Source organism: Cricetulus griseus, chromosome X (genome assembly GCF_003668045.3).
Source record: "Cricetulus griseus strain 17A/GY chromosome X, alternate assembly CriGri-PICRH-1.0, whole genome shotgun sequence".
NCBI lineage: Eukaryota > Metazoa > Chordata > Mammalia > Rodentia > Cricetidae > Cricetulus > Cricetulus griseus.
This window is the reverse complement of record NC_048604.1, coordinates 33,624,205-33,696,293: the sequence shown is the minus strand read 5'-3', so window position 1 is coordinate 33,696,293 and position 72,089 is coordinate 33,624,205. Positions and strand designations below refer to the sequence as shown.

General features: G+C 40.4%; 1 pseudogene; it reads left to right on the top strand.

Moving 5' to 3' along the window:
- Positions 1 to 25,039: 25,039 nt before the first annotated feature.
- On the top strand, positions 25,040 to 45,403 carry LOC100759553 (annotated as a pseudogene).
- The last annotated feature ends 26,686 nt before the right edge of the window (positions 45,404 to 72,089 follow it).

Below are 72,089 nucleotides of genomic sequence, written 5' to 3'. Positions count from 1 at the left end.
CATATCTGCTTCAGTGCCCCAAGGCATGCCATGGAATATTCATCTGTGCATTTGCTGCTCGTGTGATTGGAAGCCAGCCAGGGCCAGCAAGTAGCCCTAGCCCGGGTTCAAGGGCAAAGTCAACACTGACAGATGCAAAATACCTATAGCCATCAGTGTCTGCTGCCAAGTACAGCAGCCAGCACTTAAAACACACAAGATCGGTGGTGTCAGTATTGGAAAGCAAAGGCTTGTGTCTTTGATTATGTTCATATGTGCGTCTAAAGAACACGCTTGTACATAGAAATCTTTCAGTAGCGAGGAATCTTCCTGCAAGTGATGTAAGGAGGATACGTTCATTCCTGCATTTTTGTTGTTCTCTCAACAGGTTCAGTTACATGGTTCAGACTGTTCACCGATCAGATCATTTATTCCCTGACGAGTGTGTGTTTGGCAGGGTCCCAAGGCCTGTGAGGCTGGAGCGTGAGGAGGCTGCAGGAGAGGCTACTGTGTTTCCTGAGCACATGCAGCTCCCACATTTAACCCTCGGAATTGGATAGTCCCTTGCAGAGTACACTGAACTTGGAAGATTTCCCCCCATACACTCTGCATCCGTCAAAACGCTCCAAGGCTTTTCTTTATGGTCCCAGTCCGGTTGAACTTTGACTAGTTTCTACACAGACATAGTCCACTTTAAGCACTTAAACAGAAGACTGTCATGAAATATGTTTTCATCTTATACCTAACTAGGAGACAAGCGCCAAATACAAAGAGTTTTCAATGTTTTTCCCTAGTAGACACAAACCTCTACTTCCTAGACAGATGTACAGTTTAATAAACTAATGCTAGGGTTTATGGAAGGCCTGGGTAAAAAGCTAGAATTAACAGAAATTAATGGTTTTGCTGTTTTGAAGAAAACCTGAATAGCAAAGAGGCTAATTCTTCAAAATACCCAAATGAACTAGAAAATAGATTAAAGCTTTGGAGCTGGAAATGTAGCTCCAATGGCAGAGTGTTTGGAGCTGGGACCGTAGCTCCAATGGCAGAGTGTTTGTATTTCATGAGCACCGCTCTGGGTTTGATCCCCAATATTACATAAAGTAAGCACGGTTGTGCACACGTCTATTCCACACTTGTATTCCCAACACTCAACATGTCAGAGGATCAGAAGTTAAAGGTCATTCTTGGCTACATAGCCAGTCGCAGGCCAGCATGGGCTACATATGACCCTATCTCCAAACAAATAAAGTGATTGGCTTTGGAGACAGCACTATGAAGATAGTGGAAATTTACGTGCTCTGGTATGGTTTAGAAAAGTAAATCCTGGAAACCCACAGGAACAGTTGGCCTGAACAAGGGAGAGCACATCGACCCCAGATGCTGTCTGGGAGGCCAGTACAAGACTGATCCAGCCCCCTGAACATGGATGTCAATAAGGAGGCCTCTGCACTCCAGGGAGCCTCTGGTAGTGGATTAGTATTTTTCCCTGGTGTAAGAAGGGACTTTGAGAGCCCATCCCATGTGAAGGGTTACACTCTGACCCTGGACACATGGGGAAGGGCCCAGGCCCAGCACAGGAAGATTTGGTGGACTTTGCAGAGCCCCTGTTGAGGGCCCTACCCTGCCTGGGGAGTGGTGGGTGGATGGGGGGGGGTAGGTTGGGGGTGGGGGAGGAGGGATGGGAGTGAGGGGAGGGAGAGGGAGAAGGGACTTACATGTGAAACAAGCTTGTTCCCTAACCAGAACTAATAAATAAATTATAAAATTTTTTTGAGATAAGGAAAAAAAAAGAAAAGTAAATCCTGATGTTCAGTATGCACATTTCAGATATTTGGACCAGCATTGGGCCATTTACAGAGCTATTCACTGAATGGTCTCCACACCTTTAAATACATTGTTGATGGAGGCTTGATCCTGAGAAAGCCTTCCCTGAAAGGTTGTCACCCAAGTTGGATTTCCAATGTATTTGTATGGTGATGTATGTCTGATTATGCCTTTCTTTGTATATTAGATCAGTGTTGTTCATAGTACGCTGCAAGACTACTGAAAGTAAAATCTGCGTTATACTTGTCTTTAAAATAAACACTACTGAGGCTGAGAGTGGAGAGTATTTGCCTCGAATTCCAAGCCCTGGGTCTGACTCCTAGCACTGCGCAAAAACAAGACAAGTAAACAGAAAAGAAAACATCATTACCAAAGATTATGTATGACACTGAGCAAGTACAAAACACATATTTGTCAAATTGTTGACAAAAGTCAGGCAGTAAAACAAGTGAAAATTGAGCAGGGGGTGGTATAAAGTGAACATTAAAAATGTAGTCCTGCAGCTAGAGACGTGATTCAGCTAGGACTGTGTCCTTGATATGTATGCACCTCTGTATGGGAGTCCCAGTATAACATAAACCAGGCATGGTGCTTCATGTCTGCATTCCCAGCATTTGGAAAGTAGAGGCAGGAAGATTGAGAGGTAAAAGCTGGCTGGCAAGATGGCTCAGCTGTTAAATGCTAGGCTCACAACCAAACATATAGAAGTTAAAAGCCATCCCAGGTACCAGGATGGAACATTGGTCAGGGAAGTTGCAGAAGAACCCCAAACAATACAAGCTCTTGTCATTCCTCTTGGTTTCCCAGGTGAAAAGACCCTATTGCTGAAGACACCACACACCTAGGTTGCAATACATAGACATTTCAAGCTGGAATTGAATAGGAAATGTCCTATTATGCCAGTAAATTTCTACAAGGTTCTATGCTGCCTGAAAAAGAAAAGACACCAATTGCCTTACTAAACTATGAACGCTATAAACTTCAGTATGTATATACCAGGCACGATGTGCCTACTTTTATAATACTGCACAACTACTATGGAAATAACCAATCACATTTTGCCTATGTTTACACAGAAACCCATGCCTGGAACTGAAAAATCTTCCTTTAAAAAAGAAGAAAAGAAAAGAAAAAAAGTGACTAGGGAAGTCATAAGACCTAGGGGGGAACTTACTAATTTTTTTAAAATTAAATTGATATAACATCAAACTGTCTTCTAAATATTTATGTTTATACTCTATGATGGATAGTTTTATGTCAACTTGAAACAAGCTAAAGTCATCTGAGAGGAGGGAACCTCAATTAAGAAAATGCCTCCATAAGATCTGGCTGCAAACAAGTCAGTGGGGCATTTTCTTGATTAATGACTAATGTGGGAGGGCCCAGCCCATCGTGGGTAGTTCCGCTCCTGGGCTGGTGGTCCTGGGTTCTATGAGAAAGCAGGCTGATCAAGCCAGAGGAAGCAAGCCAGTAGGCAGCACCCCTTCAGAACCTCCCCAACAGTTCATACCTCCAGGTTCCCGCCCTGCTTGAGTTCCTGTCCTGATTTCCTTCAATGATGGTCAGTGATATGGAAGCGTAGCCAAATAATCCTTTTCCTCCCCAACCTGCTTTTGTTCGTGGTGGTCCACTGCAGCAATAGAAACCCTAACTGAGATGTACTCATAGGCAAATACTATTCTCAGCCTTAATTAGAGGAAGCCTCTCTTCTCGCACTGAACAGGACTGAGTGTAGAGACTCAGGGTTACTCAAGATGCTGAGATTGAGTGACAATTGATTGCCCCACGCTAAATAAGACATTTATATTACTGCCTCTAAGGCACAGTGGACATCATAGAAGAGGGAACAGAAGGAATGTAAGACCTAGAAGATAGGGAGAAGGGCTGGGAAATTCCATCTTTGTGGCGTGTGACTCACCCATTGCAATAATGAACTTACAGCGGCTCTGAGTAACTGCCTTACGCCTACACAAGATTAGCCCTGTCAATAATCAGTCTTAGATGGGGAGGAGCTCATGGGATCCTGCCCCTCCCTGCTAAACTATTGGCTACTAAAAGTTTATGAGTCATTGTCTTCAGTTGAGTACCCACAAGTAAGTCCACCAAGTTCCAGTGGATAATGCCAAACCCCTGATTATACAGATCGTCTTAGATAAACTCAGTGGGTCACAAAACAAAACAAAAAGATATGATTGTGAGAAAGGGATTTGTAGGGAGGAGAGGGCATTGCAGGGTCAAGAGAGACATTTAATAGAATAAGAATCAGAATAAATTGCATCCAGTACATTCGTGAAACAGAAAATGAGCTAATTTAATTCATTAAAAAATAAGTAAAGAAAGCATAAGTTTCAAAAGTCCAAAGTCATTTTTTACTCCATACCAAGGTCAAGGCCAACGTCACATGATACCTTAACTCAAAAAACAAACAAATGGAAAAGAAGAGTCCACTTTTAAGTCTGTATTCCCTTGTTTGGTTTACTGCTTGTCCGTTCATTTCTTTGTGAGACAGAGGCTCACCAAATAGACCTTCAATTCTTCATCTTTGTCTGTCTGCTGAGTGCAGGGGCATATAGGCACATGCCACCATACCTGGATTTTTGAATGAAAATACGTACTAATTAGTATATACTCATTTGTATGACATGACCAGGTTTACATAATATGATCCAAAAGTCTGTATTGCTGAATCTCTGTCTTCTGAATTTCATTACTTTAGTTTTTCATTTTGGGTGAAATCTCAGAACAATGTGATTGCTTTGGGAAGGTGGGAGAATTCTTGAAGACATTTCAGGTAATTCGTCTCTAGTATCATGATAGGAGATTGCTGGATCATGTTTCTCTCCTTTTAACATCTAGCTGAGAATCTCAATGGCACTCAGTGTTTCTCACTAAGAAAGTGATGGTCACTTTCTTAAGACATTTCACTGAATATACCCAAATCAAGTCCACAGAAGACATTTCTGTATTGGCTAAATGTCTCCGTTACTACTTACGTGATTTAATCTTTGTAACCATTAATTTTCACAACCTTACTATCTATAATGTTAATCCAACATATACATTCACACAGACTTAGTCAAGTTTTGAAAGTTTTAACCCAATTGTTTGACATGTTTTCCGGTCACCTACATTGTTACGACTTAACTTGCTTCCAAATGTTTAAGCACAAATCTTTTTTTTTTATCTCTACTGCATATGTAACCTATTTTCACCAAGTACACTAAGGTATAAATGATTCTCCCCTTTAACTGTATTTTGTTTATTTGTTTGTTTGTTTTACTTTGTACTGGTTCCCGCAACTGGAATATTCTCAATGGATCCATTGGAAGTCAATAGAAGTTTTAAATGAAGTAAAATGATGATATTTTGTTCACTCCAAACTTCATATCCTTTTTAATGACTTGAGAAATTGAGAAATCATTGGCCCAACAATTAGGATGACATACTCCTAGGCTTGGTCTCATGAGGACCTAAAAGTTTGATTTCAGAGTGATATAAATTCTCATTGTGAATCCATTTCCTTGTCTACTGAATGCAGGAGTGGTAGATTTGGTTTATTCACTTCACAAATCTTTGGGACAAGCATGGTACAAGACACTGTGTGAATAGAGAAATGTCTTTAGTTGAACCCAGATATAAGGTTCTGTGCTTCTGTGTTTCAGCAAGCTGCCTTGCTGGCTTTTGCTGAAAATTTCTCTGTAAACACAATTGCCTTGTTCAGTTTTGTTGTAAACTGACTCACCATGCAATGCACTGTCGATATCTTCCTGATATGTGGTGGATAAGAGTGGTGAAATAAAGCATACAAAGAAAAAGAGAATAAAAAGATTCTGTGCTTAAGGGGATTCCAAGGCATAAGGAACAGACTTATAGACAAAAGATCCAATAGAGTGGCCCGTGTCTGTCATCCCAGTACCTGGGAGGTAGAGGCAGGAGGATCAGGTGTTCAAGATCATCTTTTGCTATGGAGCAAATTGAAGACCACTCCAAGCACCCATCTTAAACAAACAAACAATAAACAAATATTTATACATAAAGGACTGAAATATGAAAAAGATAGGTGTAAAAACTATGATAGAACAACAGATAAAAGTGGTCACACCAATCCTGTCCCTTAAGCATTTTAAAATTTGTAGTTTGTTGTTCATGGAGCCTTTTCTTCCCCCAAATAGAGATACTGTAATTGTTTATTAAAGTTTTTTCTTTACTGCACTATTGCAAATAAAAGAAAAATCTGTGAAACTTCATTTGAGTAATTTGAGCTGTCAACAGGAGGAAATTGAAATGGAATATTGTACAGAATGGTTCACTGGGAAGAAATCAGAAAAAGCAAAAAGAGCCTTTAAAGTCAGTGGTGGGGCTGGAGAGATGCCTCGGTGAATAAAGCCCTTGCTGCACAAGCATGAGGACTAGGGTTTGGATCCCTCGGACCACGTACATGCCAGTTCAGCTTGGCAGCTCACTTGTAATCCTAGCCCATAAGAAGTAAATACAGGAGATCCCCGGAACAAGCTGGCCATCTCCACTAGCTGAATTGGAAACCTCTATGTGGAAGACCTATTTCAATGTATAAAGTTAAAATCGATCAAGGAACACACCCAATGTCAACCTCTGCCATCCACATATACAAAAATACACCTACACATACATGTACATACCATAGATCACACACACACACAGAGAGAGAGAGAGAGAGAGAGAGAGAGAGAGAGAGAGAGAAAGAGAGAGAGAGAGAGAAAGAGAGAGAGAGAGAATAAAATAATTTACCTGTTTGGAAAATGAATCACAAGTTAACTCTGCCTATACATCTAGCCCTCCTCAAGAGGTCTCAGGAATTAGAAAACAAGCTAATTGTGTGGTTCCTCTTATCCTGATATGCATGTTGGTAGGAAATGGGCCAAGACTTAACTATACAGATGATATTACAAAAAGAGTCTGGTGTAAAAGGGAACAATGAAAATTATAGCATCATAGGCACCAAGAAAAAAGAAGCACTCTGCTAGTGAAGAATTCTGTTTGTGACTCAACATACTACTTCCAGCCATGTGACCTGGGACATAGTGCTTAACTTCACTGTAACTCAGTTTTCTTGACTGTAAAGTGGGAATGATGATAGAGTAGGTTGTGCAAGTAGGCTATTATGAAGATAAAATGAATTAGTACATATAAAAACAGTGACAAAGATTGTCTGGATCAGAGAACTGTCTCATACTGATTTTCATAATCAGGATGAGCTGGGATTCTAAGAAAGCCAGACCTAAATATTTAGAGATGGCAAAAAAGAGGGAAGTAGGCACATAAATGAAATAAATCTAGTGATTATTTTAACCTCTGAGGAAAAACTAATGACTACACTTATACATTCATACAATATGTATATAATAAACTAATGTTAGCTGGGCATGGTGACACATATCTGTGATCTCAGCCACTTGGGAAGTGGGTGCAGGAGGATTGGGAGTTTAAGAGTGGCCTCAGTTACATATCAAGTTCTAGGTTAGCCTGGACACATGATATCCTGTTCGATAAAACAAAATAAAAAAAAGAAATAGAGTAATAAAATAATGTCAGCAACCAATAGCTAACAGCCAATGATAAGTAAGCATCTAGAACATGTCTGATTGTGAATTTTCCAATTTACTACTAAAAAACCCTCACAGGGGAATCTTTGAATAACATAGGGCTATTGAACTTAGGTGCATACATTTTCAGCTCCATTATTTGCTAAGATCAACAAATTTTGACATGCTATCAATCTCCAATGAATACACAGTCAGAACTATTTCAATGTAGCATAATACCACCCTTTCCAAAGTTGCTGAAAGTGGATAAAGTATTTGACAAGTCTTCTATTTTTTTTCTCATTATGGCTGCATTATAATGACTGACAGGGCAAGTTCTGTTGATAGGTAGGGATAAAAAACATTTAAAATGAGATTCGTTTTATCAAAAGATAAAATTGAAAGAAGCATGCTCACCTACCAGATTCAGTTTCAAGAAAATAAACTATGTATGTTATTCAGATGTTTTATGTGTTTATATGAACTATAGACATTCTATTTCTCTGAACCATGAGCAAGAGACAGCCTCATGATGCAACCAACAGTTGTACCCTGCTGTGCTGCTTATGAACCAGAACCACAACCATCATGGCATGATAACCCTAAGGGTACAGTAGTGGCATTCATACCTTCGCAGTAACCAACAACTCTCTGATTAACCCAAGACAAACTCAAAAAGAGGGAGACCATGCCAGATACTGGAAACCTAGCTAACTACTCTGTGCTGGTGAAGTCATGTTTATTGGAAGAGAATCTCCAACCAATAATTTAGTAAACCAGTATAATTCCTAATCACAACCTATAAACATTTGTCCTTATACCCAAAGACAAGTGTAGCCTTCTCCCATCATCAAGTAAACTTCTCTTTGCGTCAGATGGAAATCATTACAGGAAACCATAACCAATCAAAGTGGTGGAGCCCAATGCCAACAGATACAGCCACAATTCAACTCTCACATCTAAGGCTCAGGGAACATCAAGGAAATAGTGGCTGGAATATTGCAAGAGCTGGAGAATCAGGGAGAGTGTTGTGAGGCTGTATCTTCTAGGAAAGTCAGATGCTACCCCCATGAAGTCTCAATGACATGACTGGCTAAAAGTGAGCTGAACAAAGACAACAACAATAGACTGTTAAAGCAGACAGGACAAAAATCCCCAGGCCTCAACCATACACCAAAGAACTACAGGCAACTGGGGGATTCTGAGAGAAGGAGAAATAGTCTTCCCCAGGGAAGAGCACACCAATTGGTTAGCCAACACCAAAGGTCAGCCCTAAAAAATGTACATAAAAGTAACATTATACAGACTGAGCAGGTCGTTTTTATGTATTTAGGAATGTGTGTATGTGTGTGTGTGTGAACATATATGTATGCAAAAACAACTAAAGAAAACAGAAGCCATGAATTTGAAAGAGAGCAATGGGAAGGAGTATATGGAAAGATTTGGAGGGAGAAAACAGGAGAAAGAAATGATGAGGTTGTATTACAGTCTGAAAGACAAATAACAGAACAGCAGCCTCATGTTCTACGACACACAAGAGTTGTGGGGGCATCACATCCACTTAAGTCTGTGTACAACATTTTGGGGAAATAAATTAATATGGGAAAAGCCCAACTCTCTTTTTATTTAAATTCCCAATGAAATCACACTGATTTTGGGTTAGTGTTACTTTCTACTGAACGAAGGTAACCATGGTCTCTTCTTAGGGCTCCACAGGATTAGAAAAATGCACAGCAGCACTTGGCCTCAAGGTTGTCTTAACTTGACCCAGGCAATTACCCCTGGGGTCCTAGGAAGGCGTGTTTTTCAGAGGTTAGAAGAAAGTGGAGTTTCCAAGGAATTCATGGCATTTTGTAAAAGAGTGAAAAAACTCGTGGTAAGGCATTTGAAAGAGTGCACACCGTAGAATTGAATTCTATTCAGAGAAGTTGCCCCTCTGATATAGCCAGCACCTATTAGATGTGACGTTCATTTCACCACTCCTCTGAAACCAGATTCCAGTCGTTAGTGGGGATTAACTTCAGAGGGGTGCATTTTCCATTAGAAGATGAAGAACAAGTCTAATCATTGTAATCAATAATTCAAACTTTCCAAGTTGACCAAGAGTCTTGTTAGGATTTTCTGGGCTTTGAAGGCAGGTTTCCTTAAATAGATTTGAGGCTTGAAACACAACCGAAAGGAATGTTATGATCTTGAGGCAGAAAAAAAATTTACTTTCTCCAAAAGACTTTAAAGGAAATGTTAAAAATAATCAGCTATATCTTATGATAAAAATAGTGAGATGCATTTGAACAAACAGGTAATAAAATACAGGGATATGAAAGATGTCATGAAAAAGTAATGTCCCCCTGATGTTTAACATTAATATATGCTTTCCACAATTAAAGATTCTAAGATCTTGTCTTCCCATCTGGATGTAGTTTTAAATGTGAAAATATGGCAGATGAAACAGATAATTCAGGTTGCAGGCCATTGCTTCAGTATTCTCTCCCAACTGCATGCTATTTCCCTCCTAAAATACTGTCCCAGAGGTTTGCCAACTACAACAGTGTGACTATTTTAAAAGAATGCTCAATTGAGTTCCCAACGAAAATAATTTCAAGGATTTGTGGCCATTCAAAACATTCACAAATGAACTCCATACTTCATTACCTCAGTTTTGGGCACAAATATTAAGACAATATGACTTCCTCATTCAAAATATGGTTTTGCCTGGAATCAACAACAAAGTCATGCTCTCAGTTGGAGAAAACAATGCCTGAAGATGGATAGGGGTGGACTAAGTACATCTGCTGCTAAAGTGAACTTCTTAGGCTTGTTACTGACAATGTCATATGCATTGATTCTGTCCCCTTTCCCACCAACCCTCTTTAATGCCTCTGGCCATTTGGTGGTTGCATGGGTCTGTAGTCTGCCTAATGTCTGTACTCATAGCAAACCACTGTACTTGAAATGTACAGAAGAAAGAGACTGTGGTTTATTGGAAGCTAAATGAAACTGAACTCAGCGGGACTTTGGTTCTATTTCTGGCTTCCCTTTGAACACCTCATATCCACCTTGACCTTGAGCAAGTATTGTGTCATCACTCTACCCCAAATGGTGCAATTATGTCTCATTAAAGTAAGACTCCAATGCTGCACTTTTCCGTAGCATAATTTATAAAGTAGGAAATAACTGTAAAATGCATTAATAGAAGCATTGCTCATTTAAAATGCTTCAAGCCCCACTGAGTAATGGTACCATCAAAAGGACAACTATAAACCTAAGAAATACATGGTTTTTTGTATACCAGGATGAGATATGAGGACTCAGAACAAAAATTCTTCTCTGTCCCTTGCTTTCTTGTATTCCACCCTTCTTTGTTTGTATTGAAAAGGGAGTAAGAATTGATGAATGTCACTTGCATCAAGGATGCCAAGACCTACATGAGCAAGTCAGGAAAATAATGAGGGAGGTTTTTAATTGAATAAAAGGAAGGAGAATGAATGGTTGTCATTGGTAACTTTCCTATTATCAAACTTTCACAAGGGGAAACTGGTACACTTTCCTGCATGTCTGGGATTTCTAGGCAACCAGGCTGTGATCCAAGATGCTTCTTGATGTTATATCTGGGAATGCAACACTTTAAAAAGCCAAACCTCAGAAACACAGCCTCAGATGTTGGGTATAAGATAGTGGCGAAGCCCAGTTTCCTTTATTCAAGATTGTTGTAACAGACAGAAATCAATTCTAGGGATGCAATTATTTTATATAGCAATAGATTGTTAGGGCAGGTGATTACAACTCTGATCTGCTTTATGACATCAAGTTAATTTAGTGTGGTAGTAAATGGATCCCTAGAGTTGCAGAGATGGAAGGATTAACACAAATAAGCACATCTGTTTACAGGCAAGTAAACCAAGGCACAGATAAACACAGTTTACTCTCAATACTTAAACTGGAAATCAAATCTTCTGAGTGTCATTAGAGTAGTAAATATACAATTGTTTTGATGTGACATTATACAATAAGACAAATTTCTAGATTTAGAGACACTTGAATTTCCCATCTTCCTGTAAGAGGCCCAAGAACTAAACTCAGACCATATTCAGTCCTAGCTGGAAGTTTCTCAATTTTGATTTTGCCTTCAATTTCTCTACCAATATGACATCAGTTGTTTATTATTATGAATTGTTACTAGTGCCAACAAATGAAAACAGGAGAAATTATTGAGAGTGAAATTCATTGTCCAACAAAGCTACAGGATCTTCTACAGAAAAAAAAAACCCTAATAGCAAATATAATTACTGGTGGGTTTTTGTGCTGAAACATAACAGGCAAGGGGAATCATCTCCAAAACTATATTCTATAGATCTGTAGCCATGCTGGGTCCTCTCCCGTGCCTTCTGGAAAATTGCAAAATGGCCCTTGTTGCAGTCAGACAAGTAGGAACAAATGGTCCCAACTTACTGGATGAGTTACTAAAGGTCACAGTCTCTGCCTGTGCCAGTGGGACTTCCTCACCTCCTGTCCACATACCTGTCTGAAGGGTGATTCCACACAATTTTCAGCAGAGACTGTTAAAATTTCAGTCCCTATAGCACATGCTGTCACATCTATCTGTATACTCATTAGTAGTAATAAGTTAATATGCAGCTGTGGAAAACACACGGCTTGAGTTTGCCTGGCTTGACTTCAATATCAACAAGGACAACAGGCCCGAATCTCTGTGGTATGTATTGTTACATCACCAAACACACTGACCTGTTCCTACTAATCTGCAGACTGCTCTTTTCTCTTCTTCTGTCTAGTCAAATACTTGTGATGTTGCAAAGCTTTGTCCAAGCTGTGTTGGCTGACACATTCCAATCTGCGTTAATCGTTTCTTCCTTGCATCCCCTAAGACTCGTTGTCTGCAGAGAATTTGGCATCGGCCCGGCCCTGAATGGCATTTGGCCAGGGGCCTCAGTAACACTTCAATTGCTAGGAGACATCAGACATCTGCTTTCCTACAGGAGCAATTGCAGGGCAAGGCAGTCTGGCAACTCCCCACCAGAAACTCTGCCTTGTGAACTAAGGTGGAATTGAGAACGCAGATTGAAATTGCACAGCTGCTCAATGAACCCAGAGTGGGCAGATCTGACCCAGAAACTGAGGTTTTGAGGTTTCTGTAGTTCAGATACCCACACATTCACCAACAGATCCTTCCTTCCAACTCACTACTGTGAATGCCTAGACACTGACAGCATCTGTATTCCAGGTGATGAAAATAGAGCTTTTATCCACTCTATTGCATTGACTGGGAAAAACTATAGCCTCCTTTAAAATTCGAGAAAAGGGGCTAGAGACATAGCCCAATAGTAGAGTGACTTGCCTAGCCTGTGAACACTCTGGATACTCAGAACCCATAAATAAGTCACTCGACATATAAGGTCTAAAGCAAAGGTAAGACAGTGCATGTTCATGCTCATGCTCCAGTGTATAGATAGGTGTGTCCATGTGTCCAGTCTGTGTCTATGATGGGGAGAGGCGACTTGAGGTACCATGAGCTACATGCGAGCAAACAGCACTGATGGACAAATGGATGTCTCCGCTTGCTCAGAGTAGCCCTGGCGCTTGATGAAGCATTTAGTGAATGTAAAGAGCCTACTCACTCCATTTCCTCTATTGGTCAGCAGAGGGAGCAGCCCTGGATGCCATCCTTCCTCTGAGGGCATCTGCTTATTTCAATGGAGAACATAAAGCGGAAGTGCAGGTGCTCTCTGAGTCTTTCATTGACATTTGTCATGATCCCCAGAGAAACTAAGAATCAATGTGGGGCCCTGCTCCATTTCCATGCTGCTTTTATTTGTAAAAAGACTTGACTAAGACCCGGAGTAAATATTCAGTCAACATTTGTATGACTGAGTGTAAAACCAAATCCCTAATTTTGAATCTCAATAAAATACACTTTTACTGATATAAGGATAACTAACTAGCATATTATGTTCAGAGAACATTGAAAAAGAATTAACAATTGGCAATATAGTTTATACAAGCATCGTTCCATTGAATGAAACTAGACAAACCTTATAATCACAGGCTAGGCTCTGTGAGATAATGACCCTTCTTTAGAAGACATGAGATTTTTTTTTTTCTGTCTGGAAGCAACACACATTCAGGAATTAAGACAAACATCAATAGAACAAAAGCTGTAGCTCAGCTGTTTGGAGGAAATCGATTCCAACAACTCATAATTTTCAGGCTTACACATTATGAAGCATTAAGCAAAGTGGCGGCACCTGGCTTCAGTAGCATCCTCACTAAGACAGCTACTAATTTGTATGGACTAAAATGGAAAGTGGTCCCTCCCCACACTCCACATGTGATCTTGTAAAACAAGATGAGAATGATAGCAAAGGGTCATATATATATATATATATATATATATATATATATATATATATATATATATGAGAGAGAGAGAGAAAATGTGTGTTTTTATTTCATTTAACTTTCACAAATAAAGCAAACAAGGAAATGCTGTGACATCTGCAAACTGTGAGTGGAATATATAAGGTTTATTGTGAAAGAAAGACATGAAGGTTGACCAAACATCAAAACAATAGAAGTGAAGATCACAATACAACTAGGTTGTCCACAAAGACATTTCCATCCACTTAGTAACTGGGACTAATGAATAGGAAGCCTAAGCACCTTTATGCCTTAAAATCACCAGCTATCCATGTTCTAGAGAGACTAATAAAAGTAGAATTTGCAAAGAAAAATGGGGATGAGGGAGGCTAACCTGGGACTGACTGAGAGATGATTAATAGGGATTGATGGATGGTGATAGAACAAGGGGCCAAGTTTCATGGAGTAACTTTAGTGCATATCATTGGCCATAAGTACTCACTGAAGGAAAGCCAATTTGGGCTGGCTAAAATAAGGAATAGATAAGAAGACACATAACCACTTCCTACAAAGAACATATCATCTAATGAAGAAAAAAGTGATAGTGAGTACTGAAATGCCCTGTATACTAAGCAGAGCTTTATGTACAGTGTATGGTAGCTTACAACATGCTCTACATATTGTTCCATAGAACTAGATACTATTAACTCCCCCATGCCCATTGTAAAGATGAGGAGACTGAGATAAAATAGGACATGTATCTTATTCAGAAGTCACTTATCCAGTAAGTGGCAGAGCCATGATGTGAATTGTAGTCCGACTCCAGACTGCGCAGTTAATCATTAACGCAGAGCCAGCGGTAAATGGGGCTCCACCTGGGGCGGGGCATAGAGCTGATACGAGAATAAATGAGGTAACACGAATGCTGCAAGTCTGGCATGTATCCAATGTTCAAAAAAAAAAAAAAAACAGGCAGCTATCATCTTTAAGGTCAACAGTGGGTCAGCACATCCTGAAAGTATGAGTTGTCTTTACAACATCCTTGACAGGTAGTTCCCAGCTTCTGACTATGCACCTCCCCAGGGGCCAGAAGCGCAGGCCTTTAGCAGGCTGCTGCTTTGTGCAACAGCTCAAGCTATTTAGAGGAATTTCCTTTGATCAGCTAAAACTGACCTCCCCAGAACTCTGCCTACTGGCTCTAGATCTGCCATGGAGAATCACACAGAATAAGTTGACACCCTCTTCCACTTGACAAGACAAATGAAAAATGACAAGATACAGCCAACCACTAAAGACTTTGGAGCTGATGAGCAACACAAAGGAAGAGAAAATGAAAGAAGCTGAGTTTGGTGAAAGCAGGTAGAGCTGCCCTGAAAAGCAGTGAGACTGCAGACTGGGAGGTCAGTGAAGCAGATGTAGCAATGACCAAGGCTAAATGGACCAGGGCAAAAGCAGTGGTAGGAAGGTTGGAGACGCAGCAGAGATAAAGCAAACTTTGCATGGGGACAAGTGGCCAGGCTGGGGACTGGATAAAATTAAGGGTTTTGTAAATAAAAGAAATCTCATTGAGGGCCCTAAGTTTTTAAAACAAGCTACTGGAAGCAGCCATGTTTTTGTTTGTTTTATGTTTCTTGTTAAAGGGTGGGGTGTAAAATTGGAACTAGAATGATTTGGGACATGAGTGGAAAAAACAACAAAATAAACAGACATGGTAATTAGAGGTAGCTGAGCTAAGATAAACAAGTTTTAAAGTAATCAACTAAAGGAGTTACCTAGGAGTGGTCAGTGAAGGACTTCACATAGTGAGGAGAGAAACTGAACAGGGTCCCTCCCACACGTAAGGTTGGCTGCTTTTGACAGTTAAAGGATTATTGGTGACCCTTGGTTGTACACGCTTTCTCTGCTGTTCTTTCTTTTTCCTTTGGTGGTACCTTATTCCCTACTCTTTACAGTTGTAATGATCTTGTCTCTGGCTTGCTCTCTTAGTCCCTTTGTATAGATAAAATGAAATACTACAGACTTGATATTTATTTAAAACAATATCAACAAGGACAACACAGCATTTCAAGGCCAGCCCAGGCTATCTGACATCCTACCTCAAAACAAACAAACAAAAAACTCTATAAAAGTATTTGTCATAGTTCTGAGACTGAGAAATTCTAAGACTGGGATGCTGCATGGCTTGCTGTTCTGAGAGCCTAGTACATATTTTCAAGATGGTGTATTGCTGCTGTATTCAGGAGAGGACAAATTAGTGATTGCTCAAGATTGAATACATAGAAATGACACTAGCTTCCCTCCATCATTCCCTTTTACGTTGGGAATGTATGCACTATATAGGCATTAACCATTCACTAGATCAGAATACTGTGACTTAGCCATCTCTCAGGAGGCACCCCTTTCAACACTGGAGACTAAGACACTGTAAATTAAGTTTCCAATATATGAATAAGTGGCAGGCATGTTTACAATATCGCAAGTCCCTCTTGCTAACATAATGAAAGCAAAACCAATTTCAATGTACCAATGTGGTCATGCAGTACAAAAAATCTAGGAAGGCCGGACGTTGGTGGTGCACACCTTTAATCCCAGCACTCGGGAGGCAGAGGCAGGCAGATCTCTGTGAGTGCGAGGCCAGCCTGCTCTCCAGAGTGAGTGCCAGGATAGGCTCCAAAGCTACACAGAGAAACCCTGTCTCAAAAAACCAAACAAAAAAAAAGGAGTAGATAAAAAAAATCTAGGAGGCAGGAAACCTTGTTTCTAGTCTCAACTTGATCATTTTCCTTCTGACTCTGAGGAAGGCCTTAAAGCCCCTTACAAATCAAAACCTTCGTGTGTTGACCATGTCTGGTCTAAACACAGTGCTGGTAATTGGTCAATGCCACATCCCTGTTTCCAGAGTGTCTATTCACTTTCAGGTACAAAAACAAAGAACATTTTTTGTGTGTACTGCTGGGCATGAGTAGGAGGAGATAGTATTGATAATGAAGAAATTAGAAACAATAGTCTTTGACCATAGAACATAAGAGGTCCAAACACATACCTACTGGTTGAAATCCTCACTTGCTGTCTGCTGAATGCAGCATGGGCGTTCACTGCTAGAACTAAGTAAGATATCATGGGAAAACTACCATTCCACTGAAAAGACTTCCAGAGGAGACACCCAACAATCACTGTTTGTTGCATATAGTCCATGTGCAAATATGTATCAAGAGTAGGCCTAGAGGTAAAGCAGAGCGAGCAGGATGGCAAGTTCTGGCCTAACCTGGGCTGTACAGTGAGACCTTGTCTCCAAAAACATCTAAACAAGAAATATATATATATATATATATATATATATTTAAATATAAAAAACACTGAGAGGGTTATATATGGAAGGTTTGATAGAAATTCTTTCCTAAGAGGAAGCTAAGGTTGGGATACAGGTATACAGGTATAGACATGAAGAGAGATGTACACAGCACTGTAGATATCTGTTTAAAGTGTGAAGCTTAAAAATGAAAATGTACTCCTACATAATTAGTGCAATGCACCAAACTACAAAAAAGCATCTCATTGTTAAAAGTAGAGAGAGAACTGTTGGTTTAAGTCTGACGAGATGTAAAGTTGAAGAGTAGCAGTTTGCTATTACAATGATGAGCTATATTTTCGGGTGCTAGGGTTTTAGGATTTGTTTGTTTTGTTGTAGTGCAGGGATTACAAGTGAAAGGCACATTAGGCAAGAGCCCTTGTACATCAACCCTGCTTCTGGGTTTTGAATGCGGGACAACTGTCCCACCTTCCCAAGATGACTAGCCTGAGCAGACACACAACTATCTAAGAAACAGACTCAAGAAAAAGGATGCTGACTGTTAGGGATGGAACTCCGTTGTAAAGAATGCATGAAGGAAGCCCTAGATTTAGTCCCCAGCATGGGATTGGCTCAGTGTGGTTGTCCATATCTGAAATTCCAGCACTCAAGAGGTGGAGGCAGGAGGATCAGAAGTTCAAGGTCATCTTGACTGTGTTACAAGTTAGAGGGCAGTCTAAGTGACATGAGACCTGTCAAAAAGGGGTGGGAGAGAAAGAATGCAAAGAAGAGATGGGGCGTTTGCAAGGCATCTAAAAGGCTGGCTACTGGGCTCCACAGTCTCAAAGGTTAGCCAAACCCTGTGCCAGGCAAGAAATCAGGTCTTCTGTAGCCTCCTCCCACCATCTGACAAGAAAATAAGAGACAAGGCAGCTGCTGGGATGCACTGCAGAAATGGGAGGGTCTTCCTTACAGTGATGACAGTACCCTGTCTCACCAGATCTGGCACATCTCAGAGGCTGCTGACATGTTGATGCTAAAACATGATGTGGGAAGAAGAATGAATGTGGGCAAGCTCAGCTTGCCACTCGCAGGGAAATGATCTCATTTCTCCTGCTGGGCAACCCCCGGCTGATGGTAAATGGAATAAGACAGAGTAGCATTTAAATTCCATCATGACTTCTTTTTTCCCTCAAAAGAAAAAAAAACCTGCAAGCTGATAGCTTCAATCATCTGGTAAGCAGTTTATCATAGATATTGCCAGAAAAGGGGATAAGATTCAGAAGCACTGTGTAACTACAATGTCACACTCTTGTTTCTATTTGAGAATACCTCCCCCCAAATTAACAGGGGTGGCCTGTGGCACTTGTGACGGTCTGACGTGCTGGCTGGTTTCAAGTCACAAATATATGAGCCTTTAATCCATAATGTCTCTCCCAGCACAATTTGTCTATGAGATTCCTTTCCTGTCCTGCCAGAGGGTAGTAGAGCTGTAATTCATGACCCTGTGATCTTCAACATGGGTTCTGGCACACTCAGTGAGTTCTTTGTTCTTTTCAGACAGAACTGTCACTCATCACTGAGCGGCCCTTTCCCCCTTCCCCCAATACTGACTCACAGAGTTATAGATTCTCTTCCAGAAAAGGAAGCCAGGAGGCCATCTAATCCAACAACCGTTGCTTGTTGACTCCCAGCAGTGCTCAGGCATAAGGAATTGCTTAATGTCACCTAAGTTTAATAATAGAAAAAAATGATGATTCAAAGCTGTCCAAGATGGAAAACTTCCAGAGGACCCTGAAGAGATGTGTGAAATAAAAGATAGAAGGGAGACAAGAGGGGAATTTAGCGACATTTCAGTTCTGAAAAAATTGGTGAGGTCCAAACCAAAATTCTGCATGAAAAAACTCCAAACTGTGTGATGGCAGTGATTGCTGTAATAATGATAATACATAAGAACACTCGCTATGTGTTGAGAGCAAAGGAAAGTTATCAATGTCAATTATGTAATTGCCAAATCATCCCTTTAGAACTGATATTAGTCTTCATTTTCCTGATGAGGGAGCCAGTTAAAGTTGCTATGGCTGTGATGAAACACCATGATCAAAGCAAGTTGTGGAGGAAAGGGTTTATTCGGCTTACACTTCCATAGCACTGTTCATCATTGAAGGTAGTCAGGTCAGGAATTCAAACAGGTCAGAAACCTGCAGATACGAGCTAGCTCCGCAGACCTTGCTGGGTCTGCTTCCTTATAGAACACAGGACCACCAGCTCAGGTGGGACCCTATCCACAATGGGCTGGGCCCTCCCTCATCAATCATTAGTTAAGAAAATGCCTTACAGGCTTTTCCACAGCCCAATAATATGAAGGCATTTTCTCAATTGAAATTCCTTCCTCTCAGATGACTCTAGTATGTGTCAAATCGACATGAAATTAGACAACAGAGTTGCATACCTTTAAGTGGGAAAAATAATAGAGGAATCCAGGATGGTTTAAGTCTTTGTCACTGGCCCATGTTAACCTATTTCCCTCAAAGACAATTACTTTACAAAATAGCTATTCCTTGCTTTTATCTCCAGCTTCCCAGAAAATAGGAGGATGTAGTTCATATTCTTCTCTATACCCACTGAGGTGCTTCTCAACATAAACTCTTACTTGAGCTGAGGCAGAAAAAGTTCTTTCTTCTATTACTTCACACAAAAGATAGTTTAGACTCTGCTGTGAGCTACGTTGATGCTTCCCTGAACTTAGAAACCTATTAGTGATTTTTATTGGTCCATTTGCAACTGGTGATAGTTTTAAAGGGAAAAATAATCTATGATCCTAGACAGCTGCTTTGAGAACATTTGAAAACGAACAATGGCTGTGAGTATCGATGGCTCTTGCCTGTAAGCACAGAACACGGGTCCTGAAGGCAACAGGATCAGGATTTGAAGTCCAGGCTTGGTTTTCAGAAAAATCAGAGGTCAGCATGCTGTGAGACCCTGTCTAAAAACAAAACAACCCCTTTGCAAAGGAAAAGAATCCTTCTTACCAAGTCTTTGCCAAGCTATTCAAAACATACCAATCCATCAACCAAAGCAAAGATTTGTCTTGCAATACATCAAAGACAGGTTTTCATACATCGTATCTTTCGTTGACTACTGAAGTTTTTATAACTGAGTTGTGGTGCTGTGGTGAAAAATTAAAACATGTTATACACACAGCCCACACAAACTAACCAGACCCACTTGTAAGTAGTAAATGTCATGCACCTTTCCTTGCTAACATGCTTTTATCACTGTTCTTTCCTTTTTTAGTGTAAAACTTACCTGTGAAGTGAGCTAGATGGCTTCCTGATTTAGTGAGAAAGAGAATGCACACACAGGATTGAAAAGAATCTCCTAAAGTTTAGTGTCAAATTTGTCAAAAGGGAAAGACTAGAGCATAAGCATAAAAATCTTTTTTTTTTTTTTGAGGAAAGGAATCTTTTCCTTTGGTTTTGTGGTAATAAAGATTAAACTGAGGTCTCCCCTACTCTTTTTTTTTCTCTTTTGGTTTATTTCCTTTTGACTGTTTTGTTTTGTTCTTTGTTTCTTAATTTTTAAAATTAAAGTATTATTAGAAAATTTTTCCTTCCCCTTCCTCCCTCAAAGCCGTCCTACTCCGTCTGTATGTCACTGGCATGCATATGATTTCAGGGATGACCACCTGGTATAAGGTAACCATTTAGAGGGCTCATCCTGGGGAGGAGGTTTTCTCTCATCATTAGTCATTGGTTGCCTAGGCTTACTTTTTCTGTTTCTTTCTTTTCTTTTCTTTCTATTGCATGTGGAAACCACGATGCTTGACCAGTAAGATGAAGTGGGGTTTATTCGGGGAAAATGCACTTACACCGGAAATAGAGGACTGCGTGGATTCCCGACCCAAGGATGTTGACCCTGCCACCCGGGGATGCTCTCCGTGACCAGAGCAGGAAGCATGAGACAGCTAACAAACATAATCCTTATCACTAGTCACGTATGCACCTGTGACCCTTTAGTGTTACAGGTGTGGAGGTGGATATCACTACATCTTTCTTCCATTTTTTCTTGCTTTTTTTGAGATAATATTTCACTATGTAAGCTTTGAACTTGTGATTCTCCTGTCTCAGCCTATCCAAGTGCTAGGATGACAGGCATGGACTTGTAGACCCAGCTGAACCTAGGAATTGTGATTTTGTAATCACCATAAATTACCTGTAACTATTTCATTATTTCCTCTGATCATCAATGCCTTCATATTAACAATACGCTTATTATCTAATCCTCAAGGAAAATTAATATGTGTCAAAGCCAAAGGATATGACAGACTCTGAAGACCCCTCCTATGGAAGGCCTCACCCTCCCTGGGGAGCAGAAAGGGTATGGGATAGATAGGGTTTTAGTTGGGGGGGTGGTAGGAGAGGAGGGTGGGGAGAGGGAGCTGGGATTGACATGTAAAACAATTTTGTTTCTAATTCAAATAAAAAATGAAAAAATATGTGTCAAAGAATGAGCAATTTACTTATTCTTAGAATTTCTTGAATCTTATATTTTTTCTGTTATTAGTTTTATGGTTAGTAAAAAAAGTAACATTTTTTGGAAGGTAATGGATATCATTGTGGCACTTTGATATTTTCTCTGAATCATATTTAAAAAGAAATCAATAGATTTACAGGTCATTAGTAACTATTAACACCATATTTAACGAAGTAGGAAATGTGACTGACTGCAAGTTTGGAAAGAAGAGGTGAAAATTAAAATCTTCACACTTCCTTTCAATATCTGAAGGGAAGTGAGCAATAACAACTTTGTGTTCATCTTACAGTTCTTTTGCTAATGATGTTGGCTTTCTTATCCCACTATTATCAAAACCTAAGAATCTGCTTTTCCAAATGAAGAGGCTGAGGTGAAAACTGTTAAGTAATTTAGTTCACACAATTAGGAAAAGAAAGAAGTATTAAGCAGCCCTGGTTTCCGTGTACCATTGTAGAGAATACAGCTGCCAGGCCTGGAAAAGAAGAGAAGAATCACACACACACACACACACACGCACGCACGCACGCACGCACGCACGCACGCACGCACGCACACACACACACACACACACACACACACACACACACACATTCACAGGTCAGAAATTCTACTGGTGGGGTAGGGGGCAAGAAAGCACTTGCTGTGCAAGCAAGAAGACTGGAGTTCAGATTGCTAGAACCAACAAAAATGCCAAGTGAGACTGGCAGCATTTTGTAACTCCAGCTTTGGGAGACAGAGAGGTAGCTCAGGAAAGTAGCCATATTTATAATCTGTGGGTTTGATTGCGAGACCCTGACTCAAAAGAGTAAGGTGGAAGTGCAAGTGAGGAGGATTCCGAAGATCAACCTCAGGGCTTCACATGAGCAATGTGCATGCATGTGCACAAGGACCCGTACCCATGCACACACTTTCACATTCAAACATGGATATACACCATGCACTCTTACCATATACGCGAACTCGTGAAAAGCAAAAACACTCACCTTCCTCCACATGATTTCTCTGTGTAGCTTTGGAGCCTATCCTGGCACTTGCTCTGTACACCAGGCTGCCCTCAAACTCACAGAGATCTGCCTGCCTCTGCCTCCCGAGTGCTGGGACTAAAGATGTGCACCATCACTACCCAGATTTTTTTTTGAGATAGAGTCATTCTCTGTATGTAGCTCTAGCTGGTCTCTTGCTATGTAGACCAGGCTGGCATCCAACATAGAGATCGTCCTACCTCTTAGAGTGCTGGGACTAAAGGCATGTATCCACCATGCCTGGTCTTCTTCTTTTATTCTTGAGGTCACTAACTGGATGGTAGAATGAGGTGACTCTTGCTATGTGAAGAAGCCATTAATGAATACAGAAATCATTAAATCAGCAAGATTAAGAAAAAAGAATCTGTCATTTGGAGTACAATATCTTTTACTGTCTATATATTGTTACGTGTTGACACATGAACTATGTTGTCAAAACATTTAGAAGAGGGGCAGAGTTTGGGGTGAAGCTCAGTCAATAAAGTTCGTGCTCTACAAGCATGAAGACCCAAATGAGTCAAAGTGTCTCAAACCAAAAAAATAGGTAGAGGGCCACAGAGGAGAAACCCAGCATCAACCTCTGGTTTCCACATGCACATACATACATGTGTGTGTACCCTGCAACACATGATCACGATAAGGTACTTAATAAGAACGTCTAGAAGGTGGAGTATAGACGGATGGAGTACAGACAGGAAGGCAGCTGACTCAGATCTCAGGTCTGCTGCTTCCTGGCTCAGTGTCAGCTACTTCACCTCTCTGTGCCTCAGTTTACCTGGAATTAGCTATACTTAATCTATAAAATTATACTACCAGGGCTGTTGGTGGCATCTAAGGACTTCAAGCTGCTAAGCGCCCAGCTTCATATTTAATATTTATAGTAACTTTCAGTGTCACTGCGCTTTGTCCTTCTCTAGAGAAGCCTTGATTAAACAGTCTCTATATAGTAAGAAGTTTTAAAGTTAGAAACCCTAATCATTCTATATATTTATTATGATTAATAATTCTAGATAATGATGGGCAGTGGTGATGCAAGTGTTTAATACCAGCCTGCAGGAAGCAGACACAGGCGAATCTCTGTGAGTTCCAGGCCAGCCTGATCTTCAGAGTGAGTTCCATGAAAGCTAAGGCTACACAGAGAAACCCTATCTCAAAACAAACAAACAAACAAACAAACAAACAAACAAAAACCCTAAAAACAACAACAAAAACCGATTCTCTATTATTTTGCCATTTCTGATTGTGTGGGCACTCATGGTTGCCTGGATCCTTTGCTTTATCCTAGTACTATTTAAAGAAACTCATTGACACAACATAAAATCACTTTATACCTGGTTTAATACAATTTACACAAAATTATGGCTGCATTTTAATTTGTTTACTCTTCTCTCTCTCTTTTCTTTTCTTTTCTTTTTTGCTACTTAACAGAATGGCCTGACATGGAAAAAGCCAAAAAGATGTGGGAAAGTAAGATCTCCAAGCAGACACCCAGAATTGCCTGGTCTACTTTATAAAAACAACTGGCAGATTAAGCGTCACATGCTCTCATAACACTGAAGAATTAAAGGAGCAACTGTGTGAGCCTCCATGCAGCTGTCTGGTCTGTTAGGGCATTTTCCTAAAATAAAAATGTTAAAAAAAATTCCCCACACCCCACACTTTTACACACACACACACACACACACACACACACACCACACACACACACACAGAGAGAGAGAGAGAGAGAGAGAGAGAGAGAGAGAGAGAGAGAGAGAGAGAGAGAGAGACTGATTGTCTCTTTCATTTCAACAATCCAGCTACACAGGCCTTCTTGAAGTCATTTTCGTAAACACTGTGTGCACCAAAAAGTGTCTGGAGACATGAGGGTAGAGAAAGCGCATATTGTTTATTGAATATCAGAGGACGCTTCCTTCAGGCAACCTAAGGCATGTGTGAGTGCTATCCTAAGAGCCACATTTTCCAGGGGTGAGGTCATTGCAAATGCTGCCTCAGAAGAGCTGCTAATGCCAAAGTTATCCTCAACAGCATTTCCAGATCTGCTCTTTTAAAAGGGCCAGAGACGTGTTTTAAGCATATAAATCAAGGGCGATCGAGGCAAAGGTTCAGCAGTTCACTCCTAAGCATTGCCCCCCTTCTCCTCAGAAGTCAATTTCTTAGTCAGGTTTTATTTGGGGAGCTAAAAGAAGGAAAAACAGAGATAGAAGCGGGGGGGGGGTAATAATTCAGTAAAGAGCTACACTATCCAAAGGTGTGATCGTCAGCAAACTTGTACAGAAGAAAGCAGTGCGGAAGGGAAGGTGTTTCAATCCAGAGAAAGTAGAGTGGAAGAGACATTTCAGAAAATTATTTTACAGCAATAAATAAATAAATAAATAAATAAATAAATAAATAAATCTTATAAGCCCCAGTCTATTGTTGGCACAGCCTTTTTAGCCTATGATTAGCGTTCTATAATGTCTAACCAAGGAGCCACATTGGATCCCTTGGTAACCTCAATGTTAACGTGGCTTTCCCAATTTAAAATTGTTGTGAGAAAACTGAAAAAGCGGTGGACGCAAAAAGCAAAAGCAGACAAAAGCTTTTTCGAGGTGAGCAAGGAAGCCTCACACAAAGAGCAAAAGAAAGCCTTGCCAGGCCGTTTGCCATCTACTTGAATAATCTGTCCACCCTGACCTTTATGCTTCTACAAAAGCTCAGATGTAGATGAGGTAAAAATGAAATCACAGGGCACTAGACTTCCTGAAAGCAAAGGAGTCATCAGGTATGTTTTTCATTTGCAAGAGCTGCTCAGGTGAATAAGTGCTTGGTAATTGTTCAGCAAGAAACTGTGTACTAAGAGGAGTCCGTGCTTTCCATGAGGCTATGGGAACACTTTGTTCTTTGGCGGAGAAAACCCATATATTGAATGACATCAGTGGGAGCCTGGTGCAAGAGGTCTGCTCTTCTCTGGACATCAGAACAAATGGCAGTGTGGGAAATCTGAAAACACACGTGCACACACATAGGGGCATGGTGCCACACTCTCCCTGACTGCACATTGTATCATCAAACCTAACAGACCACACACTACCACCCTTTCAGAGGCCCGTATTGGACATCCTTTGGCATTTCAAGTTTATCCTGGCCAAGTCCATATTTCATATTTTAGATTAATATCAGAGACTCTTAGAGCTGGAAGATACTTTATAGATACTGGAACTCAGCCAGCCAGCATTTGGAACATTGACATAATTTTAAAGGATTTAATTTGGAAATTAAATTCCCCCCCTTTTTTTTCAGAAAAAAAATCCTATTGTAAAGATCTGTTGGCTCCTGCAAAGTGCATATGTTTTAGCTGTAAACTTGACATTTATTTTAGCAATAATTTATGAAAATGTAACAAGCTAAGTAAGCTTAAGTGTTTAGAAGAAAGTGGAAAATACTTTTTATCTATTTCTCTTCTATTTAAAAAAATGAGACAGTCTTGCTGGGTTTGCCTTGAACTTACAGTACTATTGCCTCGGCCTCCTGAACACAGAGAGCACAGTCACGTGCCAACATTTAAGTTCTTGTCCATTACTTACGTCTTCTTCACACGCCTGTACCTGGGAAAGGCATTGAGGAAATTACAAAATTAAGTGTGTATTAGGAGCACCTGGAGATAGCCACTTGCAGTTAACTGCAATGAGTGGGCATAAGAGAGATTCTCAGGAGGAGAAAAAACCAGAGTTGATGTCACAGATTTGAAAATGGATAAACACTGAATGCCTCTGTGAGTCATCTCCAAATTGACTTGCATAGCTCATTAAAGATGTTCATGCCCAGCTTCCTAGTGTCTGGATTTCCCTCAGATTAAGAGGGGCCTGAATAGGAGTGCTTGCTGGTTTTTCAGAAGAATCAAGTTTGGTTGCCAGCCTGCATGTCTGGTGGTTCACAACCACTTGTAACTCAAGCTCCAGGAAATCTGGAACCCTCTTCTGGCCTCTGTCAGCACTTACACTCACATATGCAGCTACACGTACAGATACACACACACATACACATAAACTATAACAAAATACAACCTTTTATTTGAAAAGTGAGACCTGAAATTAACCTAAAAATAACGAAGAACCATAATAACTCAATAAAGTTGTGCTGGCTAGTTTCTATGTCAAATTGACAAAGCTAGAGTCATTTGAGAAGAGGGAAGCTCAGCTGAGAAAAATGACCCCCACCCCGGGGCTAAGCATGTGTTAAAATTTCTAGATTAATGGTTAGTGTGGGAGGGATCAGCTCACGGTGAGCAGTGCTACCACTGGGGTGGTTGTCCTGGGTACTAGAAAAAGGCAGGCTTAGCAAGCCAGTAAGCAGCACTCCTCCATGGCCTATGTGTCCGTTCCTGCTCCCAGGTTCCTGCCTTGAGTTTCTGCCCTGATTTACTGGCTGATGGACTACAAGCTGAAAGATGAAATAAACCCTTTCCACCCAATTTACTTTTGACCATGGCGTCTTATCACAGCCATAGGAGCCCTAACAAATACAGGAGTTTAAAGTGATTTAAAAAATAGAAAAATTGGCCAACAAACACATCTTAGAGCAGTACAAAACAAAGTAACATCTCATCCTATGACTCAGTATAGAACCATGCACAGAATGTCCTATGATTTCTCCTGGTAATACAAACTATGTCACCATATGCGCTGCATCGTGAGGTAGCTGTGCATAAATTTTTGAACGCAAATATGAAGGAATATGCTAAAATGTGAAAAGAAATGTGGACCATAGACAAAAAAGTATGGATATTCAAATGACTACTCTGAGCACATTGCGGTGATTTAGTGAAAAGTTGCAACAGCTAGTGAGTCCTCAAGAGTCCTAGGAAATCCTTATCTAACACATACCATAATGATGGTGATAATAACACTAACTATGTCCCTTGAGGGCCCCTACTCTTCTACTGTTACCAAATGCTACTGTTAGCCCTTCTCTCTATACCAGGTTTACATAGAGTATATGAACTGAAATGTCTTCAATAAAACACACACATATTGTAAAGCGGTTTGCCATGACTGCCTTTGGCAACAGGTATAGCTCAGCTGTAGAGCATTTGCTTAGCATGCTGTGGCACGGGGTTTGTCCTCAGCACTGACATAAACCAAACGAAAAAATGAATTAGTCCTTCTATGTCATCATTGTACTCTGAAGCTGCATTCAAATTGGGTCTCAAAACGATAAATAAGTGTTTTTGCAGTTTTTTTATTGATCCATTCATAGGATACAACTATTGACAATCTGCTCTGAATAATGTACAGTCTTAAATTCTGCAGGTGTGGGCCTTGTTCTCATGGGGGTCAGAGGAGACTGAAACTGACTAGAACTCACTGGTTCAGATGCTTGTATTTACTAACATTCCCTTTCATGAGACTGGAAATAAATACCGCAGGAAGCCTTTCCGCCTTCCTTGAATCTTGAAGGGTTCTCAGAGAGAACTGATTTAGGAAGGTTTTGCATTCATTAAAAACACCTCTTGGGCTTCTGAAGCTAGCAGCTATGCCATTACTGGAAGTTCTCAAAAGACACACCCCAGGCTCCTTCCTAAAAAAAGGAAAAGGTCCGGCTTGGTTATCGCACATTATACCTGTTCAGTAGGTCAGGATTTCAAGTTAGATCGGCTAGTGAGGTCCAGACAGAAACATGGTCCTTGGAATATGAAATGTACTTGGCTCTAACATGGTTGTTATGAAAATTCCCAAGATTGGTCCTATGGTGCAGAGAATTTAAGAAATATATTTCTTTCAGGACTTCAGGTCCTGGGGGCTGAAAGAAGATGGCTTCAACAGCTGTGTGTGAAGAACACAGGGAGAATCAACATGGGCTCCTACTATGAACCTAAAGATTGAGTGCCCTGAATTCATGTGTTCCCATGTAACGCTGAATACAATGGTATTTGAATATAGATCTTTGAGGAGGGGGTTAGCCTTTATAAAAGAGACCACCCCCTTTTGTACCATCCAAGAAAATAATTCCTATAAAGAAAGAAATAAGACGATCCTCTACAACTGTGAAGAATATATCTATGGTTTATGAACACCCAGTTTATTATATTCTGTTATAACAGACAAAGAGGTTTGTGATAGCTTCCAAGAAAAGGAAAAGGAGTTTGGCATACTCCTTGGGCATTTAAGGCTGTAGTTCTGAATCTGGTTCTTCTGGAAATTTGAACATTCTTTATCTAGCAGGAAGTCATGTGGGAAGACTACAATGCCTAGCACCACTCTTTTGTCTGGTTTTGTTTTGTTTTTCGAGACAGGGTTTCTCTGTAGTCTTGGAGCCTGTTCTGGAACTCACTCAGGCTGTCCTTGAACTCAGAGATCCACCTGCCTCTGCCTCCCAAGTGCTGGGATTAAAGTCATGCACCACCAACACCTGGCACTAGCATCACTCTTTATAAAGGCATTGATCTATTCAATTTCTTGCTGTTGCTTTTGATCATCCAAGAGAGATTCTTCACTTCCTCCCTCCATGTTCCTGCCTTGAGTTCTTGCACTCACTTTGCTTCATGCTAGACTTTAATTGGGACATGTAAGCCAAATAAACCCCTTCCTCCAAAAGCTGTCTTTCTGTAATGGTGTTTTATCCTAGCCATAGAGGAAAAAAAATAACTAAAACAAGAATTGTAACTGGAAAGTGGGGTTGTGCTGGCTAAAATTATGTCAACTTGTCACACAAATTAGAGTTATAATCTTAATTAGTGATTGATGCGGAAGGGCCCATCCCATCCCTGGGCTGGTGGTCCTGGTTCTATAAGAAAGGATACTGAGCAAAGCATGTGGGGAAAGCCAATTAGCAGCACTTCTTCATGGCCTCTGAATCAGTTCCCTCCAGATCCTTCCCTGCTTGAGTTCCGGTCCTGACTTTCCTCAATGATAAACAATGATGTGGAAGTGTAAGCCACCATAAACCCTTTCCTTGCCTCCACAAGTTGATTTTTGGTCATGAGTTTTTGCCAAAACAATAGTAATCCTAACGAGGACAGAGGCATTGCTGCTGAAGACCACATTGTGTTGTTTGGGGGAGGATTATGGAAGGACTTTGGAACTTTGTGCTGGAAATGACATTGGGTGCTTAGAGATTAACGAACTGTTTGAAAGGAACTTGGGAGATAAGAATACTTAGAGAAATGCAGATGGTGGAAGCCTGACTCGTGAAGTTTCAGAGGGAAGCAAGACTCTCAGAGCTGTTCCTATGATATTTTGGATTAATAATCTATGATTTCTGTTCAGCTGGGGCTGGAAAATCAACTGTGATTAATAGGAAACCAGCACCACTGAAGTTCTTCAGATTCTGATAACAAAGTATCTTTAAAATAGTTTTCCTCACCAAAAACATCCTAAACTCTAATAGTGTTAAGAGAGCAGAGTGTAGACAGAAGATTCTGCAGCCATTCAGTCCCAAATAAACACAGAGAGGCTTATATTAATTATAAACTGTTTGGTCTATTGCTCAGACTTATTACTAACAAACTCTTACAACTTAAGGTAACTCATAATTCTTTTCTATGTTTAGCCACATGACTTGGTACCTTATCTCAGTACGGCATTCTCATCTTGCTTCCTCTGCATCTGGCTAGTGACTGCATCTCTGCCTTTCCTCTTCCTAGAATTCTCGTAGTCTGGTAGCCCTACCTATACTTCCTGCCTGACTACTGACCAATCAGCGTTTAATTAAACCAATATGAGTGGCAAATCTTTGCAATGAGCAAGAGCATTATCCCTCATCAACACAGGCTATGTGTAAAGACACTAAGTGCTCATGAGTATTAATGTATACCATGAGTCAAGCAATATGCTGTTATTTCCATGTATTGTTTCACTCACTTCTATAAATTACCTGAAGTAAGCCCTCCTCTTGTCCCAATTTTGTAGATGCTGGCACTGAGGCCTACACTTAGCCAAAGTGACACAGCCATGAGTGGCTTAGTATGGGTTCATATCTTGAAATGTTAAGCACAAAGGCAAGGAGGCACTCAGAAGTGAGGCCAGAAAAGCACTGCTCTAATGATTGAGATTAAAGTCCTTTTCAAAACAAAGCCTCGATATAGCAAAAAGTAGCCTTTTTGTAAAAGTTAAGGGATCCATCTGCTAGACACTGAACCTTCTGGTACCTTGATCTTGGATTTGTATGCATCTAGAACTGTGAATAACTTCCAGTACTTTGAAGACATACTGTTTTGGTACTTTGTAATGGCACCCTGAATAGAATAAAGACAACTAATAAAACTGAAAAAGAAGAAAACTCCCTACACTCACCAAAATAGAGTGTTGCAAATCCATCATTTTAACTCTGACAATGATGGCTTTCCAAGTTAAGACTGCTTCATGGAGAAACACTGAATTTTCTAATTTTGTTTTTTGTCCTTCTTGAGTTTAATAATAACTACAAAAATCTGCATTTATGTAATTCATAATAAAGATTGAGTAAAACAATTCAGCACAAAATAAATCTGAAAAATGAAGACTATTTTATGTAAACTTACAGATGAGTGAGGGACTGAGTGATTACTCAGTAGATAAGTGCTTACTACTTCCAGACAACCTGAGTTCAGTTCCTAATACCTATGTTGGTTGGTTCACAGTCACTTATAACTCTAGTTCCAGGTTATCTGATCCCATTTATGGCTTCCGCTGGCACCCAAAAACATATGATACACACTCACCCAAACATACACATGCACATGAATGAAATTAAAAACCTATCCTTTTTTGAGACAGTTTCTCACTAAGCAGCTCCTGAACATATCACCAGTAGCACAGACACTGAGATCAACAATTAATAAATGGGACCTCCTGAAACTGAGAAGCTTCTGTAAGGCAAAGGAAACAGTCAACAAGACAAAATAGCAGCCCACAGAATGGGAAAAGATCTTCACCAACTCCACATCTGACACAGAGCTGATCTCCAAAATTTACAAAGAACTCAAGAAGCTAGACACCAAAACACCAAACAATCCAATTAAAAAGTGGGGTATTGAACTAAATAGAGAATTCTCAGTAGAGGAATCTAAAATGGCTGACAGACACTTAAGACAGTGTTCAACATCCTTAGCCATCAGGAAAATGCAAAGCAGAACAACTCTGAGATACCATCTTTTACCTGTCAGAATGTCTAAAATAAAAAACACCAATGACATTTTATGCTGGAGAGGATGTGGAGAACACTTCTCCACTGCTGATGGGAGTTAAAACTCGTACAGCCACTTTGGAAATCAGTATGTTAGTTCCTCAGGAAATCGGGAATCAGTCTATCTCAAGATCCAGCAGTTCCACTCTTGGGCATATACCCAAAAGATGCACATTCATACAACAAGGACATCTGTTCAACTATGTTCATAGCAGCATTATTTGTAATGACCAGAATCTGGAAGAAATCTGGATGCCCCTCAATTGAAGAATGAATAAAGAAAATGTGGTACATTTACAGAATGGAGTATTACTCAGAGAAAAAAAAACAATGGAATTTTGAAATTTACAGGCAACTGTATGGAACTAGGAGAAACCATCCTGAGTGAGGTAACCCAGTCACAAAAAGACAAACATGGTATGTACTCACATATATGGATTTTAGACATAGAGCGATGGATTACCAGCCTACAACTCACACCTACAGAGAAGCTATGAAACAAGGAGGACCCTAAGAGAGACATACATGGTCCTCTGGAGAAGGGGAAAGGAACAAGATCTTCTGAGCAAATTGTGAGCACTGAGGAGGGGAGAGTGAGTTAGGAGAAAGAGAAGGGGAGAAGAGAAGAGGGAACGAAGACATGAGGAACCAGGGAGATTGAGTCGGGGGAAGAATAGATAGTAAGAAAAAGATACCTTAATAGAGGGAGCCATTATAAGTTTAAAGAAAAATCTGGCACTAGAGAAATGTCCAGAGATAAACTAGGATGACCCCAACTAAGAATCTAAGCAATAAGAGAGAGCCTATCTTAAATGTCCTTCCTCTATAATGAGATTGATGGCTACCTTACATGTCATCCTAGAGCCTTCATCCAGTAGCTGATGGAAGCAGAAGCAGACACCCACAGCTAATCACTGAGCTGAACTCCTGGAATCCAGTTGCAGAGAGGGAGGAGTGATGAGTAAAGTGGTCAAGACCAGGGTGGAGAAACCCACAGAAACAGCTGACCTGAACAAAGGGGAGCTCATGGACCCCAGACTGATAGCTGGGAAACCAGCATAGGACCGACCCAGAACGTTGGGGTCAGTTAGGAGGCCTGGGCAATCTATGGAGCCTCTGGTAGTAGATTAGTATTTATCCCTAGTGTAAGAATGGACATTGGGAGCCCATTCCTCATAGAGGGATACTCTCTCAGCCTAGACACAAGGAGAAGGTTCTAGGCCCAGTCCCAAATGATGTGACAGGCTTTGAAGATCCCCACATAAGGCTTCACCCTCCCTGGGTAGCAGAAAGAGGATGGAATAGGGAGTTGGTGGGGGGCAGGGGAGGAGGGGAGGGAAAGGGAACTGGGATTGACATGTAAAACAAGATTATTTCTAATTTAAATAAAAAGGAAATAAAAAGAAAATACAATCAATATTTTAATAGTTAAATATCATAAAGCAAAAAATAGATGAAAAGGTGGAGTCTGTACCCAGCCTAACTGGTTTAAATATAGCCCCACCATTTACTTTATAGCAACATTCATCTTGTACCTCAATCTTTCCATAATTGCAATAACCCCATCTATACAAATGGGTTAAAAATCATACTATGTTTCCATGAGAATTAAGTCAGCTAATATATTCAAGACACTCCAAATATGCTTAGATGAGTATAAACTACACTCAAATCTTCATTTCCCACAGTTCAGTCAGTATCTCATCACTTACTGTTGGCAAATAATAACATACCACCATTGAGTTATTCTGATATGCTCTCCATTTAAAGAACTATTGAGTGTTATCTTTGGCTGAATGTCTTTGTGTCTGATAAGCAAGTTTCAGACTGATTAAATAGCCAGAGCAGGACTATTGAACGAATGTAAACGAAAGTTTCTGTTCTTCACAGTCCCAAAGCTGTTTATTCTCAAATAAGCACACAGAGGCTTATGTTAATCATAAGCTGTTTGACCTAGAACCATTTCTATTACTCTGGGTATCTCCACCTGCTCTTGGTTTACCAGTGATGCCCGGGCCGCTTTCTTCCCCAGCAGCTACATAGAGTCTCCGTCACAACTCATTCTCTGCATTCTGCATCCCAGCACTCTCTTAGACTGGTAGTCCCACCTATACTTCCTGCCTGGCATCATCCTGCCTGTCCATTGGCCAAAATAGCTTTCTTAATCAACCAATAAGAGAAACATCTACTCACAGCGTACAGAAAGACATCCCCCATCAAACAATGATCAAATGATCATAGGGAAGTACAGAGAGTTCTGACACCATCATTCTGGGGATTTGTGTGTTTTGCTCAGCTTGAGCTGTTTGTTCCTAGGTGGAAGTGTGGTACTCACATAGATGCACCAGGAGGATATTGTGCTAAGTGTCAGCAGCCAGGCACAGTGGGACGAGTACTTGATGAGTACACTCATGTGCAGAATTATGAAAAAGTTTAATCTAAAGTATCAGAGATTAGAATGATGGTTACCTGGTGCTGGAGGTGGTTATGGGGTCTGGGAACGAAAACAAAAAGAAAAACAAACAAATAAACAAAAAACCCACAAAAACCTCCTCACTCCTCCATCTTTCCTACCTTTCCAGGACCTCTTCATTTGTTCTGGGAGCGTTGGGAGCCACCGCGTGCGTGTCACATAGTATACCCTTTGTCCAATCAGCTTTACTAGCAAGTGTTTATTGGAATGAGCCACTGGTCTGGTTGAAGGCCTCTGGTTTCACGGCCTCTGGTTTCACGGCCTCTGGTTTCTGGTACACCATCTGTTATGCTAAAATATGTGTAGAACCTTGGCAGATTCCATGGCAGGCAAGGGTGACCGAGGTGGGGAACAAACATGCCAGGCAGACAGAGCTTAAGTGGGGAGTTTTATTTGAAAGGGAAGAGGGAGAGGAAAGAAACACAGAAAGAGAGAGAACAGAAGAGAGGAGGGAGACAGGAAAAGTCCTGTCTGCCCCAGAAGAACAGCAGGAAAGAGAGTGTAAGTGGGCAGGGGTCTTTCTTTTAAAGGGATCCTTTTCACCTGAGTGCAGACTAAACAGCCATGGACCCCTGGGCTGACCAGGGTACTGCCTGAGTGCATTCTGCCAGGTGACAGGGGCAGGCCAGCATAATGCGTGAATCCTTACCCCATCATCATTGGTCCTCACTGAAACACCTCTCAGATAGCCCATGGCTGTCCTGAGTCATGAAAACACTGCAGATATTGTTTCATAGGATCAGTCACTTCATGAGTTCCAATATGTCCTGGATAGGGTAGATGTTAGAGTGGGTCAACTTCAGGTCCGGGTGTGGGCCTGGATGGTAGCTGAGCTGGTTAGTCCAGGCCACTAAGGCCATGATCGTCAGGTGAGTAGTAAAGCCAGCTCCTCTATGACCATGCCATCAGAGTCAGTTCATCCTCGGCTATGGGGGGTAGGGGTGGGGCCTTCCCTCCTGATTGGGGGTGGGGAGCTTTCTTGCAGCAGTGTCCACCTATCCCAGGGCCAACAAAGAACAGGCCCAGCACAGCATCTTCTTCTGATACCATTACACATGCTTCCTATTGCCCCCTCAGGTGGCACGAGCCAAAGATCCTAGTTGCAGGAGGACCATGGACCCAGACATGGCCCTTGGCAGCAGCTTAACCTGGGCAATATTCTGGCTCTGGGTGGAAGCATGGGCCACGCAGATCAAGAGGGCTCAGACAGTGGCACGGTCTCCAGACCCCAACAAGGCCACAGGTTACAGCCCTGACCCCAGGCTTCCATGTGATCTTTGGTGGCAACATGACCTGCCCAGGTTTCTGGGCCCACTTTACTTTCTATTTTACCAATCAAGCACTTTGTATGTTTACTCGGCTTCCATCCTTCACCATGACCATGGAACTGTAGACTTCTTTATTGACATTGTTCATGGTGCCCTGTGTTCACTGACTCCTAATGCCCTCAGTCACAGCTGCCCACCGAACTTACTGGGGGAAACATCAAAGATACAGATACCCTACCCTAGCAATTTTCAGGGTCTCCCATGTCATCCAGACTCACCTCAAATTTACTATATCACAACAGAAGATAAGAGAATGACCTTGAATTTTGGAAACTCTTGCTTTTAGTTTCTCCATGCTAGGATCACGGGCATGTGCTGCTATGAACTATTTATGCTATGGTGGACACCAAACCCAGGGTCTCCTTCATGCCAGGCAAAGAACTCTACTAGTGAGCAGTATACCACTCCCTAGAAACTCAATTGGTCTTGAAAGCAGCCTAGCATTTGGGATTTTATCGAAGTTCTCCAAGTAATCTGTGTGAATGTGCAGTCAAGCGTGGGAACCTCCGTTTTTATCCATCATTTGCAACTCTTGTACTTATTCAGATGTTGGCATGCCTGGAAGATATGGTGTTCAATGAAGAACCCTATAAAATATTAATGCATGCAATTGTTTCCTTTAAATGACAAAGGTTAATAACAAAGAAGCCATGTTGATTTGAGTATAAAATATAAAAGTACAACCCTGTGCACCATCATCCTAGTGACAGTAGGGCAGCATAAACAGCAACTATTTGGCTTCTCGTAAACGCTCTGGAAAACAAGCTTCCTTCTTTTAGACATAGAGTAAAGGATTACCAGCCTACAGTCCACACTGGCAGAGAAGCTAGTAAACAAGGAGGACCCTAAGACAGACATACATGGTCCCCAGGAGAAGGGGAAAGGGTCAGGATCCCCTGAGCAAATTGGAAGCACAGGAAGAGGGGGGAGGGAGCTAGGAAAATGAGACGGGGAGAAGAGGAGGGATTCGGAGGACATGAGGGAGCAGAAAGGTTGAGTCAGGGGAAGAATAGAAGATAACAAGAATGAAGATATCATAATAGAGGGAGACATACAAAGATGACACCAGCTAACAGTCTAAGCAACAGAGGAGAGGCTACCTTAAATGCCCTCCCCTGATAATGAGATTGATGGCTGAATTATATGCCACCTGATAGCCCTCATCAGCAGCTGGTGGAATTAGAAGCAGACACCCACAACTAATCACTGAACTGAACTGGAATCCAGATGCAGAGAAGGACGAGTAAAGAGCAAAGGGGTCCAGATCAGGCTGCTGAAACCCACAGAAACAGCTGACCTGAACATTGGGGAATTCTTGCTCCCCAGACTGATAGCTGGGATACCAGCATGGGACTGAACCAGACCCCAGGAACATGGGTTTCTGTGAGGAAACCTCAGAAATCTACGGGACCTCCTATAGAAGTTCAGTACTTACCCCTAGCATAGGTGTGGACTTTGGGAGCCCATTCTACATAGAGGGATACTCCCTGAGCCAAGACACATGGGGTGAGCCTAGGCCCTATCCCAAAGGATACTATAGACTCTGCTGACACCCTATGGAAGGCCTCACCATCCAGGGGGAGCAGAAAGGATATGTGATAGGTAGGGTTTTAGTTGGGGAGGGGTGGTAGGGGAGGAAGGGGGGAGAGGGAACTGGGATTGTCATGTAAAACAATCTTGTTTCTAATTCAAATAAAAAATCTGGAAAAAAAACAAGCTCCCTTCATGCAGAAGCAAGCCTTGGTGTGGATGGGACCTTCATAATTAAAAAGGGGAGTTCATATGAAGAGTATAGAAGTACAACATGGTGTAATGAAACAGGTGTTCCCTTGGAAAGAGTTGTTGGGGCTGGGCTGGGGAGTAAATGTTCGAAAGCACTTGGGGAATCTGAAAATGACTGCTCCATTAAGGCTCAGCTTAAAAGCTACTCTGGGTGGTTAATAAAAACAAACAACTGCCCCCAAGTTGTCTATTCTCCATCACCCTGTTTGCAAAGCAAGAATTCTATTTCAAAATTGTCACTTGTAAAATCCTTCTTTAAGAAACCTAACAATAATATGCACCCCTGAAATTGATTCTCTGTCTTGCACTTCTTAGTCACAAATTCCCTCTAAACTTGGACTTTGTGTTAATATCCATTTTGTTGTATTTCTGTTCTTTTAACTGGGAGCCCCAACAATAAGGGTAAATGAAATGTGTAACTGGTAGAGAAGCAGTAAGAATTTAAAGTCATTCACCATAGATGCTGCCAATGTTTGAGTCACCTCAGGCCATTAAAGCTTATAAAAGCAAATTCTGTGCCCTCTCTAGGTCTACTAAAATTGACTCTCACCAGAGTGGTTTTAGAGGAGCATAGTTACTGAATTAGATACTGCTGAATTGGTAAGTTTATACTCCCCCAAAGAGCATTTAGTAAGTCAGCACATCTGTAATGTCTAAATTACTGCTCTTATAAACAAAGACAGAGGTAACCAGAGGCTACAAAGTTAATAGCTCTCTAGACACTGCTCCATTCCAGTTCATCACTGGGTGATATCTTTATGGGGATTCCTTACATCATGTTATTCAATGCAGGCATAAAAAGGTGACGGTAGCAGAAGTTGGTAGCATGGTCTCTGGTTGTGCAGCTGGAAACCTGGATCCTATCTCTTGAGTGGGAGTCCCGTACCACACGCTATCCTCAGAATATATTTCAGTATGGCCCATCAGAAATATTATTCAAAGTAATGACCTTCAATGATAGTAGGCTGCTATGACAGAGAGATGAAGAATCTTAAACAATTGGGAAAGCATCCATCTCCATCTTATGGAGCAAGGAGAGTCATTCAGTGAATGAATAGGAATCTTCAAAGTAGAATAGGTTTAATATTTTGACCATTGTCATGACCATTAGGTTTCCATTGGCATGAGCAAATGTTTTCCAGTTAGACCAAAATGGTCATCACATAATTGTCTGTGATAGTGGTTAGGCCAGATAGTAAATATTTGTGACTTTTTACTTCAGGAGACGAAAGACAATATTGTACAACTTTACCATTGTCTAGTGTTGTGGAATGTCAGTTTAAAATGTGTTACATTCATTTATGCAGTGGAATATTTGTTTAATGATGCAAAGATAACTTGCATTCTTTTATGTTGTACTTGTTTAACTCTGTAAAGCTGTGTGACTTTGCCTGACCAAAACATATGATTGGTCTAATAAAGAGCTGAATGGCCAATAGCTAGGCAGGGGAGGGAAATAGGCAGGACTGGTATAGGCAGAGAGAAAAAATAGGAGGCAGGATCTAGAGAAGAGGAATGAGAAAAGGAGAAGAGGAAGATGCCAAGGGACAACTATCTAGCCACACAACCAGCCATGTACTGAGAAGGAAAGAAGGACATATAGAATAAAGAAAGGGGAAAAACCCAGAGGCAAAATGTAGCTAAAGAGAAATGGGATAATTTCAGTTAGGAAAGCTGGCTAGAAATAAGCCAAGCTAAGGCCAGGCATTCATAAGTAATAATAAGTGGACATGTATTTATTTGGGAGCTGGGTGGTGGGCTCCCAAAGAGTGAAAACCCAACTACAGTTTAGATATTAAACTTCACTGTCAACAGGCATGTTAGATGTTTAGTACCGTTTCTTTTTTTACTAAAATTCATAAAGCCATTAATGAGTACGTCCATATGAGCACGGACTTAGTGGTTCAAAAACTTATGATATTAATACTATGTGGAAAGTACCTGCTGGTGGATGCGTCAATAGAATAACCACACACTTGAAGCATCATACATTTCCACAAATCTTGTCCAATGTATGTGCCCATTCCACACATATTTTTACCATGATCTGTAACACATTCTATGCCTGCCACTCCAGATTTAGAATAGGTTCCTTTCTTGTTATGACAGAATGCCTAGCAGAAACAACTTAAGAGGGGAAGTGTTTGTCCTGTCATATGGTTCAGGGGATGTAGACCTTCATTGAGAAGAAGGAAACTATGGCAACTAAAGCAGCTTGGATTGTGACACTGGGGCATGGTCTAATTACACAGTCATCAACAGTCAAGAAGCAGAGAGCTCTTTCCAGAAGTACATCCAGCCTGTAGCCTGCAAGCCACACCACTACTGCTGCATAAATTTGACATAGGTTCAACATCAACTACACAGTATTGACAATATCTGTCATTTCATCAAGAATCAAAGAAAAGTATTCAAATTTTTTACTTACTTTTTTGGGGCTTGTTGTTACTGTTTTGTTTGTTTGCCTTTCCACAATGCCAAAATTTATTGAATAACAATAAATTCACAAGGATTACAGGCGGTTTGTGTGTGTGTGTGTGTGTGTGTGTGTGTGTGTGTGTGTGTGTGTGTGTGTGTGTGTGATCTATGTACTCATTGGAGCATGGGCAGACTCTCGGTGCCCCTTAAATAGAACTGAGTTGTTCTGTCCTGCACCACAGCCAAAAGCCATTAATTGTGGAGAGCTAACTTCAGCATCCTTATTATACTTTTTAAGAGATCTCTTCAGTGGTCCTCTGCTTAGGCTGTTACTTTTTGTGGGGGTGGATGTGTGAGGTAGGGATTATCACAGGAACCTTCCATGCCCCTCTTTCTCAATTGCACATCGCAATCATCAATATCACTGAAAAAGCAGTTTTCTTACTCTTTACAGTCAACAGAAGCATGGATCATGGGCCTCCACATTTTCTGGCAGTAGGACCACTGACCCAGACAAGACCCTCAGAGGCAGTATGGGCATGGACAACACCATAGTCACTCATGTCACTATGGCCCCTCAGTATGGCTTCAGGCGGCAGCCCAGACAATGGACATGAGATTTGGCCTTCAGTGGTAACATAGGCCAAAGACATGAATGCAAACCCCAGCTACAGCAGGACTTTGGCCTCAACCCCGGCCCTTGACAGCAGCACATGTCTGGATATCACCACATGCTTAAGTAGCAGTGTAGGCCACTCACATCAGCCTGGAGCTCACTGCCTCGCATCTCCAGTTCTGCCTCTCTTCATATTGTCTCTTCCTTCTCACAACCACATACTTGCTCATGAATGAAAGAAAAAAAAAGGCAATGCAAATTTTACTGTGATGAAATACTCCGTTTTAAATATTCTGATTTTTCTGACTGTTATTTTCCTGTGAGTTAATACAAATTGTGAAGTGTGTCTAGTTTGATAACTGTCTTAGGGTTTCTATTGTTGGGAGAGACACCATGACCACAACAACTCTTATCAGGAAAACATTTAGTTGAGGGGCTCACTTACTGTTTCATAATAGGGAGCACAGGGGCATGCAGGAAGACACTGTGCTAGAGTGGTAGCTGAGAGTTCTACATCTTGCAGGCAACAGGAAATTGACTGAGACCCTGGGCGGTATAGTGAGACTAGGAAACCTCAAAGCTCCCCCCATCCCGGTGACACACTTTCTCCAACAAGGCCATACTCACTCCAACAAAGCCACACCTCCTAATAGTGCCAATCCTTATGAGATTGTAGGGGCCAATTACATTCAAACTACCACAAGAGCACTGACATATTTATTGCAGCAAACTATAACTATAGTGTCATTGCATAATCAATATGTTAAGACATTGTCTATAATTCAATTCCGACATACTCCATACAATTGCATTTGTTGAAGACTTGGTCCACAGCTGGTGATTCTATTTGGGTAACTAGTGAAAACTTTGGGAGATGGGGTCCTAGCAGAACATAAGTCACTGGAATGATGATTTTGAAGGTTATACCCAATTCATTCTTTCTCTCTGTGTCTCTGTCTGTCTCCCTCCCTCTCACACTCCTGGATCTTTCCTCAAGAAACTCCTCTGCAAAATATTCCTGCTGCCATGATGCATGGGGCCAAGCAGCCATGAACTGAACCTACTAAAATCCTGGACTGAAAAAAACCTCTCTCCCTTTAATCTGATCTTTCATGGATTTGGTGACACAGCTGGGCAAAAGTGACTAATACACTGCCTATTTACACAACCAAATAATCTATATTTAATTTGTCTAAAACGTGATAATTGTGTTGAGTTTTAGTTGTAAGATATGATGCATATGCCCAAGTAATTCTGTGAAAAGAGGTTATAGTATGGAAATAAGTATGATGCTTGAACTGCTATGGGTTTATAAATTTATCCCTTCGATTTGTTGCTCACTGTAAAGCAGCATGAGGGGTAAAAGACCAATATTTAGTCTGTGTTGCAACTGCTACTTCACTGTTAAAATGATAATAATCACAGATTGCATATAATGATTCTAAATAGCTATATTCCAATAAAACTTTATCTGGGGAGGGGAGCATGATACTTGAATTTCACAGTACTTTTACAGGTCCAAAACTATTTTTTCATTCAGGTTGTGTTAGGACATTCTTGTAATCCACACCTTTCGGTAGAGGTAGAAGGTTCAGAAGCTCAATGGATGCAAACAACAAAGGGAAAAGGCAGCTTAGTGTCTGAGTGGTTAAGAGCATGTGAGTTTGAGGTCTAGCATACTCATAAGGTGGTACCCAACCATCTGCAACTCCAACTCCAGGAGATCAGACACCATATTCTGTGATTTATAAGCACGCATACACATGCATAATGCAAATACAGACACAAATAAATAAAAATGAATCAACCACTCTAAAAACATTATGGTAGCTCCTCAAAACATAAGAAAAAGAAGAATAAAAATGCCCCAGAGGGACCTCGAGGCAGAAAAAAGCATCCAGCATTGGTCACCATTACTGTCTTGCTCCTCCACCCTCCAGTAGAAAGAGAGAGAGAAGGACCTGGAGGCAGAACAAAGCATCCAGCATTGGCCACCATTCCTGTCTTGGCCCTGTATCCTCTGGGAGAGAGGAGAGGATAGAGCCTTGAACCCATAGCCACCAGGAGAGGGAGACACCCCATCTGTACCCATTGGAAGAAGAGATGGGAAGACAACAGTATAAGAAAACATTCAACAACAGAAGGACTTACATGACACCACCAGAGTCTAGGGATTTTACACCAGCAAGACCTGAACATCCCAACGCAGATGAAGCAAAAGACAATGACCTTAAAAACAACTTCATGAAAATAATAGAGGCCCTCAAAGAGGATATGAGAAAATCCCTTAAAGAAATAGAAGAAAAAATCTAAAAAAATTACAAGAAATCAACAAATCTCTTAAGGAAAGCCAAGAAAAAACAATCAGATGAAGCAAACAATTCAAACAGTCAAGACCTGAAAGCTTAAATAGAGACAATAAAGAAAATACAAACTGAGGGAATACTGGAAATAGAAAAGCTGGATAAATGATCAGAAACTACAGATGCTAGCATAACCAACAGAATACAAAATATGGAAGAGAGAATCTCAGGCGCTGAAGATAAACTAGAGGAAATAGATTCATCAACCAAAGAAAATCTTAAATCCAACAAATTCTTAACAAAAAATACCCAGGAAATATGGGACAGCGTGAAGTGACCAAACCTAAGAATAATAGGTATAGAAGAAGGCAAAGAAGCCCAGCTCAAAGGTGCAGAAAACATATTCAACAAAATCATAGAAGAAAACTTTCCCAACCTGAAGAAGGGCATGCCAATGAAAGTACAAGAAATTTACCGAACACCCAATACAGTGGACCACAAAAAGTCCCCTCACCACATAATAATAAAAACACCAAACATACAGAATAAAGAAAGAATATTAAGAGCAGCTAAGGAAAAAGGCCAAGTAACATATAAAGGCAGACCTATCAGAATTGCACCTGACTTCTCCATGGAACCTCTGAAAGCCAGAAGGTCCTGGATAGATATTCTACAAACAATAAGAGACCACAAATGCCAGCCCAGACTACTATACCCAGCAAAGTTTTCAATCACTATAGATAGAGAAAACAAGATATTCCATGACAAAACCAGATTTAAACAGTAGGAATCCACTAATCCAGCCCTACAGAAAGTTCTGGAAGGAAGACTCCAACCCAAGGAAGTTAACTACACTCACAAAAACATAGGCAATAGATAATTCCACTTTACCAAAACCCAGAAAAAGGGAAAAAACTCACACACAATACCACCACCAGCAACAAATCCAAAACATAATCAACAATCAATGGTCATTAATATCCCTCAATATCAATGGTCTTAACTCACCTATAAAAAGACACAGGCTAGCAGAATGGATAAGAAGGAATCCATCCTTCTGCTGCATACAAGAAACACACCTCAACTTCAAAGATAGATGTTACCTCAGAGTTTAGGGTTGGGAAAATATATTCCAATCAAATGGCCCTAAGAAGCAAGCTGGTGTAGCTATCCTAATATCTAACAAATTAGACTTCAAACTAAAATTAATCAAAAGAGATGAAGAAGGTCATTTTATATTCATCACAGGAAAAATCCATCAAGATGAAGTCTCAGTTCTGAACATCTATGCCCCCAATACAAAGGAATCCACATTTGTAAAAAAAAAAATACTAAAACTCAAATCACACATAAAACCTCACACACTTATAGTGGGAAATTTCAACACCCCACTCTCACCACTAGACAGGACCAACAGACAGAAAATTAACAAAGAAACAAAAGAACTAATAGAACATGTGACCCTATTCCACACAATAGAAGCAGAAAGATCATTAACAAACTCTTTTTACAAGGCTACAATTAACTTGGTACCCAAACCACACAAAGACACAACTAAGAAAGAGAACTACAGACCAATCTCCCTCATGAACATTGATGCAAAAATACTCAATAAAAGAATGGTAAATCGAATCCAAGAACATATCAGAAAAATCATCCATCATGATCAAGTAGGCTTCATCCCTGGGATGCAGGTTTGGTTCAACATAGGAAAATCCATCAATGTAATCCACCACATAAACAAACTGAAAAAGAAAAACTACATGATAATCTCATTAGATGCTGAAAAAGCATTTGACACAATCCAACACCACTTCATGATAAAGGTTCTGGAGAGATCAGGGATAACAAGAACATACCTAAACATCAATATACAGCAAACTAACAGCCAACATCAAACTAAATGGAGAGAAACTCAATGCAATTCCTCTAAAATCAGGAACAAGACAAGGCTGTCCACTCTCTCCATACCTCTTCAATATTGTCCTTGAAATTCTAGCTAGAGCAATAAGACAACAAAAGGAGATCAAGGGGATACAAATTGGAAAGGAAGAAGTCAAACTTTAACTATTTGCATATGATATGATAGTTTGCATAAGTGACCCGAAAAAAAAAAAAACTTTATCAGGGAACACCTTCAGCAAAGTTACAGGATGCAAGATTAACTCAGCTATGGAGGTGGCTTGTTGGGTTTTCTGCAGCTGGTTGGGTTTCTTGCATCTCAATAGAGTCCCACTGATGGGCTGCGTATACAGAAATGTGGGGAAGTCAGAAAGTGCGTCAGATCACATGTGTCAGATGGCACTTATGGCTATGGTGATCAGAGATAACCACCTTAACAAGGATTGATGAACACACCTAGCCCTGGTTCACAATATGGCAGAGTGCATTGTTGGAGACACAGCACTAGCAGATAACACCCCAAAGAAGAAAACCATCAGTGAGAAGAGAAGGCTATGAAGCGGATAACTCAGCTGCTGCCAGAGGACCCCAGGAAGGAGCTATATGAACTCTAGGAAGGGTATGAGACCCAAACTAGTACAGAAGCCAGATTTGTGAAACAGCTGGACCAGTGTGAAATAATCCTTCAGGCATCAGAATATGAAGATATGGAGAATAAACCCAGGATGCCTCAAGACTTCTCTGATTCCACAGCAGGAAAATTCAGTCACCCTGAGATAGTCCAGCTTGTTTGTGAACTAGAGGCAGAGAGAAATGCCAACATTGCCATAGCCTCTGCAGAGCCAGGCTCCTGAGCATGTGCCTTGCTGTCTTACTGTATTAATTTCTTCTCTGCTTCATGGGAATGTGTTTTCTACTGTTGGTCTGAGGATTTCCCAAGATGAGAGTTTATTTTTCACTGTCCGTACTTGAACAAGAAAATGTGCTATAATCTAGGCCCTAAAAGAAGTCACCAAATCAGAAGTGGTCAGGAAGATGCCATGGATGAAGCCTCGAGAGGAGAATGCTGATTAAATAAATGTGAAACACTCCAAAAAAGAAACACTAAGCTGGAGGCCATAATATATATGCCAAAGGAATTATAGGGTAAAAAGAGAAAAATAGAAATAAAATAAAGAAATAAGAAAATCATGTCTAGATATTGTCCACTAAAGAACTGAAATCAGATTCTCTAGCATATATTTGCACAATCACATTCTTAAAAGCACTATGTATAATAGCCAAGTGGTAGAAAAAATCCAAATATCATTGGACAAATCAATACAAAAATATTGTGCATATACACAATGGAATATTATTCTGAATTTTAGAAGAAAAATATTCTGTCACATATTACAACAGAATGAACCCTGAAGACATCATGATAGGTGAAGTAAGACATTCACAAGAAGCCAATGAGTATGTAATTTTATCTACATGAGGAATATAAAGTAGGAAAATTCATAGAAATACTTAAAAAATAAAAGCTTTTCCTGGGTGATAAAAAATGGAGGAAATGGGGGTGGTTTGGAAGATAGTTTCAATTTTCCAAGATAAAAGAGTACTAGAGATATGCTCAAATACAATGAGGTCATACTTAACACTACCCAACTGTATACTTAAAATTGATGAAGTTACTAATTTCTTCCACAAATAAAAAATAAATAAAAGAACTAGTCTCTTTCAGCCAGTCATGGTGTTGCACACCTGCAATGCCAGCACTTGGGGTATCTGGTAAATGCAAGGTTAGCCCAGACTATGAGTCCTTGTCTCAAAAATAGAATAAAGGAAAGAGAAAAGAAAAACAAAATAGCAACCAAACGACAAAACAAAAAAATAGCAAAACAGACAAACAAAAGACACAACCTTATAAAGCTGGCGCTAGTGAGAAAACTCATTAAGAGTCTGCAGTGTGAGCATGAGGAACTTAGTTTGAAGCCCAGAATTTGAGAAAAAGCCTGTAATCTCGGCATTGTAGAGGCAGAATCAGGAAGATCCCTAGAAGTGGGTGGCAAACTATTGTAGCTGAATTAACTGGCTCAAATTCAATTCAAAAGACCCCGTTTCAAAAAATGAAGTGGCAATAGATTGAGGAAGGCACCCAGCATTGATCTATGGCCTACACATGCGCACATGCAACTGCACACACCTAAAACCCATAAGATAGTACTTCATGTTTACAAGAGAAAACTGCACTCAGTCTACATGTACCTTATAAACACTTCCCCATTTTTTCTTTTCTTCTTTTTTTCTTTCTTCTCTTAGATTTTATTGGTGGGCAGGGGATTGCTGCAAGGACAGAGGGTAGATATGCAGGGTCGGGAAATGAATGGGACCAAGACACATGATGTGAAAGACACAAAGAATAAATAAAAAGAAAGTTAAAATGATAGCATACCTAAATTTTAAGCATCATGCCAACCTTTAAAGAGACTAATGAAATTTGCTGCAATGCAAATGGGCTGATGACTCACTTTCTTCCTAAAGACCGATGTAGGTACAGTGCTGGAAAGGCCAGAAAAGTTGCTGTAAGAGCTACCAGGGAGGCCAGATCATAAATGAAAGAAGAGTGTGGGTAAACACGGGAGAGCAGAATATAGGAATGACAGGAAATCCACAGCCTATTTGAGGAAGAAGACGGAAGACAGACACTGATAAATTTTTGTTTACCGTTTCCCGGCTGGAACAGTGTAGTGCATAGCAGTGAGTTCGTTCATCCAGTGTTTCGAAAGTCAGTGGCTCTTATCTCTTTGTCCAAAGGAAGTTGAGGAAAGATGTCCATTGCCCTTCTCGATGCTCCAGTCTAACTCACAAAGCTTCTAAAATGCCAGTGGCATTGTTTCCTCATCTGAACAGCTAAAAAGATAGGGCACTTTGTGTCCCTTGGGCTTTTATTTTGCTTAATCAGTAGGCATGAAACAGCCAAATTTTAGTCTGTAGGGCCCCAACTAAGTTAGTCTCAACTTTCTCATGGGAATTTGAGGAAAGAATTCGGCGAGAGGTAATGTGGAGGATGACTGGGAGCTACAGTTAACGCCAAGTTAGTTCTCAGTCCCACCAAAGCAGTGCCCTTCTATTAAATGCTCTGAAGTCCACTCCAGATCTTTCAGAGCAATGGCAGGATGATGGCTGGTGTTAAATTAAGATTTTAAATGTCCACGGCATTTTGAAAACCCATTACTATATGTGATTGCTTTGTTTAAAACATCACCAATGTTCTTTTAGCTTCACAAAACTAGCCTTGCTTTATCAGTGAGTACTTGGGGGAAAAGTTCAGACAGATCTTTCTCCTTCCAGGTGTTAGCCTGGCTAAATGGAGTTCTTCCTGTTGCTAACAAGCTCACTTCCTTCCTTCCAAAAGGAAGAGGTGAGGTGGCCTTCTTGCTCTTGGTCTCTGGGGTATAAGGAGAGAGCCATTCCAGTAGACATCTGATACACACTTTGCTGCTGTCATGCTATGTGTTTATTTGAACTGACTTGCCTTTGTTTCATGTCCAAGCCAGTGCTAAATAGAGCGAGAAAGCTGATACACACTGCTCAAGTTTATCATGTTGCAGGGAGAAACCATGAACTTCAGGACTGTTGTGCCCAGTTGAGAAATTTCAAACATGACATCTATTGTAGTATTCTAGCTGATTTTTTGAATCTATTGTCATTTGAAGGTATTTATGGAAATATTACAATACAAAGACATTCTGTGCATGTCGGATGGGATCTGAATAGGACAGAAATGAAATAATACTGGCAATAAGTTAGTTATTGTTGAAGGTTGGTGGTGGACGCATGAAGATACCTTTGTTTCCATCTGGCCATGTGTAACAACAACAAAGGCTAAAATAAAATATAACAGACAATGAAGCTTAAGTCAGACTATCTTAAACATGAATCCCCACTCTACTGCCCAGCCATGTGTTGACTCAGACAAATTGCCTCTTTGAGCTTAAAATCATGCTACTGTTAAGACTGGATAGAATGAGAAAACAGGAAAGACTGGCCATAGACACTGTAACATAGTAAACAGTCAAGAAAGTTAGCTCTTCCTATGGTCTCTGTCCAGTATTCAGAACCTCACAATAGCTATAGATAATAAAGAGTTCATGCTGTGAGAAATTCTTACCAGTAAAGTCAAATCATTTTCCAATATGAAAGATGCTTATTGTTTTTCAGATGTGAAGCACAGCTGGGAAAGAGGGGCTGTGATAGACAAAGAAGTGAAAATAACAGAAAAGAATCAGGAAAGCAATCCTGAGAAATAAGGATGTGTTGCTTTACAGCTCTAAGCCTTTTTATTGTTCGTTCGTTCGTTTGTTTTTTGAGACAGGGTTTCTCTGTGTAACAGTCTTGGCTGTAGACCAGGCTGGCATTGAACTCACAGGGGTCTGTCTGCCCTGCCTTCTGAGTGCTTCAATTAAAGGTGTGCGCCACCACTGGCTGGCAGCTCTGAATCTTCTCAAAACACCTTAGAGAATCAGTGCAGCATCTGATATTTCCTTCATATCGGCTTCTCCCCTTTCCTCTGTCTTACATAGGTCTACAGACCTCTGTAATACATACAGGGAGAATGTGAATCACTTTTCTTCAAGATTGTGGCCCCTGGAGGTCAACCATACTCCAAGAATATATGGACAGCACAAATTGGAATTAATGGTTTTTTTTTTTTTAATAAAGGAAGAAGACAGAAATTTGCGTAAGTAGACAAGAGAGGGTGCACCTGGGAAGAGTTGGCAGAATGGGGTGAGCATGATCAAATACACAACTCACAAAGAAATTATTTTAAAAATACACCAAATATATATTTAAAACCTTAATTTACTTTTCTTAACAAACATTCAACAGATGCCTATATTTCCCAGTAATCTATTGACACTAAACTTATGTTCTCTCTACTGAAGCTCCATTTTCACAGCAACTTTGTAGCAACTAACAGGATGGAAGGACAATCAAAGGAGTCCCATGTAACATTTTCTCTTTCTGTACCTCACTGATGTCTCCAAGGCTCCTTCTCAGAATTATATATTCATCTTGCTTCAAGAGTGGTGCAGACTGTTCCATTGCCTTCCGGGTTCTTTTCAGAATCTTGAGAGACACACAGAAGCAAAGTGGTTTTGTTGTCAGGCCATCCCTGCTACTGCAAGCCACATGGCCCGTGAAGAGGAGAAAGCTCCAGAACAAAGAAGCTCTTCATGCTTAGCTCCATTCTGAAGCACACACATCACATGGGGGTCCAGTGTGAGGAAACATCGTGAAGCACAATAATAAGTGAGAAGGGGCTCGAGGCAGGACCTTGGCCTCTTCTGAGCCATTACAGGCTTCCTTAGCCCAGCCAAATTACCTGCTTCTCAATAAGATCTTTATCTGCCCTTCTATTCTCGTCCAAAGTGTTGTCATTTCCTTTCTGGTGACACTAGGGGCTGCCTCCAGGCACTATGACAGCACTGGCCCCTAGTGTAACCTCCACCTCTCCCAAATGAACTATATCTTAGAATTCCCATTGTTTGACTTTTTTTTCTTCATAGAACGGAGAACGAACGAACACTTCCCAGCCACAATTCACATCCCTCCACCACTCAAACATCATTGCTCAGTGAAAGCAACCGTGTGTGCTCTGTGCTCCCATAGCACCTTCTCCCTGGTCATGGATTTCATCACCAGGCAATAAATAGGAACCTCTAGGCAAGTCAAAATAATGCCAGGCAGAAGAAATATGTATTCTTTCTTTTTGAATTGGTGAATGTTTAAGGCACCGTATGGCCGTTCTTTAAATTATATTTATCCTATAACAATTCATTATATGCATATAATGCTATATGATCTACACGAGGAAAGGAGCTTCACTGTAGAGGGTGCTGCCCACCCAATGTCAGTTCTCCCAGGCCTCTTTATGTGACAAGCTGAAATTAACTATGCCGCCTCGTCTTTCCTGCAGAGAGGTAGACAATGACACACAAGCAGGTATCATGACATGAGGTTTCTGGGAAAACCTACTTTGCCTTTTTGACTCTTTCTACTTTCCACCGCATGGTATTTGAATACGATGCTTAAAGTTCCAGCAGACATCTTGGGGCCATGAGGGAAAGGTCAAGAGAATTACAAACAGCCCTGGCATTCTTGAACTGCTAAACCAACAGAAGCAACCGCCTACCGTTGGACTCCTCATTACACGGGACGAATAAACACTCATGTGTTTCAGCTACTGTAATCAAATTTCTTTCACTCACAGACTAAAACATTCCCGAATAGATCCATTCCAACAACTTCTGTTCTGTCCTTCTTAGTTGTCTATTCATTCCTAGAATGTTTCCCTACCTACCCACGACCCTTTCCTTTACACCTCTGCCATGGGAGACCTAATTAAAATTACAAGCAGTGTGGAATCATATTTTATTTTATTAACTCCCAATCCTGATGGGATATTTGGTTCGGTTTGGTCTCTTGTTTTGTTTTGTTTTAGGCAGGGTCAGCCTTGACTGACTTGGAACTCACTATGTAGCTCAGACTGGCCCTGAATTCACAGAGATCTACATGCTCCTGCATAGGGAGGGCTGGGATTAAAGGCATACACCACCAAGCCAATAAAAATAGACTATTTTACCCTTATGACTGAAGGCAGGGGTGTAATGAGTTCACTAGTCATAAGATAAATGATAAGTGGATGTTTTATTGGGGAACAACTTACACAGATAATAATAAAGAACCGCTGCAGCCTTTCTCTGCCATTCCAATCAGATCCACAACCAGCAAGAGGGAGGGAGAGAGAGAGAGAGAGAGAGAGAGAGAGAGAGAGAGAGAGAGAGAGACCGCCCAATGCTTCCCTCCTTCTGGTTCCTTGCTCACCTGAAGCCACGCCCATAGGGGTGTATCCACTAACACAAATACACTGGCAAGGATAGATGCCACTACAAATGACTATCTAATGTACCTTCATATCTGTTGTTATATGTGTGTGTGTCTGCCTTGTGTGGTAAGTATCATTATTCTTATTTATGGTCCATATTTCTTTGTATTATCTGCAGTAAACAGCAGAGACATATATAACAGACACTTAACAAATCATTGCATAATTAAATATAAATAAAAAGCTTCAATGTGAACATGTTCTCTTTATACACACAAATATAGGCACACTAAGAATGGCACCCATGGAATAGTAGTTTCTAAATTGAAAATAGGTACAATGTAAACAAAAAAAAATACCGGATAAAATGTGCTTTCAAATGATAGCTTACTGAGCTGATTTAGACGATAATGTTATCCATTTGACAATGGAAGATTCACTTCTCTCCCATTTTAATATTGATCACTCATTACAACATTTACTTATGAATGTCCCCATTATGAAGCACATACTTCTAGAAACAGGGTTTAATCAAGAGGAATGAGGAGTTGAGTTGAGAATGATAGGACAAGAGCTAAACTATAGAAGCTATGAAAAAGCCTGGTGAACAGGATGAGATACTAAACTAAATTGAGCACAAGGATAATGGAAAGGAGAAAAACATCCTGTCATATTTAGCCTAGACTCTCAGAGTATATATATATATATATATATATATATATATATATATGTGTGTGTGTGTGTGTGTGTGTGTGAAATATATATATATATATATATATATATATATATATATGGGTCTGTTATTCACACTCATGCTGAGATTTTATTTGCTGTCCCCCTGAACTAATCCACAGTAAGAAATAGCTGTCAGTCTCTATATAAAGACAGAAATATGAATGAGTACTAATTCTAAACCAACAATATCAATGGACTAAACTGCAGAGGACAGGTCCTTAGAAAGGAAACCCCATTCATTCTCTGTGATGACAGAGCACTTGGCTCATATCTATTGTAGCTTTAGTCGATTGGATTGGGATCCTTCATTTGCATCTCCATCATAATTTTGAGTACAAAGTTAGAATATCATTCACCATTCCATCTACCTGGTACTCTGCCTGGCACATAGCAGACTCTCTGTGAATGGTTCCTGATTCAAAGTCTACAACTATTGATCATGACCACAAGGATGTAGTTCCACGATGGAGCCCTTGCCTAGACTGCATGGAAACCTGTGGTCCTTCCTGAGCATAGCAGAAATAGTTTAAAATTTTTCATTTTCAGTAACAATGACCTACTGGAAACATACTCTCTCTTTGCTTTCATGCCATTAGGTTTTCTTACATCTCCTTTTCCTTCCTAATAAGTGATTTTTCAGTTGTTGTGTTTGTTCCAAAGGCCCTTCCCTGCAACCACCTTTCATATTTTTATTCCTTAAGTATTGTTCTTTGTTTCTTCTGATCTATATTAAATCTTAAGAAATTCTTTATCTCTTTGAACATCTTTAATTGAGCACTATTTTTCCTCTTGCTTTCAAAAACCTCCATTTGGAATTTTCTACACCCCTGCATTCCATCCTCAGTATCCCTCAAGTTACACATTCTCACCATCCTGTAATTCAACTCGTTTACTTGAAATATGCTATTCTTTCCTCTCCAGCTACCAAAGCCTTCATTTTCATTTAAAACACAGTTCAAATTTTACTCATCATTTCATAAAGCATCTCCAAAATAAGTCACTCTCTAATTCCTATTCCCATCAGCTTCCCTCTGTAGAATGTTGCATCATTTTTTGGGAGTCATTGAATGTTTCTTTCCCCTATCCCGCTCTAAGGCATTCAGCTATAGACAGTACATGTTCTGAATTTGGAATAAAGTCAATCATGTTTGAATCATAATCCAATCACTAGAAGTATGACTTTGGGTTTCACTTCTCTGAGTCTGTTTCTTCGTTTCCAATTCTGGAGCTTAAACCGCCACTAGCACCAGGCCTGGCAGAGAGTATCTTCTCAATTACTACTTGCTGCTGCTTTTAAAGGCATATGGTTTTTCATCTTTATATCTCTTCCTCCGATACTGCACTGACACACCCCCACCCATTCTTGCCATCCCAATGCCTTTTACAGAGTACAAAGTCACAAAATTCTTCAGGAATGAATGCCCAAACATCACACAGTTTTTATATGAAACATTCAATTCAGTCGGGGTAAAGACAGTTCTCATTTTGTATGAAACACCAACAGATGAATGCTTTGGGGCTGTCCCAACAAGATGTATCAATGGAACATCCTGTCTGAGAACCAAAGAGCAAGCCTTTTCAGTATTGTCTGGACAAGCTGGCATTACTAGAAATGGTGAAAGAGCAAGAGGAGGGCTCATATCCTAAGGAAGTGTTTGGAGCTAAATGTGAAGTGTAGGCTGAGAAAATGACCCTTCTCATTGAAAAGCAAAGGCTGTTAGTGAATGTGGGCTTATGCACAGCCAGGCCCATATGTGCAACGGGGGCCAGGGTTTTGCAAAATCTTTTTCCTGGACTGTGGTGAATTTTAAATCAACCCCTCTCAGCATTTTGCTCTCTATAGACACAGCACATTTTTCCCCTCTAAATCCTTACTCTCAGCATGCCCACTAACCCACATTCCTGATAAAAACTAATGAAACCAAGTGAATTATTTGGGGTTAGATATGAAGTTGGTCAGTCTCATATTTCATGGGGTAGCATGAAAAATGCTAATTTTCACTCTGTACTTGCTACTTTATAGATTCCTTATAAATGCCTATATTCCAAAGTTATCACTGTCACTCAAAGAATATAAATTCTTTGGTCTGTTTTAAAGAGAGACACTGTATTTTGTAGCATATCTGTTCTAATGTTATTAGCAAGGTTTCCATTAGATGAAAGGTCTCATATTAAACAATCCTCTTGAGTGATGGAAATCTGTGACAGTGCTCAAGCAATTCTGTATGTATTTCTGAGTTAATCATTTCTGTGAGTTTGAAGAGGATGTAGAGTTTTGCTCCATTGGGATTGTTAGACTTTACCACTAAGTGATGATAAAAATGGAGCCTTTTTTAGTCTCACACTACAAGCAATTCCATGCTATTCCTGAGATCCAATTATGTCTGAGTTGAGATACAGAGCCACTCTCCATGATACATGTCACAGGATCTTCTCCAGCTCTCCCCACTTGCATAAGAAAATCAATGAAAAGACTTTGTTCTTGAAACCAAAGGTTATTCGTGGTTGCCTGGCTGGTCTTTGTTTGCATGTGCAACTCGTGATTCTTCACCTGTCCCTCCTATTAGACAAATCAATAGACTGAGATATAGTCAACATTATTCCATGACAAATTTTCTTTCATGGTATCTACTTTCCTTCTCCAAAATCCATCTGGTTCTCAGCTAGCTGTCAAGTAAAAGAAAGACTCCAGAAAATACAAAAATAACCATCTGAATAGTGAAAACAGGCTTTCTATACATAGTATCCCGTGGGTAAGAATTCTGAGGTTGAGGTGTTACCTGTCTCTGTTAAACAAATAAAAAACAAACAAACAAACAAACAAACAAAAACACTTCAGTAAAAACTACTTCTCAGCACTCAAAGAAATGTTTGTGGTTTTGGGTTTCTTTATGGCAGAACCTCAAGAAAATAGTTTGTGGATGGCGTTGTGAGTTGGAAGGATCATCTCAGTGTTGTCATGTATTGGGGGGAGGGAGACAAGCAGAATCTCTAGCTCCTGTACCAACTCAGACCTTACCGACTCTGTCAGGCAGAGTGGAAGACTTTGTTTCTTGCCATATGTTATTGAAGAGGCTGGAGGAGACAATGGCCTGTCTCCTGCTGTGTTCTTGTTCACCAACTGTGGTGTGGGCAGACAGCGATGCATGTCAAACGGGAAGTGTTTGTTGTGGAATAATCTTTTTGTACACTGTGAAGCTCTGTCTTGCCAAGGCAACTTCTTATTGGTTTAATAAAAAGCTAAATGGCCATTAGCTAGGCAGGGGCTATAAGCTGGACAACCAGACACAGAGGATGCTGGGAAGAAGAAAGGCAGAGAAGCCAGACAAACTTGGAATGAGTCGGACACTCAAAATGGGATAGAGGTAAAAGCCACATGGTAGAACATAGATCAATGGAAGTATACGTTAATTTAGGTTATAAGAGCTAGTTAGGAAAAAGCCTAAGCTATGGGCCGAGCTTTCATAATTAATAAAGCTCCATGTCATGATCTGGGAGCTGGCAGGAAAGACAGAACAATCTGCCTGCATGTGTTTCATTACTAAACCGGTATTAGAAACCTGAAGTGGTTTACCTGACTATAACAGATTGCCACAAAGGATTGGACAACCCAAATAAACAGATGTGAACTTTTGGCAGCAGCCAAATGGCAGACAATTGTATAGGTCAATAAATAAAAGCAACAGAAGTGGCAAGTCTCTCATCTTTAGCAAGTCTGGAAGGCTGGAAGCAGTTGAAGTAACAAATTCCCGTAGTAAAAAACATGGAGACTGAGGCATGAATGAGTGCCCCTGCTTCCTACCATTCATGGAGTCCCAGAGACTGGCATGAGGAAACCACCTACCCTGGGGCAGAAACCTCTGGAAACAGGACTGAAGTCATAGGACACTTCCCTCGAATTGGACCTCCAGCAGTCTTCCTTCTCTCTTCTCCATTGAGATCTCTCTGTGGTTCACTGCAGTCCATGAGCATCTGGACTTATGGAGTGCCAACTGAAACCTGGTTGCTGAATATGGTTATGCAAATAGAGCAACCATTAGGACCAATTAGGGAAGTGCTGTCAAAAGTTAGTTGACCAATCTAGGCCCTCTGAATGTGGACAAAAATTATGTGGCTTGGTCTGTTGGAGGGTGAGGCCCTGGCAGTGGGACCTGGACTTCTCCCCATTGTACGAGCTGGGTTTTTGGAGCCTATTCCCTATGGTAGGATACCTTGCTCAGCCTTGATGGAGGGGGTGGGGCTTGGTCCTGCTTCAACCTGGTATGCCAGACTTTGTTGACTCTCCTAGGAAGGCCTTACACCCTTTGAGGAGTGGATGGAGGGTAGGAGGGGGTGAAGGATGGAAGAAGATAAGGGAGGGAGAACTTGTGTTGGTATGTAAAATGCAAAAAAAATAATTTAAAAGTTAGTTGCAATCACTATGGCCGTCTTGAAGGCCTGGATTCTTGCTTCCTTAGCTTGGTCAGAGCTCTAGCTGGCAAAAGCTAAGCTTTTCATTCAGTTAGGGGTTGTTCATTCTATAGCCCCTTTGCCCTCAGGACTTGAGTTCTGTGCCCAACAGAAAGTCTCACAGGGACAGAAAGCTCTGTTGAGAGAGAGCAGGGGCTTCTACCTCTATCATTACGACCTGAACAAAGCAATATGTTCTTTTTTTGTTAGTTTGTTTTTGAAAGGATGGGGGTTTTGGAGACTTGTTTTTCTTGGTACAGTTCCACTGGACTGTTACTGAAGAGATGGAATGTGAGTCCTGTACAAACCTAACCTCATACTCTCATGTACACTATGTATGAATAATGAACCATACAAATTAGTCTTGAAAAAGGCCGCACATTTCATGCTGCTAGATGGCAGACCCAATTTCTAATTTGACTTTCATTCCCCCTCTTGAAGTTGGCAAGATTTTTTGTTTACACACACACACACACACACACACACACACACACACACACACACACACACTCACACACTTTCTCATGCAGTACCCATTCTCTTATTGGTACTCTCAACCCCAACTACATAATTTGCTTGAAACCTTGGTTTGAAACTCCTATCCCTAAAAACACCTTTACTCTAGGCATTAGGCTTGCCCCTAGTAATGACCTGGTATGAAAATGTTCTTACTGGCAGGTGTGGAGTTGCAAGCCTGTAATCTTAGCACTCAAAGACAGTAAGATCAAAAGTTTGAGGGCAGCCTGTGCTACATACTGAAGCCTGTCTCGGAAAAAAATTGCAGGCAAGTTAATGTGCCACCGTAGGCAGCCTTTCATTTTGTGGAACAGACACAAATATACGGAGAGGAGAGTGTTTCCAAACAGCTGAATTAGGGCAGCTTAGCAGCAGAAAATTCTTGAAAAACATAATAGTTGCTGTTTTCTGTTCCTTCATTTTTTTTTCCTATTTCTCTTAAGGAACATCGTCGGACTTCAATGGTGCCTTTTGGATAGTATAACATGATGGGGTAATACAGAAAAACTTTGTAGGGAGTGGAGAAAGTCCTGAGTGAATATGTGTTGTTGACATGGACAAGGCCATGTCATGGACCCTAGACTCTGACCCAGAGGACAACAGCAAAATCTTCCCTTTTGGTCCATGTGAGATGTAGATATTGTGTGCAAAAAATGTTCATCATAGCTTTCTCTACCATCCCCCAGATGTTTACAGCTTGAAGACTGCTCCCCTATAGAGACTGCTCCAACTGAGATCAGCTAAACCTGTCTCCTTGATCTGGTCATATAACATAAACCCTGCCTCCTTGGTGACCTATATATAATTGCCCACCTCTTTATGCATAATCTCACCTCTCTGTTCAATGCTATATAATAAATACTCTGAGACCCTAAATTTCTCCAGCAGAGAATTCAGACTGCCTCATCCCATCTTTCTCTCCATGTCCATCTGTTTTTCATTTCTTACTTCCTGGTCACCCTGGAGCCATTCAGGACATGGAAAGACCTACTTAGGATCTTCAGTCATAGAACCTAGACTACTTAGTAAGTCCACCTCCTTAGAAGTCCACCTGTATTTGCAAGGAAGAAAAGGGTAGCATCACATTTACCTCAATACATTAATGGCACCATTTTAAACAGAATGCTGTGACCTGTGCAGTTCATTTCTCACAGACCTAGAGCCAGGGGAGTCAAATACAAAGGGCTGGGTGAGGGGATGGGCCCAGGTTCATAGATAGAAGCTCTTCCTATGCCCTCACATGTTAGTAGTGGCAAAGCAACATTCTAGAACCTTCTTTATAAAGACACTGATCTCATTCTCAAGTCCTCCGTCTTCAGAACACAATCATCTCCCAGAGGCCCCGCTCTCCTAACACTAGCTCAAGCAACAGTTAGTTCATCTCAGAAATGAACCGATGACAGCTCAAAGATCCTATTCCACTTAAACCTAGCTTATTTATTGGGATTACTCCCAAGAGCATGAGCAACCCAAGGGCAACTGCACCACCAAAAAGCCTATTGCAGCCTGGGTGACAACTGGGGAAAGCCACATAATCCTGATGCAGGCAGTTCTGCCAAGGGACCCCTTGCTATCAATTGTTCAATATTTTTTGATGTTTTTATTTTCTCCATTTTTTATTTAAATTAGAAACAATATTGTTTTACATGCCAATCCCAGTTCCCTCTCCCTCCCCTACTCCCCTGTCCCCCCACTGACACCCTACCTATCCCATACCATTTCTGCTCCTCAGGGAGGGTGAGGCCTTCCATGGGGGGGGTCTTCAGCCTCTGTCATATCCTTGGGATAGGGCCTAGGCCCTCCCCTGTGTGTCTAGGCTCAGGGAGTATCCCTCTATGTGGGATGGGCTTCCAAAGTTCATTCCTATGCTAGGAATAAGTACTGATGTACTACAAGACATCCCATAGATTTCCAAGGCCTCCTCACTGACTCCCACGTTCATGGGGTCTGGATCAGTCCCATGCTGGTTTCCCAGCTATCAGTCTGGGGACCAAGAGCTCCCCCTTGTTCAGGTCAGCTGTTTCTGTGGGTTTCACCAGCCTGGCCTGGACCCCTTTGCTCATCACTCCTCCTTCTCTGCAACTGGATTCCAGTTCAGTTCAGGGTTTAGCTGTGGCTGTCTGCTTCTACTTCCACCAGCTGCTGGATGAGTTAGTCATCAATCTCATTATCAGGGGAGGGCATTTAAGGCAGCCTCTCCACTGCTGCTTGGATTGTTAGTTGGGGTCATCTTTGTAGATCTCTGGACATTTCCCTAGTGCCTGATTTCTCTTTAAACCTATCCTGGCTCCCTCTCTGATGGTGTCTCTTATTTTGCTCTCCTCTGTTCTCCCCCACTATACAATCTTCCTGCTCCCTCATGTCCTCCTCACCGATCCTCTTCTCCCCTTCTCATTCTCCTAGTTCCCTTGCCCTTCCCCCATGCTCCCAATCTTCTCAGGAGATCTTGTTCCTTTCCCCTTCTCCGGGGGACCATGTATGTCTCTCTTAGAGTCCTCCTTGTTTCCTAGCTTTTCTGGTGGTGTGGATTGTAAGATGACAATCCTTTCTTCTATGTGTGAAATCCACATATGAGTGAGTGCATACCATGTTTGTTTTTTTGTGACTGGGTTACCTCGCTCAGAATGGTTTCTAGTTCCATCCATTTGCCTGCGCATTTCAAGATTCCATTGTTTTTGTTGTTTTTTTCCCATGGAGTAGTACTCCATTGTGGAAATGTTCCACACTTTCTCTATCCATTCTTCAGTTGAGGGGCGTCTAGGTTGCTTCTCAGTTCTGGCTATTACAAAAAATGCTGTTGTGAACATGGTTGAACATATGCCCTTGTTGTATGGACGTGCATTATTTGGGTATATGCCCAAGAGAGGAATGGCTGGATCTTGCAGTAAACTGATTCCTATTTTCCTGAGGAACCGCCATACTGATTTCTAAAGGTGCTGTAGGAGTTTGGCACTCCCACCAGCAGTGGAGGAGTGTTCCTCTTTCTCCACTTCCTCTCCAGCATAAACTGTCATTGGTGTTTTTGATTTTAGCCATTCTGACAGGAGTAAGATGGTATCTCAGAGTTGTTTTGATTTGCATTTCCCTGATGGCTAAGGATGTTGAACACTTTCTTATGTGTCTTTCAGCCATTTTAGATTCCTCCATTGAGAATTGTCTATTTAGTTCTGTACCCCACTTTTTAATTGGATTATTTGGTGTTCTGGAAACTAGCTTCGTGAGTTCTTTGTAAATTTTGGAGATCAGCCTTCTGTCAGATATGCGGTTGGTGAATATCTTTTCCCATTCTGTGGGATGCAGTTTTGTCTTGTTGACTGTCTCCTTTGCCTTACAGAAACTTCTCAGTTTTGGGAGGTCCCATTTAAGATTAGGGAGAGGCCTTGTGAATTTTGTAACATTCATAGTTTGAAAGTCTCCTTACCTTCTCAAGCCTTCTAAATTTTTCCCTGAGTCTTACAGACTTCATCCCTTCCTGCAGGATGGAATGTTTCATTTAGGAGGAAACACCCACACAACAGCATGTCTGATGTGCCTGCATCATGTCTGCTTTTTACAGTGCAGTATTGCTCTGTTCTTTTCAGGTGGCAGGGGCAGTGATGAACCCTTTGTATACTTGTGTAGGAGAAATGCAGACTGTAATACGCTACCAATTGCATCTTTAGAACAATTAATTGTTAAGGAATATACAAATTTTGAAGAGACATGATGCTTTTGATTTTGAGAGGTACAAAGTGGTAATATCTAGAGAGTTGGTAAAAATTTAGGATCAGACAGATTGTTTGAGGATCTGCTTTGCTCCTTAGAAATAGCTGATGTGATCTTAAAAAATATCTCTGTTGTTAACGATGTGGGAGGGAGCCTTATAACACCGTTGCTGAATTATTATGGTGATTACAAGTTTACAAAGCAAGATTTCTCAACTTCATCTGTGCTGACATTTGCAAGCTTGCTCCTTTGTGTGGGGACCTGTTCTGTGCTTGGTTAATAATACCAATAAAGAAGCCTCCCTAGACTCGAACTACATCCATTCCTTCAAGGTGTAAAAAATGGGATTCAGTGCTACATGCGGTTAACATGCAGACAGCCCTGGGTTCAATTTATCCCAAAAAAGGCCAGGAAGTGGGGAGGTGTGGGCAAAGATGGCTTGGTGGGTAATATGCTTATTATGCAAGCATGGAAACCTGACTTCATTTCCTATGCACTCATGTGAAACAGCTGAGCTCAGTGACACTCATCCATAAGCCCATTGCTAGAGAATATATAGTAAGATCTCAGGTTCTTAATGCCCAGTCCTTCTAGCCAAAATAATAAGCTCTATATACAGTGAGAGACCCTGTCTCAAAAACAAGGTGGAGAGCAATGGAGGAAGATATGTGAATCAACCACTGACCTCCACATGTTCAAGGTTAGGATACTACACACACACACACACACACACACACACACACACACACACACACACACACACACAATCAGGACACTGCCAAAATCCCTTTAGGTTGGTGAGGATTGATCTTGTTGAGAAACACTAAATATAAAGTGACTGGGGTGGTAACTTCAAAGCAGTAGGTACCCACCCATCAGGAACTAGCCATTATAATGATATAGTGGCAAACCTGGAACTCCTTTACAGATGCTAAACATTAAGATGTATGTTTAATTTTAATTATAAATTTAATTTTGAATTTTTAGGAATATCCTCTCAAATTTTTTTTCAAGTTTGTTATGCTGAGGAAAATACCAGAAATTAACTTTTCCTGCCTGCCTACCACATTTGGGGGGTTCAACCTTAAAATTAACATGCACTAACTGAACGCATCATTTAGATTCTCAAAATTAGTTCTTAGCTGGGCACAGTGGCTTGTACCTATAATCTCAGGATTCAGGATTGTCAGGCAGGAACGTTGCCATGAGTTTGGGGCCAGCCTGAACTACACAGTGAAGCTTAGCCTCACCCCCACCCGCCAAAGCCCAGAGTATTAATTCCTTCAACAAGGTTTCCTAGATCTGAATCTATACAGTTATCCAAGCCAAAATACATCCCCCTTCAACTAATTAGCATGAACTGTGCATTCTCCCTCCTACACATTTACAAAATCCAAGTCCTCTGTCTCTTCGGGCACCACCTTCTTGCTCCTAAACTACTACAAAGACCTCATAACTCATCAACCAGATCCTTGCTTTGATCCTGTTCATATGCATTCAGAGAGAGCTTTCTAAAGCACAGACCTAATTAGATCACTTTCCTACTTAAAGGTCTCTATAGCTTCCCAAAGCTGCTTTGGATTGAATTCAAAGTGCTTGGTACAGCTCTGTTGAGTTCTTCATTAGCTAACCCCTACTAACTTCTTTACAATAGCTCTACAAAGGGTTTCAGTGAAATGGCTGCTTGTGTCAGTCCCTCTTCTGTGATGTTTCATGAGCCTGAGGTTGCAGGGGTTGTGTTTTAGATGTATCTATTGGGGATGGGCACCCCACAGTTAGTTGTTCCTCTGTATCTTGACTTTGACTAGCGTGGCTTTCTGTAATTGTCTCTGCCCCCAAAGAAGTTTTATTGATGAGGCATGTGAGCTACAATAAGGAAAGTATTTAGGGTGCAGTTAAAATTTATGCTGGTTTAGGAAAGTGGCAGTAGTAGGTTTTTTTCCTAGGGTCCATGACATCATCAGCCAGGAATAATAGCAAGAAAATATTTTGAATAACGGATTTAAATGTAACTTCTTTTACCAAAATGCCACATCTTTTCTTTCTGTATATTTTGTAGTCTAAGAATTGTTATTTTCTTGCTGGTATCCTAGTAATGTATACATCCAGCTCCATGAGATCCAAGACTCCCACTTGCTCATCCTTATGATCCAGTGCCTTCAACACACATGCTAGACACTTGGCAATTATTCCTGAACTGATGGGGCAGCATCTGCAAATTCCCCATCCACCCCCTCGACTTTATTCCCACTTGTGGTCTGTACAACTTTATTAGTCAGGCAGGCATCTGTCTTTGAGCAAAATCCAGCTAGACACACCCAGGTCTGGTGAGACACTCCCAGTTTCAATAGAAACAGCTTCTGGATGTCTGCCTAACTTCCTAAAGCCACCAGAACTTTCTCTGTTCAACATACACAGTCTTGCTTGTTATTTGATTCAAAGCCTGTATTTGTAACACATTATGTAAAAAAAAAAAAATCAGCTCAGGATTTGTTTTCACTGCTGTCCATGCAAAATATACTTGCTTTATTCCAATCAAATCCACCCCCCCTTGCAATTCAGATCCAGATTCTCACTTCATCCATGATGTCATCTTTATTTGACCCTACATTTATCTCTTCTATGTCTGAGTTCTTTTGCCAGAGATAATGTAATATATTGTGGCATTTCAAATTCTTCCAAGCATATGTCTTCTTTCCTTAGCAAGATCATTGGCTTTTTTGGTCAAGTATTATTTCTTAATATTCTTTGGTATAGGGCTGTCATTATTAAATTGGGAAATCAACACAGCTGCTTCATTCCTTAAAAGTAATTTCTTTCAGGTTAGAAAAAGATCCCCATAGATTACTCTTGCCTATAGGAGAATTCTATTAGGCTTAGCAGAAAAGCTAAGAATTGGCCAATATTCAAAATGAGAATTTTTTAAAATGGAGCCTTTATGATAATTAATCTGTTTACAATTAATCTAGCTAGATATCTTTTGATTGGTTAAAGTAATTGAACGAAATTCAATTAAAATGGTTAATTTTGTCACTTGTTATAAAACATGACTGAACAACATTGGAAGAAATCAAATTTGTTATCATAGTTATTTTGCCTTGTGTTCCGGACAGAATCATGTATCCCAGGCTAGCCTCAAACTTTTTTTCATGTTGCCCATGATGAACTTGAGTTTCCATTCTTGCTTCTATTTCCCTAGTACTGTGGTGATTAGAGATATGCACCACAACACCCGCTTTATGTGGTGTTAAGACTCAAACCCAGAGCTCCATGAATTCTAGGCAAGCACATTGCCAGCTGAGCTGCAGCCTCAGGCACTGTCATAGTATCTTTTTGTTAACTGGTGAAAGGTAAGGCCTATATTATATGCCTGGAGATTAAATCATTCTTGGACCAAAATCAATGACAATGGTATTTGGTCTCATATTGTACATTAAATCCATCAGCAATTTACAGGATTATCCAGTAACTAGGTGTTCTTTGACACAGATAAATGTGCTTAAGTTCTACATATTACACAAGGAGGAGCTGAAAGGAACAGTTGAACAAAGGGCACAGTGCACCTTAGGCTTTTGTGAATTGCATATTGTATATTCAAGTTGTGCAAGGAGGGGAAAAATCATTAAACATTTTTTTGTTCTAACGAATTAGTTTCCTCTGAAGCATTTTGACAATTTTCTGGTACAATGAAACTCGTTTAGATTTTCCAAGCATCATTTAAGCTCGGTATAATAAACCATACTATTAGTAAAGTTAGCAGGCAGATGAGATACAACACTGTCAGAATATCTAGTTTACTTTTCTGTAGCAACTCATTTGTATATTTTATGTTAATGAACAGTTGTGTTAATTCCTTGTACTTGGCTCTTGTCTTTTTGCCTGCTCCCCAGAACACTAAGTTTCTATGATCAGAGTTGTCTTGAAAGCCTTTAACCCTGATTGGTCATTAGCCAGACTGATGGATCATTCCAGTCATCAAATAATTACAGTCCAGCAATAGCTGGTTATACAAGTATTTGACTAGAAATATCCTTGTGACTTACAAAATCTCTAGTTTAAAAAGTAGGATACTTAGAAACAATGCCCACACAGAAACTTGAGCATACATGTTTATGACAACATCATTCATAATAATAAAAACAGTTCAGGAGTAGGAAGATCAAACAAAGAGCACAATTATTTTCTGTGCAAGCATAAGGACCTAAGTTGGAAACCATAGGTCCTTATGTTTAGAATCTGATCATAGTCAAGCCTGTATCCCCCCTACTGGGATGTGGAGACAGGAGAAGAGATCACTAAGACATAATACTTGCCACCCTAGATGCAGTTTCAGTAAAAGAACCAGTTTGAAATGGATAATGTGGAGAGCGACATTGGAGCAAGACACACAATGTCCTTTTTTGGTTCTCTGGTATGTGCAAGCACAGGAACACTGACACATGCACATAGACCTATGCCTACAGCACACACATCTACCCGTGAAATAAGAAAAAGAAGAAAGCTAGGCGTTGGTGGCACACACCTTTAATCTCAGCACTCAGGAGGCAGAGGTAGGGTGGATCTCTGAGACTTTGAGGCTAGCCTGGTCTCCAGAGTGAGGAGTGAGTTCCAGTACAGCCAGGACTGTTACACAGAGAAACCCTGGATATCCATAAGATGGAATATAATTTCTCACAGAAAGAATGAAATACTAATAAAATCTTATAACATGAATGATATTCAAAAGAACTGTGAAGTGAAAGAAGTCCCCAAGAGCTACATATTGTTTGATCTGTGTGAGGTCAAATGTCCAGAATAGGTAAGGTGAAGAAGCAGAATAGTGTTCTTCAGTGTGTGTGTGTATGTGTGTGTGTGTGTGTGTGTGTGTGTCTATATGAGTGTGTCTGTGATTGTATGTGTGTGTCTATGTAAATATGTGTGTAAGTATATATGTGTGTCTATGTGTATGTGTACATGTGTGTATATGAGTGTGTTTGTATGTGTGTGTGTGTGTGTGTGTGTCTGCGTCTGGATGTAGTTGAAAAGTGATTGTAAAAACAGTGAATATTTTTTCAGAAGTGTTGATGAAAATACACATAAATCAGATTGTGATACAATTTGTGCAAGTCTGCAAATACACTGTAAAACATTGAGAATGTTTATTTATTTATTTTTGCAGTAGCAGAGATGGAAACTATGGCCTTGAGGGGACTAGACAAGTGCTCTACCACTGAGCTGCAAACCCAGCCCCCAAATGACATGGTTTAAATGGGTGAATTTGAATAGCATGTGAATTATATTGTAATAAATAAACCTTTTAGAAAACACCTTTTGTGGAAAGACCAGGTTCCCAACTTAAAATACTATTTCTGCATCAGAATCTCAAAGGGTGGGGACCAGGAATCTCCATTCTAGCAAATCCCTGGGTGCTTATTACCCATGACTAAAGTTTAAGAATTGCTGAATTAAAGGATACAGAGTCTGCACTGTCTCCATGAGGTCTAACTGCAAATGTCTCCACTTAGAGAGAAGTAGTAATTACTGTAGAATGAATAATATTCAAGCTCATTGTTGCTGTAGCTTGGGGATTTGTGTGCACCACTCTTTGTACATCTACTCTCAATTTCAGATCAAGTTTCTTGTCTTCTTCAGAGACAAATGCCAAAAATTTGAAACTACTGGCACTCTGTTCCCTCAAAATTTATCAGAGAATTGCTACTCACCCTTCGGAAGGCATTAACAGAAAATGAGGTCAGGGTTTTCCTCCACTTAAACTTAAGGAAGGAAACATCCAGTACCACATAGCAAGTAAGGGACATGAGTGAAGTTAGACTTAGGATTGTCTTGCTAGTCTATGTCTTGGCTGCCATTGAGGTTTACAATTGTGCATCAGGCTCTGGGGCTCATTTCCTAAATCGCACATGCATAGTGCATTCCAGCTCTATAAACAAAAGCTCTTCATTGTATACAATTTTATGAATGAAAACTCTGCATTCCCACATCCAAATAGCACAAAAATGAAAAGAAAATTCTCTGCAATAATCAAAATAGTAGGTCAAAGAGTATAAGGATTGTTAGATACATGATTTGCATGTCATTGTGGAAATTAATTTTTATACAACGCATATTGAATTAATCATGGTGATCTGAGAATAAAAATAGCATTGATTAAATGTTTGCCTACCGTGCATGAAGCTCTTGGATCAATCACCAGCACTGGATAAACCAAGCAAAGACACATGATTATAATGTCAGTACATGGAAGTGAAGGCAGGGGTATTATTCTCAAGGCCACCTTCAGTTACATAGGAGTGAAAAAACAGGATTTAATTTAGTGTAACTACCTGAAAGTCAGTGTTACCATGTGGATGATTAGAACCAGCGAATGTTTCTATAGTCAACAAATGGTAATGCCAAATAGTCATTGACTCCTGTGACACTGGGAGGTGCACTTGGCACTGAGATATCAGATGGCTTGTGATACTGACGGTTCTTGGCCATCAGGAGTTTGTCACAGAAACCATGCAGCTTTCTTTATACTGAGATAATAGACCATGATTGAAACCACACAAAGTCTGAAAATGCAATAATAGGCTAAACATTAGAATTTCTGAAAACAAAGAATTTCTCAAAACAAAAAAGGTAAAAACGTCTTTAAAATAATTTATTTTTATTTGCATTTGTGTTTTGCCTGCATGTATGTCTATATGATGGTGTCAGATCTTATAGTTACTGACAGTTGTTAGCTGCCATGTGGGTGCTGGGAGCTGAACCCGGCTCTTCTAGAAGAGCAGTCAGTGTGCTCTCAACTACTGGGCCATCTCTCAAGCTGGCAAAATGTTTTTATTATTTATCATTAAAGCCTGAATTGTATATAAAGGATGACACAATAGCATTAAATTCTAAAATCAGTGTGGTAAAGATAGTTGATCCTTGGATAAGCTATTTAGTGGGTTGAACATGTAGCATGGGCCATGTCTTGTCATCCTTAGTTCATATATGTCTTGCATATTCATGAATTTCAATTTAAAATGTTGGCACTGTTAGTACACAACTTCATGCTTAGTTACTGAAGGACAAATAAAATAAGGAAAATACTTGAAAATGTAAAGCATCTTTAATAATGTAAGGAGTTTAGGAATGTCTTCTGAAAATTAGATTGCTTAAGATATTTCAAGTTATCTAGGATATTATTGTTATCTAGGATATTATTAAAAACATTAACAGATCATACTATGCTCTTTTTATGAAAGGAATTTTGGTGGATGCAGTTACCAAAGACTATTCTTTCTAGTAAATCTAGAGGCTGCAGATCTTGATACAGCATTACTGTTCGGTTCCCACATCACAGAAAAGTATAAACTCTAATACTGTATTTAAGTGAATTTATGAGCATCATAAAACACGGTCTACTCAAAGGTTCATTGAAGCTCTCAATGCTAGGAGTAAAAGAGGAAAATTATAAGAAAAACTTTATAAATATGCTGAGAAGCTCACTGTCAAACACCTGTCATGAGATCAGGCCACATAGGGAAATCACGCATTTGAGAGTACTGCAGTGCAGTTTGATATTGCTCTTAATTAAAGGAGCTAATGGAAATTGTCTTTTTAAAGCAGTCTATTGGGAAACATTATCTAAATAATGTCACTTGACAATGTTCCCCAATTTGAAGCACAAAGTAAATCTTGCAATGTTGTCTTAATTACTTTTCTATTGTTGAGTCAGGCAAATTATTGTAAAATTGTTTAGTTGGGCTTATGAATTTGGAGCTTAGATTCCACGATGGTAGGGCAAAGTAATGAAGGAAGCAGTTGAGAGCTCACATCTTGATCCAAATATATGAGGCAAAAAAATGGCACACTGAGAATGTCATGTTTTTTTTGTTTTGTTTTTTTCATTTATTTATTTAGCTCATAAATAAAGTCATGCACAATTATGATACACAGTACAGTATGTTCACTATGGCATGGCTAAATTAAACCAATTAACATGTTATATTACACATATTCATCATTTTTGTTTTGAGAACACTTAAAGTTACTTCTCACAACTTTTAAAATATAGCATATTGTTATCAACCATATTTATCATGCTCTCAGTAGACCTCAAGACTTCACAGAGTCCATGCCTCTTGTCCAACTGCAGTTTTATATCCTTAGACCAATTGTTTCCCCATTGTGAAAAGACCCACACTGAAGCCTAATAGCCACAATTCTGCTCTCTGTTCCCATAAGTTAATCATTTCTAGGTTACACATAAAATTGAAATCGTGTGACATTTGTCTTCCAGTGTGTCACTTATTTTTTTTGGCAAGCATATAACTTTACTACTTACTAAAGATGAAATCAAATTTGCATGCACAGGTGAACACTCTCAGAAACACCTTGGATTCATCACATATTTGAGTTTCAATTAGCATATATATATATATATATATATATATATATATATATATATATATAGAGAGAGAGAGAGAGAGAGCAATAATGGCAATATGTTATGCATTAATAGCAGCAACAGCTTTTCCAGGTTCTGCAGTCATTTGAACAAAATTGTAGAGACATCCAGCACACTCCATTTAAAAAACAAAAAACAAAAACAAAAACAAAAAAAACAAACCACAACAACAAAAAAGTAAAAAACAAAATCCCAGAAAACAGCGCAGTTCTGTTACTCTTGTGGTACTTGTCACCATTTTTTTAAAAATGAGCTTCTCAGTCATCATCTAGGAGGAAACCATTCTGAGCAACATCATTAAAAACAGCTCTGATAAAGCATGGTCACTACTATGTATCATAAAGCAGGTCCATATATGAGTGAGTACATATCATGTTTGTCTTTTTGTGATTGGGTTACCTCGCTCAGAATGGATTCTTGGAGTTCCATTCATTTTTCCTGCAAATTTCAAGATTCCACTGTTTTTTTTTTTCTGCTGAGTAGTACTCCATTGTGTAAATGTACCAAATTTTCTCTATCCATTCTTCGGTTGAGGGGCATCTAGGCTGCTTCCAGTTTCTGGCTATTACAAATAATGCTGCTATGAACATGGTTGAACATATGTCCTTGTTATATGAGTGTGCTTCTTTTGGGTATATGCCTAGGAGTGGAATTGCTGGATCTTGTGGTAGACTCATTCCCATTTTCTTGAGGAGTCGCCATACTGTCGCCTTGCACAAAACTTAAGTCAAAATGGATTAAAGATCTCAACATAAATCCAGCTACACTGAACCTATTAGAAGACAAAATGGGAAATACCCTTGAATTAATCGGTACAGGAGACTGCTTCCTGAACATTACACCAGTAGCACAGACACTGAGATCAGCAATTGATAAATGGGACTTCCTGAAACTGAGAAGCTTCTGTAAGGCAAAGGAGACAGTCAACAAGACAAAACAGCAGCCCACAGAATGGGAAAAGATACTCACCAACCCCACATTTGACAGAGGGCTGATCTCCAAAATATATGAAGAACTCAAGAAGCTAGTCCCCCAAACACCAAACAATCCAATTAAAAATTGGGTACAGAACTAAATAGACAATTCTCAATAGAGGAATCTAAAATGACTGAAAGACTCATAAGAAAGTGTTCAACATCCTTAGCCATCAGTGAAATGCAAATCAAAATAACTCTGAGATACCTTCTTACTCCTGTCAGAATGGCTAAAATCAAAAACACCAATGACAGTTTATGCTGGAGAGGATGCGGAGAAAGGGAACACTCCTCCACTGCTGGTGGGAGTGCCAACCTGAGAATGTCATGTTTTGAAGCCACAAAGCCTGCCTACAGTGACACACCTCCTTCAAAAGGTCACACTCCTAATCCTTCTTGAACAGTTCCACCAAGGTGAGGACAAAGCATTTAAACATATAAGCCTATAAAGGCCATTCTCATTCCAACTGCTACATTTCAGCCCATGGTCCTCATAGGCTCATGGACATACCAAAATTCAAAATGCATTTGGTCCTACTTCAAATGTCTTTTACATTCTTAACACTGTTTAGAAGTCCCAAGTCCAAAAACTCTTCTGAGACTCAAAGCAATGTCTACCTGTAGAACTCTGTAAAATCAAAAAGCAAATCATCTACTTCCAACACGCAATGGTACAGAATGTGCATTACCGTTCCAAATGGGAGGCATTGGGGACATAGTGAAAACATATTGGACAAAGGCAAAACCAAAACTCAGCAGGGAAAATTCCCAATTCTGTAGCTCCATGTCTGATGTCAAATGTCAAAGGGCTTAGACAGCTCTGTCCTTCCGTTTTTGCTATTTGCAGCACATTTCTCTCTTTGGCTAGTTCTACTCCATGTTGCAGCTCTCATTGGCAGATATCCCATGACTCTGGCACCTTCAACATCTTTCAGTTCTCCAAAACGATCCAGGCTTCATTTTCGCAGCTTTAAACAATGGCCTAGCAGGGCCTCCATGCAGGGACATCCTGCCGCATTTTTGGCCACAACGGCTCTTCTTAACAGTGAGGAAGATTCCACAAGCCTGCATCTTTCGTGTCTCTGAAGCCAGAACCACATGGCCAATGCTGCCAAGTTTAGCTGTCTGCTTGGGATGGAGCGTGACCCCCTTGATTCACATTTACTACAGCTTTCATTTATTGTTGCCTTTAAGGAACAGAAAATTCCTTAAGCCTTTCCTTTCCTTTTAACAAGTTGGAAGCTTAGCTGGATGGCATCTTGCCCTTAGAGCAGTGGTTATCAACGCTCCTAGTGCTGCAACCCTTGAATAGAGTTACTCATGTTGTGGTGACCCCCAACACAAAAATATTTTGTTGCTATGTCATAACTGTAATTTTGCTGCTGTTAAGAATCTTAATGTAAAACATATCTGATATGCAGGATATTGGATATGTGATTCCCCAAAGGTTGAGCATCACTGCCTTAGATTCTGCCTCTATTTATTCCATCTCAGATTAAGCGCTCCAGATCTCTTTCAGCACAAGCCTTGGCTCTAGCTTTACATTTCCTGGTGCTCTTTTCTCTAAAAACTGTGCATTCTGTATTTGTTTCTCCAACTTGCTCCTATTCATTGTAGACCTACATAAGAATGATTACTGGTATCCAGGCGGTGGTGGCACACCCACTTAATCCCAGTGCTCAGGAAGCAGAGGCAGGCAGATCTCTGTGAGGTTGAGGGCAGCCTGGTCTCCAGAGTGAGCTCCAGGACAGCCAGGGCTGTTACACAGAGAAACTCTCTCTTGAAAAACCAAAATAAGAGAGAATAAATACTAATAACCATGTGACAGAGTCAATATTAGGCTGTCTTCA